The sequence below is a fragment of the Globicephala melas genome, chromosome 17 (genome assembly GCF_963455315.2).
Source record: "Globicephala melas chromosome 17, mGloMel1.2, whole genome shotgun sequence".
In the NCBI taxonomy this organism is placed as follows: domain Eukaryota; kingdom Metazoa; phylum Chordata; class Mammalia; order Artiodactyla; family Delphinidae; genus Globicephala; species Globicephala melas.
The window spans coordinates 58,809,368-58,881,456 of NC_083330.1; the positions used below are offsets into that span (position 1 = coordinate 58,809,368).

A 72,089-nucleotide genomic window follows, 5' to 3' on the forward strand; every position below is an offset into this window, starting at 1 on the left:
AAACAGACATCGGAATAAGACTAATGATGACATTTACATAAATAGGCCATCAATATTAAAATAACACACGATGGATGGAATCTTTAAATGTAAATTAATTAGAAACCTGAACTAATTTCATTACTAGTCATTAATACCTGGGGAATATGAGCATACTTCTTGAAATATTGAAATCAAAGTTTCTGGTATCTTTTGTGTGTAAAGTAATATGAAAGTTTCATAACATAAAGCAGTATTTGGTTTTTAAAATTATAACTTTTTTAAAGAAATCTTATATTTCACTTTGTCATTTTTAAGATGTTTTGAGCTTTGATTTACCACTTGTTTTATGTAGTCACTTCAAGGCTTTTTAGTACATCTATATAGATATGCAATATCGTCACTTCCTAATTTAGAACATAACATGTCATTCTTAATATACCTCACATACAAGATAGTTGCTTTCTTTGATTTCTCAATTCACTTTGAGATATGGTGGCACAGAAAGGACACAAAGACATTGGGAACTACTGATGAAGAAAATGAGCAAAGACTCTGCACTGGGTATTACTGGCCAGTAAAAATGTATATTGACTTGCTGTGGGGAAACCTCCCTTCCGTTCACAGTTGAGAAGCAAGTGCTTGGTTACTTGCAACTTGATAGGCTCTTGGTTGGCAATGTCCAAAGCAGAGGCAAAGCTCCGGTGGGGAATGGATGGGCAAAAAGATCCACTAATCCCCGTGAGCAAATTCGCCAAAAATGATGCCTTTTCAGGCCTTAAGACTCAAGGAGAACACTGTCAAAAGGTAGAAACTGTTTTAAGTGCTCATTCCCCCGAGAGTAAAATCTGGTTTAAGGGGATGCAGTCTTTTACTGCAGGGAGAGGAGAGTGAGGTTTGTGTCAAGCCTTTGTGATAAGAACACTGTATAAGTCAGAAGAGGCTAGGTTATGCTGCAAAAACAAACAAGCCACAGATCCTAGATGCTCACAGTAGCAAAAATTTGTTTCTCTTTGTTTTACAAGTCCAGTGCAGGTCAGTAGGGAGGCTCTGCTGATTTGCTGTCATTTAGGTGCTCAGGATGAGGCAGACTCAACTTCTACGCAGATTTCTGTGGTTGTCAAAATCACAGGGCAAAATCAGTACTGGGGGATCTCACACTGACATTTCAATAGCTCAAACAGAAAGTAATTCATGTAACTTCCACTCTCAGCCCATTGGGCTGAATTAGCATCCAGTCTCAAGAGAGCAGAGAAGTCCTCCCCTGTGTCCAGAAAGAGAGAATAAAAATCAGGGAATGGCAGTAAAGACTGCCACATATAGAGCACTATTTAATGAAATGGGGAGGGGGGAGTTGTGATACTAAAATTCTAGCATCAGAATTATATTCAGTGAGAAAACTCTTCTCATTTGGGAAAATATCTTGATAGGCATCTCAGTGTGAGGGTTGAGAGCTGACTAATCAGGCAACAGAAGATTATCCCTGAATTACTCTGAGTGTGATAAATTTAAGAATTTGCTGTGATGCCAAGGGGAAGAAGAGAAAAGAGAAGAAAAAGAATAAAGAGATAGATGTCAGCAAGATGCAGAGATTGAGACAAGATGAGTAAAAGATCATGGAAAACCTTAAGTCCTTTAGTAAGATAACTGATGTATCTTTTCAGAACGATGATGACTACAGGTCCAGTTTAGATTTTTTACATGGCTGCAATTTAACTTCCTTCTTCATTTTAGCCTGCAATCTTCGATAAGTCTGCTACATTCATCAATGCACTGTGTGCATAGATTTCTTCTGTGAAAAAATGAAGGAAAGTTTCTTTTCTGGTTTAATACATGGCTACGTAGAAACAGAAGCTGAAGGTAGACACCCGCCTGCTCCTTATGCCCAAGAAAGTTGCCAAAATACAGGGGAGACTTTGGATGCCCACAGGCCATGGAATTGGGGTTAAAGCCAAATCTTTCAAGGAGCCAGGAGATCCCAAATTGGTTAGATCAGTATATACCCAGGATTTTGTCAGGATAAGAAATGTAGGCGTTTAAGAAAGTTCTTTGTTGCACTTATTGAGATTCTTGAACCTAGTCCCCAAATTTGGGTATGTAACTTTGTCTTATGGGTTTTGGTTCTTTCCTTTAAATTTTTCCATTCTCCTATACTTTCATTATTCCTTCTCTACTTCACATGAAGAGACACCAGCCCACATCTGCATGACTCTAATGGAGGAATCAGGAGTTTATGACACCAATACTCATTTCTACTTCTGGAGTCTTAGATAACATGTATATTTTAGGAATTTCTTTTCAGCTCAAAAACAAATTCCCCAAATGCTGGTATAATTGGAGATGCACATGGAAAACTGTTGCCATCAATGGGGTGACATTATGGAGAGCACTGACTTCTATCACAGTGGTTCTTGAGGCTTGGGAAGCCAATGTGGCTAGGATGCTGGGAAGTGCAAAGCTTCCTGCTCCAGATTTTGCCAGGTGGTTGTGCCCTCTTTTAATTTCAACTGCAATTATAAGGATGATAAAATGGAAAAACAAATATTTGTGCAATGAATGGGAAAAGCCAATTAGTTTTGCACCAATGAGAAATAACGCAGAACTCCTCGTGTCTTATGATAAAATTGGCTCTTTCCACAGACGTTTTTAAAATGCATATGTACTGTCCAAATGTACTTAGAAATTTAAATAGCACTGGGATAAAATATATTCTGCACGTTTTATTAAAAGAAATCAGCAATAAAGTTTCTGAATTTTAAGAAGAAAAATAATTATATATATATTTTTTTATTTTATTTTTTTATGTTGTTTGATTTTTTGTTGTTGTTGTTCTTTTTTTTTTTTTACATCTTTATTGGGGTAAAATTGCTTTACAATGGTGTGTTAGTTTCTGCTTTATAACAAAGTGAATCAGTTATACATATACATATGTTCCCATATGTCTTCCCTCTTGCATCTCCCTCCCTCCCACCCTCCCTATCCCACCCCTCCAGGCGGTCACAAAGCACCGAGCTGATCTCCCTGTGCTATGCGGCTGCTTCCCACTAGCTATCTAGCTTACGTTTGGTGGTGTACATATGTCCATGCCTCTCTCTCGCTTTGTCACAGTTTACCCTTCCCCCTCCCCATATCCTCAAGTCCATTCTCTAGTAGGTCTGTGTCTTTATTCCTGTCTTACCCCTAGGTTCTTCATGACATTTTTTTTTAATAACAGGATCTAGGTGTATAATAATTTAGTAAATGTCAGAGTTGTGTTCTTTTGCTTCCATAATATGTTCCTGCATGATCTTCTCTTCCCTCTTGCTGTCTCCACCCGCATCCAAAGGAAGCATCGATATATCTAAGACTTAACCAGGCAGCAGTGCCATTTCAAGCTTAAGACCCCTGCCAGCTCCAATTTTTTTCTTTAAGGTAGAGAAGTCCAGTCTATCATAGCTTTTTCTCCGACTTAGTCGAAACTTGACAACTAGATCAGAAAGTACTTTGTGATTTTTTTTCATATTTGATAAGACAAAAATTTCCTACGTGACTACAGGCTGGTTTTATATATGAAGTATTAATATGGATATCCTTTATTTACTAAGCAGTTACTATTAGCTTTATACGTGAAATTCATTTTATATAAGTTATTGCATTTAATCTTTATAACAGTTCTGTGAGAAAAATCTAATTATCCCCGTTTTACAGATAACAAAACAGGTTCAGAAATGTTATGATAACCCAGCTACTAAGGAGAGAGATACACAAGTCTACATGAGTGCAAGAGGTTTACTCTGAATCACTAGTAAGTACATTACTCTGAATGTAATTCTTACTAGTATCTTCTATCCACCCATCCATCCAGTCATCCATTCAATCATTCCTTCATTTATTAATTTCTAAAAATTGTATTATTCACCCATGATATACCAGATACTGTGTACCAAGAACTGGGGATACAACAGTGTGAAACAGCAAAGCCCCTTCCCCCAAGAGCTTACATTCTTACAGGAATAGATGAGGCCAGAAACAAAAAACAAAGAAGGTAACACAGATAGTGGCGAGGGCTCTGAAGGGAATGAAGAGTGCACTGTGGAGGAGAGAAACTGGATATGACTGAGACCCCACGGCTTTTCACAAAAAGATCTGAGAAGGACTCTCTGAGGAGGGGATATCTGAGCTGAGACCCTCAAGATGAGAAGGTGGCATCCACATTCACGGCCAGAAGGAGGAGTGTCCCAAGAAGAGGATGCAGTATCAGGGAGGTGTCTAAGAGGGCCAATTCCAGGTAATGGAAGCTTCCCTTTTAAGTGCCTATTTAAAACCCAGGTAAGTAGCTCGGTGGAAATGACCCACAATCAATACCACACCATGCTGCTTTCTAGAAGAGAGGTCACTGGACTAGTTCTTTGGTTTCTGTTGATTACATTAAGGCCAGTATTACATCTTCAGGTGTTCATTTTAGATAACTCTCAAGTCTATCTATTGCATGTACCACATTTATTTTTGAAACTTAGGAGAAAGGAGTCTCAGGTGGAAGTTCTTGGGGAAAATGATGGGCAAGTCACACTTCTAATTAGTCTTTTCACATTACTTAATGTCTTAGTTAAATTACTTTTTTTTTGGTATCCTTCCCATTTCTTCTCATCTACTGAATAATAATTTGCTGAGTGTTTGTAAACACTATGCTGAAGAGTAATAACTGAAGTTCTCCATAAAAGAGATGTGCAATGTAGAGTGACAAGGATAATTTGGCCCTTAGGGTGTTGAAAGAGATACTGTATCTTGTGCGCTGCCATTACTTCCTCAATAAGACTAAGCCAGACGTGATTCACCTTCTTGTGACATTTCCCTGAAAGACAGGAAAATATCTGGACTCATATGACAAAGTAAACATTTCATTTTAAGTTGTCTAACTCTTCAGAACAATGTTATAAGCGTCAGTGTCTGTTTTCAGGCTCTAGAGAGTGAGACTTTCTTTTAAAGCCGTGAGCAACTGTAAGATAACGCATGATGTGTGATACTGTTTTTGATTGACAGAGCCAGGTCGGATAATCCAAGGGGCTAAGATAGGAGCTCTAATTTTTAATGTTGGCATGGAAAGTGACTGGGGCTGGTGATATTCATTTTAATATTCACTCTGTTCAGGTTTTGTGAACAAATGCTATATATATTCTTCAAGTATAAATATGTTGGCAGTCCTGGGACATGTTTGCTGGTTTGTGATGACCTGTAGTATGTCACCCAGTACTGTACCGAAGGGATTGCTTTGCAAAGGCAGTTCTACCCTCGATTATACATTCACAGAGAGCAGTAATTTTTCTGTATAATTCACTAGAGCTTAGGATAAGCTTGGAGCTTAGCTATTAGCATCAGGAATTTCATCAAGGCTTGGGAGGAAAGGGAGGATGAGATGGATGCCAAATGTTGGGTTGAACAAAAAGCTGAGGTATCTCCGAGGGCTTCTTGCTTTCTTCTTCAACTTTCCTCCCAACGAAAAGCAACTGCTGGGAATTTTAGCCTGTTCAATTTGCTGTTAAACAAGACGTGAGATGGGACCTGGACCTGGACTTGCCGACTTGTGGAGGTCGTGGGACAGGAGCCACAACCATCAAATCATCTTGGTCCAGTAGGTGGAGGACAGACCTGGGAGCCTCCCAGCAAGAGCAGAAGGAAGGAAAAGAGCTTTATTTTGATGCTACCTTAGGATTCACCAGACAGCAACCTCATAAAAATCGGGCAAATTTGGTGGATAAAGGCGTGTGTGAAAGAGTTTTTAGGTCAGTGAAACTACTGTGTATGTTACTATAAGAGTGGACACACGTCATTATACATCTGTCCAACAAGAAAGATACAACGCCAAGAGCGAGCCCTAATGGAAACTACGGACTTTGGGTGTACTCCAGATGTATCACTCTGGTGGGGATGTTGATAATGGGGGAGGCTACAGGTATGTGGGAGCAGGGGGTATATGGGAAATCTGTACCTTCCACTCAATTTCTCTGTGAACCTAAAACTGTTATAGAAAAGAAAGTCTATTAATAATTAAGAAATGACATGTAAATAATTAACTGTTGACAGGCTTATAAGTCATTCCTAAACTACACATTAAGTTGGACTGTAAAAAAAAGTTCGTGTATGTCTGCCCATAAATGCACAAAGAATTCCATGAAGATATTCAGGATACTCTTAAAAATGGTTTATTTCCTGTATCTTACCCTAGGATCTTAGGTAGGAGGACTTACCGTCCATGTCTACCTTCTTAAATTTTAAAGATATTTTGCTGTGGATATATGTTACTTTTTAAATTAAAAATAGGCTAAAATTTTTATGTAGGTGGTATTTACCTTAAGGTATGTTTCTTTGTTTTTTTTACGTAAATGACTTCTCAATATTTAATGTGCGTATTTAACAATATTAAATACTTCGGAAGTGCTTTTTTATACCTGAAAGAGGAAGGGGATTATTTTTACTCAGAAGAGTCTTCTGAAGTAGCTCAGTACTGTCATTCAACATTTGCTGGTTAGGAAATTGGGGCAGAAAGAAGCAAACGGATTCAATGACACACTGAACATTTGTAAAAAGGACAGAATTAGGACTCGCAGCAGCCGAATCACAAACTGGGCGCATTCAGCACGACAGCGTGGTCAGTGTAGCAGCAGCATCGGTTAAAAACGGGCGGCTGGGCTGGATGCAGGTGTCAGATAAGCTAGCCCTGAGGGGCAATATCCTCAGACAAGGGTCCAACACAGGGAAGTATGCCCTGCTGGCTAAGCCATTAGGCAGAAATTAAATAATTGCATCTTCCTAGCAAAGAGTTTGAATTAGTAGCAAATGACCATGTGGATTAGAGTGGGATGCCTGAGGCCTGTAATCTGGCCAGCCAATAGTGGAAAGGGTGTATTTGAGCAGACAAGGAATCCAGTGTGTTCAAATATTAGGTCTGAGCAGTCTACCTCAATTTAGTTGGGGGCCTGGTCTTTATTAAAAAGGAGAGATGACTATGTATTATAAAGCAGATTAAAAAGAACTATTCCTGATATATTTTGGAGAGTAACCCCTTATTGGATATATCATTTGCAAATATCTTCTTCCATGTGGTAGGTTGTCTTTTTGTTTTGTTGATGGTTCCCTAGGCTGTGCAGAAGTTTTTTAGTTTGATAGAGTCCCATGTGTTTATTTTTGCTTTTGTTTCCCTTGCCTGAGGAGACATAGGTAGAAAGATATTGCTAAGACATGTCAAAGAGCATACTGCCGGTACTTTCTTCTAGGAGTTTTATGGTTTCAGGTCTTACGGTAGCATTGTTTACAACAGCTAGGATATGGAAACAACCTAAGTGCTCATCAGTGGGTGAATGGATAAAAAAGATGTGGTACATGTACACAATGGAATACTAAGCCATAAAAAGATGAAATCTTGCCATCTGTGACAACATGGACGGAAATAAGGGAAATAAGTCAGACGGAGAAAGAAAAATATTATATGATTTCACTTTATATGGCATATAAAAAACAAGCAAACAAACAAACAAATCAACAAACCAAACAAAACATGTAAATACAGAGAACAGAGTATTGATTACCAGAAGGAAAAGGGGGCAAAGGGAGGATGGAAGGGATAAACGGGAATCAACTATATGGTGCTGAATGGAAACTAAATTTTTGGTGGTAAGCATGCTATAGGGTATACAGAAATAAAAATATAATATTGTACACATAAAACTATATAATGTTTAAACCAATGTTACGTCAATGAAAAATAAATTTAAAAAAGAACTATTCCCCATCTGCTGACAGCAACATCCATAATAACAATGATTCTAAGAAGTGATGGAGAATTAGTACTCATTGGGACATGACATTAATCATAGAATGGATTTCTCCTTCTGTTTCCTTTAATTGAAAATGGCCAAGGGGCATCTGAGTTTACCATTTACCGGCTTTCTTGGAAACTAACTTGTGACTAGGAAATGCAGGTTATGACAAATCCCATTCTAACGAACTTGTATCAAAAACTGTTCATACTGTTTTGTCATGTTGATTTTTGTTGCATAAATAATATTTAAAATATAGGAGAACATTGATTGCCAGTGTCTGTGTCTTGGGTATCATTTTTGTAGCAGTTTAATTTGAATGTTTATAATGTTTAAAATGAAATGCTTGGGCTTCCCTGGTGGCGCAGTGGTTGGGAGTCCGCCTGCCGATGCAGGGGACACGGGTTCGTGCCCCGGTCCGGGAGGATCCCACATGCCGCGGAGCGGCTGGAGCCGTGAGCCATGGCCGCTGAGCCTGCGCGTCCGGAGCCTGTGCTCCGCCATGGGAGAGGCCACAACAGTGAGAGGCCCGCATACCGCAAAAAAAAAAAAAAAAAAAAAAATGAAATGCTTATTCAGTGAATGATGAAGTATCACAATTCTGGTGAAGACTCAGAAAAATCTTAGTTTCAGATTCTGAAGGGTAAAGGGGAATATTAGGCACATAAAAAATCTGTTGCCAAATAGAATATTTTCAGTGATGTGTTATGTGTTAGCTTGTTATAATTAAATATTTTTCTTCTCTTTCAGAGTTAGCTGAGAAATTCCCATCTTTTTCTCACTGACCAATATCTGGGTGACTGAGAGTCTTGGGGTGCAAAAGGTAATATGATGCCTCACTTGTCTTACTGGATGCAAATTCAAAGAACTCATCCCCTGGCAGTGGTGGTGAAATTTGCTACAGTTGGTTGGATTAGCAGCATTTAAAAATGTGGACTCACTGGATGCAAATTCACTGATACCAAAAGAAGAGATGAGTTAGCTGTGATGTCTTGTGGTTGTGCTTCCAAGCAGAAAACCCTGCTGCTGTCCTCTGATGCACTTTGGGTTTGACATAAAAAGTGATGGCTCAGCCTTTCAGAGGAAGAGCTTCAAGGCAGCTTTTGTCTTATCTCCTGGACTGTCTCCTGAGAGGCAGGCTTGTCAGCTTCGAGTCAAATAAATCCAGGCTTTGAGATTCGGAGGAGAAGATGAGCTATGCCTTTGCTCTCTTGGCAGTCATCTGGGGACTTGCTGTGAAAATCCTTTGCCTAAGGTGAATTACCAGCCCCTCAAGACGTTCACTAAAGGAAAGTAAACTGTACTCATGAAAATTAAACGGTGGCATTCCGGATAATGACAAGAGGGTGCTCGCTCTCTCTCTCTTTTAAATTCAGGAATTCAGTGCTTTGGTTTTCAGTGATGCTCTGTGCATTTGTAGATCAAGGAGCTGGGATATTAGGAAGAGTGTTTTTTGTCTGCCTTTCTTATTCCAATGCCTTAAAATCACGGCTTAGGTCCTTGGAACCTTTTCTTGTTTGCCAATGTAAATAAAATAAAGAAGAGAGACACCTACTGTGGTGAGAATATGAAGTCAGCAGAAAACTGCTGTGGAGTTTGCAAGACACAGTCAACTGTATCTAGCTCAGAAGGTGCATTTAAGGATTAATTAGTTTAAGTTGCAGAATATTTCGAAAAGGAAGTATGAGGCATGGAGACTAATCAATAAAATATACACTTCGTAAACATTTTAACCACCTAGCCCCAATATCTCTCCCCACCAAAACACTGTTAGTTTATTTTTATATTATTTATTTGCATCTATCAACCTTAATAAAATATTTCTTTTATTGTTTTAGTATCGATATTTTATCAAGTCTTTCTTTTCTCAACAAATACAAGCTGTATTTGCACTGGAACATTTCTATAGATCGATCTCTTTAAAAATAAAAATCCCCGCCCCCCGCCAAAAAAAAAGAGTTAGTGCCAATTTATCAAGAAGAAAATAAAACTCAGATGGCTTCAGTCCATTTTCAAGTAAAGTATGAAATATCAGGAGATGGTTTGTGTTTTATACATGTTCACTTGAGATTAAAATGAAATTTTCATAATGTTCTTTAAAATACAATCCAATTAAACTTCCACTGTCTTTGTTTACAAGTTCCTAGATGGAACTTTTGAAAAGCTCATACTGTAGTAATAACCATAAAGCCACCTGCTAAGAAAATGTTACCCAACTTAGAAATAATGTCTTTATAGTCTGTGTGGGAATACATAAGTCCAGAATCTTTAGTAGGTGATTATACTGACTGAGTCTGCATTTTCTCTCCTGTTGTGTCCTCTTTATTGAGGACACATTCTGAATGGCACTCTGCTACCAAGTGGGGAGCATAAGACAGGCACAAATCTATTATTTGAGAAAGTTGAACCCTGAGAATTTGAGGCAGCTACTCAAAGTCATACAGTTGATGGCGGGTTCAAGTTCCCAGGTCTTGTTTTCAGAAACCTCTACTTCCATTCCTTGAGTAATTCTTAGCCTCTACTAAGGCTGGGGTCAATTTCTCAGGGACAGCCAAGGTATTATACTTAGACATGGCCCAGTACATAGCAACTCACATCTAGATGAAATTGGTTGCATGGCAGATACTACGCTGAGAACTTTTATACACAATATCTCTTCTACTCTTCACAAAAGTCTGTAAGATGGATTCTATTAATGTCCCCATCTTACAGATGAGAAATTGAAAACAGAGGTCAGGCAACTTTTTCAAGGTCACATATGTAGAAAATGGCCAAACCAGAAACTGAAGCTAAGTCTGTCGGTACATTTGAAAGTCCATACATTAAACCACTCCACTCCACGGCCTCTACACATAAACAAGAAAGATACAAACAGATGAAAATCCACATTCATTATTTAAAACAAGCACATTTTCAAATGTCTTTTTAAGGAATAGTCATATGCAAACAATGACAAGATGAAGTATTCCTGAAATACGGGTTTAAATTTTGGGAATGCAAACAGTGAGAACTCCGTACTTTAGTGTGGAGGGATGATTACAATGGTTCTGCATAAATACACACATCCTTTCCGCAAGTGAAATAGCAAACTATGTGTAAGACGTGTGTAAATTATTTTTGCATACGTATTAGCTACCACTTGTAAAATCCTATAAAGAAATTGTTGTCGACAATAGACAGCACTGGGGAGCAGAATGAGATCTCTGGTTGTATCAGTTACGTTCTCGTGGCTGACAGAATATTTATCCCCAGAGTTAACTGTTATAAATTGTATGTTGCCCCTTCAGTTGCTACAAGCTTGTGATGGAGACTGGGCAGAGAGGACAACCTGTAATTCAGGATGGTTTGGAAGCTGGTTGCCTAGGAAACTGGGATGAGCAGCAAATGCCTCGCCAAACTGACTTGTCAACAAGATAGGGGATTTTCTTTTGTGATCTGCATTGCTTTCTGAATACATATTTTGTGACTCATGTGGAGTCTGATTTGGGCCATTAGCCCTTGGTGGGCTGTGTATGCCAAAGTGGGCCAAAGGTTAGTCAGGGAGGATGGGAAATTTTTCATAAACATTGTGCTGACAAAATACTGGGGGGAAAGGGCATGATGGTGCAGTGAAAAAGGGGTTTATAAGATAAGCTAATCAACAGATGAATATTTTACATAACATAACAGGCTTACAATTCTTATCATAACTTTACATCTAAATTTGTAGTAGCAAAACTTACTTTTCTTTAACATAAAAGTTTTATTTGTTGTAAGCTACTGTTCCCTGCTCTTATACCAGAAGCTTTGATTTATAGTAAAGTAGTTACCTCCAAGGGTAGCACCTGGAAATTCACAAAGCTTTGAGGAAAATAGTACCTAATTTCCCTATAGTTTTTTTTTTTTTTTTTTTGCGGTACGCGGGCCTGTCACTGCTGTGGCCTCTCCCGTTGCGGAGCACAGGCTCCGGACGTGCAGGCTCAGCGGCCATGGCTCACGGGCCCAGCCACTCCGCAGCATGTGAGATCCTCCCGGACCGGGGCACGAACCCTTATCCCCTGCATCGGCAGGCGGACTCTCAACCGCTGCGCCACCAGGGAAGCCCTCCCTATAGTTTTAAAGCATGAACACTTAATTTTTTATTTTTAAATGTATCACACATGTACACATATACATTTTATAAGTATGTATACATGTGTGCATATATATTTAAGTAGAATCATATGAAATTGCTGATTTTAGACTATACTGGGTCTACAAAAATGGCAATTACATATATATATATACTTCAACTTATAAACAGGAGAGATCATAGAATACATTTTTTTTCTTGGCCTTTTTTGCTTGGGTTCCCATTTCCTCTTTTCCCCTCTCCACCTTACCCTGTCTATATCAGCCCTACCCTGCCCTTCTCATATATCCTCACTCTATCCTCGCCTCACAAACAATTCACATTAACAAACTACCAATAATATATATCTTCATAGTCATAGAATCATAAACATATGTGCAGCTATATATGGGCTAGCGACCAAACTTGTGGTGTGGAACCTCAAACTTCCAGATTGCTTTTCCCCTGTTGAAATCTATAGCCAAATATTCTCTTTCCTGCATTTAAATAATACTTATCTCCTCTGCTTCGCACTAATCTTTAATGGATTTCAGCCTGGTTTTACGTAGTTTCTTCACTTTTTGACACTCATTCACTCGAATTCTTTTTCTCTTACTATGTGCTAGAAACTACTCACAATTGATTCAAGCTGTAAAGTGCGGCAACACGTCACACGATAGATTAATAATTCTTTTCTGGTTTCTTACTTTTGCCTCCACAGAATAGCCTATTATTTTGCAAAGTTAAGAGTAAGAATGTAAGAGAAGGAAATACTTTACTAGACCCAGAATTTCTCCTGCAAAGAAAAATGGCCTCTCAGAGCCATTTCTACAGTTTCCATCTGTCAGAGCAAAGTTAATGACCAGGTAGGCAATGGGGCCATATGAAAAGACCTTAGAATTTATGTTCCAGAGGAGAGTGTTTGAAATCTTAAAATCGACAAGAGGTACAGCTTCACGACGGATGTGATAGAAGACCTGGCGTTCTCACGCTCGGCCAAAGGTGACTTCTCCCCTCACTGCCTACAGCCATTGCCATTGAATCCCACTTTCCTTCCAGGAGACAATATTTATTCTCCTAGGTCATTGTGGGCGATCTCTGCTCAGCTGTATGGGCAGATTCCTGAGAGGCTGAGCCACTGGACTACTCAGGACTACACCGCTCTGAGCGCTCTCCCCAGGGAGTTAGTGTCAACAGATGAAGAAGGAAACGAGGACTTAGAGGTGGAGGGTCTACGCCTCTTCTCCTCTCTGCACTCGCCTGCCCCTGCCTGCATCTCTATAGGTCTTGGATGCTCTTTGGCCCACATGTAAATGCCTGCCGTGTGACGAGGCTGTTGTCCTTGGGCTACAGTCCTTTCTCTTATTTGGAAAGGAAAGTTCTTTGTAATGAAATAAAATTCATAGGAGTTTGGGGGTTGAAGGTCTCTTGGGGTCAACTCAGAAGAGCCCATTTCTAAGAGTTGTGATGGGTTTGCCTGGCAGGGGTTCCTTGGGCTGGTCTTTTATCCTCAGCAGAGGGTACCCTGGCCAGGGAGAACACAGCTCATTCTGGTTCTTTTGTGCTTGAGGGCTGTTATTTATTTAGAAGCTGACACTGCCCTTCTCCTGTCTGTCAAAAGGGTTTCCAAGCTGCTGCACCAGGAACTGTTTCAGATTAGAGACTTCAGTGACTAATGATCTATGTCCTCTTCAGTAGTGAGATCCCCAAACGGTCCTAGGAGAAGAGAAGTAAATCTTGACAGCTGCTTAGAGGGCATTTTATTTTTATTATTATTATTATTTTTTTGCGGTACGCGGGCCTCTCACTGCTGTGGCCTCTCCCGTTGCGGAGCACAGGCTCTGGACGCGCAGGCTCAGCGGCCATGGCTCACGGGCCCAGCCGCTCCGCAGCATGTGGGATCTTCCCGGACCGGGGCACGAACCCGTGTGCCCTGCATCGGTAGGCGGACTCTCAACCACTGTGCCACCAGGGAAGCCCTAGAGGGCATTTTAGAACTAAATCCTAGGAGAAATGCTTTTAGGTTCAGAGACAGACCTTCCCACTCACCGCCAAGAAAAAAAAAAAAAAGAAAGTTGAAGAGGAGGGAAAAGATATTAGTGTACAGAAAGGCAGCTGTTTGAGCTCACCCAGGTGTGCTCTGAAGACCAAACCCTTACAGCAGCAATTAGCGGGTAACCCTTGATCTCCTCTACCTCCTAGACAGCACAGTGGAATCAGATGGCGTGGGAAGTGAGCGGGCGTACACACACACGTCATGTGATCCTACCTGCAGGAAGGTGGTTTCTGTGGGTGAGAGAATGAAGCCAGGTAACATTCCAAACAGACTGTAGTTTTAGCAGATCTATCAAGAACACTGACACGGGAGGCTTGTTATTGTAATCCCAGAAGCCTTTTCATTTTTTCTTTGCAAAGTGTGTGAATAGTCGTAATGTTGTTTTGCTTCTAAAACTGGACAGTGAGTTGAAGAGCAGCAGCCGTCGCCACAATAACAGCACCACCACCACCACCACCACCACCAAAATCTTTTATCCTGGCCACCATGGAGTTTCTTGAAAGAACTTATCTTGTGAATGACAAAGCCACCAAGATGTACGCCTTCACGCTAGACAGGTAACAGACATCAGATACTGCTTCACAATTCGCTGTGTCTTGCGTATTCACTAAGTCCCTAGATCCTACTGCTTCAGAATTGGAAAGTTTTGCTGTTGCAACTTGGGGGCGTTTTGTAAAATTTTATAAACTTGTTGGCCAAGTTATATAATCTTATCCTGAAAAAGGCAATACTCTGCGTAGTTGATTTGCTTCCTTAAATATCCTGAGTGTACGAAGGACATATTTTATTGGTATATTTTTCATCTGTAGATTTTCTTCTAAAGAACAGACATACACAATCTGATGTGTTTCCCTTTCTTTTCCTCAATTCTTCACACTTTTAAGATAGTAAATTTTATTAAATTATATTTAGAAAGAATTAAGGCTTTTCAACTATGTGGCAAATTGTGGTCACACTGATCTTAAGTTAATTGCTATTTTCTTAATTATATAATATCATTATCACATATACACACCTATAATAAATATAGCTGAGCTTAATGTTCTACATAGCTCTAGTTCTTTTTACTATCTCCCACAGTTCCATGTGCAATATATTCATTCATTTCCCCCTTATTTAACAATAATTGATTGAACACGTGTATATATACCGGAGACTAAAATATTCCTAGACCTGTATCTCTGTCCTCTTGAAAGCCTGAGTCTAATGTGGAATGCATATAAGAAACAGGCAATTACAAAATAGCATGTGTGTTATTCTGGGGGTATACAGTAAGAATACCTCAAGGGAACCTAGGTCTTTGCTGGAATTTGGGAGTCAGAGAAAGCTTTTCAGAAGTGATAGGCTGAGAACTGAAAAAATAAGAAGGAGTTAGAGTAGGGTTAGGGAAACCCTACATAGGAAGTAGGGTTAGGAAAGTTTTCCTGACTGAGATAATTTCCTGGTAAAGACAGAGACAAATAAGCATGAGACTTTGGTGCATTTGGGGAATTCAATCCAAGTGGGGAGCAAAGAGAAACACACTCAGAATACATAGATAAATGAATGAGAATCTGAAATAAATTCATGTTAGAAGCAGAATTTAAGAGAATACTTCTTACCCATTAATAATATGTGTAATGTTTTTGTGTGTTTCATGAAAACAAATTAATATTCCAAAGAGTAGCGGCATTGCGTTTGATAGCATCGAATGTTTAAGCAACTGCAAAGGGACTTTTTCTCAGGATATTTATAACTTTGCTTAAAAATATATATATGGCAAAGAGTCTAGCACATCTATTATCTCACACTGTAAGAATTATTTTTCTAAGAAAATAATATTAGATGTGATTTATTGAGATCATAAACGACAAAGCCTCACATTAGGTCAGGCAGAAATTTTGAACAACAAATTGTTAACACTGTGGACACTATTAATACAGCATCTCTACATTATTAAAATAGCAGTATTTCCCTTCTCATGAAACTAGACCATTAGCACTCTGTTATGCAAATAAAGCCAACTGTTGATGGTTACAGGGTCTCATTCGCCTCATGAATTGGTATGGTTTTCAGGATACAGTGATGATAAAAACTGTCAAACTAATTTTTATTTTTTTCCAAATAAAAACAATTGAACCTAGATGAGATGATTTATCCTGATCCCTCATTTCACCAGTTAGGAAAGTGGATTCCAGAGAGAATAAATGCCATTTTAAAGGCTGGGTGTCTAATTACGGCAGAGTTGGGATGTGGACCATGCCTCCTGTTTGTGAATTTCGTTCCCCTCCTCGTCTCCTGCACACACACTTTCACCATGTGGCCTCCTGGGTCCTTAATCTCTTTCCTCCTGAGCTCATATGAACCTTGATCCCCTCACTAATTCACATTTCCTCACCTCTCCCAATCTCCTTTCTCATGTATTTTGTTCTATCTCTATTTCAGAGGTAACTTTGTCCCCTGAAGGTCCTTCTCTTTTCTCCTTCCTTCTCTTTTTTTCTACTTATCATCAGCTTTCTATTTAAGTTGTTATCATCTGTTGAGAAACTTATCTAGAAGGAATCTGTATTCTCTAATTACACAACAAAAGTGCTTCAGTTATCTATTGTTGTGCAAGAAACTACCCCCAAAACGTAGTGGCTTAAACAACATTTTATTTATCACAGTTCTCGCTCCATGTGGAGTTATCGAGGTTTGCTTGTGAGGCTGCATTCTGCTGGTGTCTGGGATGTGCTGGAAGGTCAAGGATGGCTTCACTTACTTGTCTGGGGTCTTTGTGTTGGCTTTGACTGGTCTTCGTTCTGCTTCCCATGGCTTCTCTCTCTGTGTGGTGTCTCATTTTATCAGATTAGCTTGGACCTTTTTATATGGCAGTTCAGGGGAGAAACAGAGCAGCAGTGGAATCTGACAGGTGTCAGACAGCTTAAGACCAGAACTGGCACAGCACCATTTTTACCACATTTGATGGGTTAAAGCAAGTCCCAAGTCTGAGATTCAAGGGGTGGCACAGTGGATTCCATCTCTTGCTGGCATGTGCATATAAGATGACAGGAATTGCTGGACATAATTTTAGAGACATTCTACCACAGGAAGTAGTAATATTAGGCCCTGTAGGTACTATTGTATAACCTCTCCCCTACCAATCCCTCCAATTCCCTTTCCAGTGATGTGATTCCCTATGCTTGGGCTCATGGTAGCAAAGAGATAGTTGTATAAAGTTGACCTACATACTCAATATGGTTTTCTTGGTACTGGAAACGAGCTTTTCTTTTTCCCAAGTTGTATATGAAAGAAGTGCAGGGAATGTGAGGGCAGGTCCAGATGGTAGGGACAAAGTACTGGAATCGTTTCAATGTGAAGCCTTGAGTGAGTGAGTGTGTGTGTGTGTGTGTGTGTGTGTGTGTGTGTGTGTGTGTGTGTGTGTGTGTTTGGGATGGCAGGACTTCTGGAATGGTGGTGTAAGTAGCTCAATGGACCTCCTTCCCCAGTGAAACATTTTTACCATTTTACTGGTAAAAATAATACTAAAAAAACTCCAACAGTTTAGTCTCTGGAAATTGTCTTAAGGGCATACAGCAAACTGAGATTTATTCAAGAAAATCTACTAAATCTCACTGAAAAGCAAGAGTCTGTGGCATTTGAGCCATGATCTGCCCCACTACCCTCTTTCCCCTCCAAGCTTGTTGTGATGGAAGTTCTACTCTGGTTGGATGTGGCCAAAAGACAGGGATCTCTCTCCTCCCAGCTTCCAACTGGGGCTACAGTTCACCCCTAGAGCAAAGGGCTGCTGGACTCTCTAATTGCCCCAGCTCCATATTATAGAACCTGTATTCAATGCAGACATGGCCAAGAGGACTGGGGGCCCCTTCCTTCACCCAATCCCTACTCATAGTCCAGGAGCCACAAGCCCCTGAACACCCCTGCCCTGGCTCACACATAGGGTGAGGTTCTTCACCACCCACTTATGGAGCAGAGGTGGCACTCCAGGATAAGTGGGTCACTGTTCCTTCTCTCAGTTTTGGGGGCAGTGATGCAGAGGTTCTGCCCATGGGAGAATCAGGCTATAAGAACAGAGAGCTATGCATCTTTCCCTTAGAGGACTGATGATACATCAGCTGAAAGTTTATCTGGAACAGAATATGGGATATTTCAAGCATAAGGGCACTGTCAAAAACAATGAGGATTTTGCTGTTGAGCAATCAAGAGCAGGCTGGTGGCTTCATCAGAGCAACAAGCTAAATGGTAGACCAGTTAGAAGTTTAACAGAAACAGCTAGGGAGAGACAGGTAGAAAGAGCCCTCCTGGAGTTGGCACAAGCCACAAAGATTAGCCTCAAATACTGTCCCTGTAAGGAGGCTCTTATGGACTGAATGTTCTTGTCATTCCACAATTCATATACTAAAACCCTAGCTCCCCTGTGACTGTATTGGAAACAGGACCTTTAAGATGATTAAGGTTAAATGAGGTCATTAGGGTGAAGTCCTGAGAGATAGAACTGATATCTTTATAAAAGAGGAAGAGATACCAGAGATCTCTCTCTTTCTACCATGTGAGAACATAACAAGAAGACAGCCATCTACAAGCCAGGGCCACCAAAACCAGAAACCAAATTTTCCAGCACCTTAATAATGGATTTCTAGCCTCTAGAACTATGAAAAAATAAATTTCTGTTGTTTAAGCTACCCAGTCTGCAGTATTTTACTATAGAAGCTAGAGTAGACTAATACATGGCCCAACTTTCATTGGATAATGTTGTAATTTATGCCTCAGGATACTGTTGAAAACATTAGAGCAATCAGCAAGTGATTAAGGAGGACAAGAGCTGAGTGTGATACCAACAAAGGCAGAGAAGCCAGAAGCTTAACAGTGATGCATGGAAAAAGACAGTCAAAGAAAACATGATTAAAATGATCACCATCCCTGGGAAAGCGGGTAGGGAGAGGGAAGGATGACTGTGCGCATGTCCAAGGCTGCACTCTCTGAGGACTGGCAATAGAGGCTACACAGCAGGGAAGGTCAAAGAAAATACTCCACTGAACTAGACAAGCCAATTCACTAAACAAAAAAAAAAGCAAACAAGTAAGCAGCCACAATAACAAGCCCGCTGGGGATCAGTATTCAGAATTGCTACAATATCTCACCTAAAACATCCAGTTTCCAGAAAAATATGACAACCTATGCAAAGGAACAGGAAAGAATAACCTATAAACAGTAAAAAGAGCAGGTAATAGAAACTGCCTTGGAAAGGGCCCCCATGTTGAACTTAGCATTCAAAGATTTAAAGCAGCTCTTATAAATATGTTCAAAGAATTCAAGAAAATCATGTTTAAAGAATTAAAGAAAGGCATGATGACAATGTCTCATCACATAGAGAATATCAGTAATAACAGATAGAAATAATAAAAAAGAACCAAATTCTGAAGTTGAAAAGTACAATAAATGGAACAAAGGGACTCGGCAGTAGATATGAGCTGGCAGAAGAAAGAAGCAGTGACTGTGAAGACAGGTCAATAGTTATGCAACACAAAGTACAGAGAGAAAAAAGAATGAATAAAAATTAATAGAGCCTCAGAGAAATGTGGTACATAGTTAAATATCCTACCATATACATAATGGGAATACCAGAAAGAGAGGAGGCAGAAAAGGAGCAGAAAAACATTCAAAGGAACAAATTTCAAAATTTGGTGAAAACATTAATTTATACATCCATGAGAGTCAACAAACTCTCAGAAGAATCAAGGCAAACAGATCTATACTCTGACACACACATCATAGTTAAAATATTGAAAGCAAAACACACAGAAAAATCTTGAAAGCAGTAAGAGGAAAAAAGACTCATCGTGAGCAAGAGTTTCTCAGTAAGATTAACAGCTGATTTCTATCAGAAACAAAGGAGGCTGGAAGGCAGTGGGACGGCATATTTAAAGTACTGAAAGAAAAAACAAACCCTGCCAATCAATCAACTTTTATCCAACAGAACTATCTTTGTAAAATGAAGGTGAAATAAAGACATTCCCAAATGAATAAAAATTGAGAGAACTTTTTGCTAGCAGATTCATTTTACAAGTAATAGTAAAGGAAATTCTTCAGGCTTAAAACAAATGACACCAGCCATTAACTAGAGTCAACACACAAAAAATCAAACAGCATCAGTAAAGGTAATTATGTAGATAATTATACAAGACAGAATATTTACTCTCCTTTTTTCTCTTAATTGATTTAAAGATAAATCACGTAAAATAAAATGCTTGTAATCTTTGATGAAATGGAAAACTTCATAGAAAGATATCAGCTACCAAACTCGAGAGGAAATAGAAATCTGAGTAGACCAATAACAAGTAAAGAGACTGTATTAGCTTCACACAAAGAAAGCCCAAATGTCTCACTGATGACTTCTACCAAAGATGTAAAATAGAATTAATATCAATTCTTCCAAAAAATAAAAGAGTGGACATTTTCCAACTTATTCTATGAGTTCAATATGCCAGATAGAAAAACAATAGAAATGAAAACATACTTCCACAAAACCCTGTACACAAATTTGCAAAGTAGCATTATTCCTAATAGCTGAAAAAATGTAAACAACCTAACTGTCCCTCAGATGTGTATCCATACAACTTAGTACCATCTGGAAATAAAAAGCAATAAAGTGCTGACGTACTGATATTTGCTATAACATGGATGAACCTTGAAAACACTATACTAAGTGAAAGAAGCCGGTCACAAAACCTACATAATGTACGATTCCATTTATAGAAAATGTCCAGAAGAGGCAAATTTATAAAGACAGAAATAAGGTTAGTGATTTCCTGAGGCAGGATTGTGTGTAAGGAGACTGGGGATTTACTGGGTATGGAATTTCTTTTCGGGGTGATGAAAATGTTCTAAATTAGATTGTGGTGATGGTTGTATGACTTTGTATATATGCTAAAACCCATTAATTGTATACATTAAATGCGTTTGTGGCATATGAATTATATTATAATAAAGCTGTTTAAAAAAGGGGTGGAACACTGGATAGCTGGTCTGGGACAAGAAATTACACCTGTTAGGTGAACATTTCTACTCCCCACTCCCTCATAACATTTAATCAAATAAACGGTCTCCATATTTTGCTCACTATACTCTAGCCTTCCAAGCAACACCCAAAATGATCATTTTAGAAATGTGAACCACATAATGTTACCTCCCTAGTCAAAACCTTCCGACTTCCTCCTTTTATATTTTGAAGAAAATGAAACCCTTTACAATGGCCCACGGAGTTCTGCATGATCTGACTTCTGCCTACTTCTCTGACTTGATTCAATTTTACTCTCTCTTGATGCTACAGCGGCCACTATGCAGTTTCCTTTCTGTTCAAGACAAGCTTCTGAACAAGACAAGTTCTTTCTTGCCTTTCGGCTTTTGCACCAGCAATGCCCTCTGCTTGTGATGTTCCTCCTTCCTGTAGGTCTGCTCCGGGTTATCTTTTAAGTTCCTGCTCAGATATCATCTACAGAGGTGCCTTCCCCTACCACTCTATTTCAGGTAGCCTCACCTTTCCTTTCCCAGTCACCGCCCATGATACTACACAGCCTCTGTCACTATCAGCTGGTTTGCTGTGTTCCCCTCTGCTAGGATACAAGCTTCTTAGGTCAAGAACTTTGCTGGTCTCAGAGGCATGGTATCATTAGCGCCTCTGATGGTGCAGGCATGCAACACGTTTGTTGAACGAATGAATACATGAAGTGTTGGAAATGCATGACGGGACCTTAGATTTTATCTCCTCTCCCAACAGGAGGAGTGATTTAAGGCTCTTGGGAAAGGTAATGTGAAAGTACAAAAACAAAGTGATTTTATATAGTCAACATGTGAAGTAAGAGTGTGAAAAATATTATCAGCTCCACTTAAGAGATATAGAACCAAAGGGGTTTGACTTCTACCAACAGACAAAAATAAGATACAAAATTAAAAACAAAAATGCTTCTCCAAGATCACAAAATAAAGCTCCATTTTCTAATTCTTATTTTAAGAGATGAACTCTAAGTTCTAGGCTATTGACATCAACTTTTGTAATATTTCCCTATTTTTCTTCTCTGTTTCTCCCCGTTTTTTCTTTTTGATGCTACAGTAAGTTTCTTTGCTCCAGCCTATTGTTCCTACTCTTCAAAGCGTCAGCCATATTTGAATGTGTGGTGACCTCTGGTGATTTATTCTTTGAAAGTAAATTCATATTTCATATTTTGATGCATTCTAGCATTTGCTTTTTAGAACCTTCGTTTTAAAATTCTTCTTAGAATTTGCATCACTTTTCAGATCAAGAGGCTGTACTGCATCTAGAGACACTTAGACCACTTTGCTCTTATGAGATGATGAGGAATACATTTTAACTTCAGTTTTTTAACTTCTTTTGGAATCACAGACCCTTTGGGGAGCCCAGCGAAGATGGTGGACTCCCATCTCACCTCATAAAACACATACATACACACACGTGAACACACTGTATCCAATTTCAGTCCTGTTTCGGATTTCTGGCTTAGTGCTTCAAGGAACAATCTCAGCTCAAAACGTATCCAACTTGGTTAATCTTAGGTCTAGGACAAGGTAGCAGCATTTAAAAGTAAAAATTGGCCAGGTTTCTTGCACTTTTCCTCTTGTGGCATTGCTCACAGGCCGTTCCCCTGGTGGAATTACTGCCTTGGTCTGCCTTCTAAACTGTTCCAGGATAAGTTCTCTCTCAGTCACTCACCACCTGGTTTTCTCTGCCCACAAGATTCACGAAAAATAGAAAATAAAGTAAAGCTTCATATGGCCAGAGTGGTCATATGAACAATGCCAGAATATTTGGTGACCCTGTCCTGCTCATACTGCCTTCTCAGCACAAGGAAAAAGGAAACCTCCACCATGTTTTCTTATTAGTTCTCTGGCTCCTCTGCGTCGATGACCATTGGTGACTAACACTACTACCTTATACGGTTGTTTATTATCAGGGTATGTATCACATTACAAAGGTGAAAATTTATAGGTATGAGTACTCTATGTGCCTCTTGCCAAATAGTTCTTATTCCAATATGAAGATTACTTAGAATTGCTCAAAATCCTGACTGCTATTAACATCATCGGCAAAAACATTCTGAAGCCAATTTGGCAAATATACATCAAAATCCTTAAAAATGCAGATACTCTTTTAAAAAAAATAAATTTATTTATTTATTTTTGGCTGAGTTGGGTCTTCATTGCTTGCACGTGGCCTTTCTCTAGTCATGGCGAGCAGGGACTACTCTTTGTTGCTGTGCGCGGGCTTCTCACTGCAGTGGCTTCTCTTGTTGCGGAGCACAGGCTCTAGGTGCTTGGGCTTCAGTAGTTGCGGCACGCGGGCTCAGCAGTTGTGGCTCACGGGCTCCAGAGCGTAGGCTCAGTAGTTGTGGCACACGGGCTTAGTTGCTCCGCGCCATGTGGGATCTTCCCGGACCAGGGCTTGAGCCCATGTCCCCTGCATTGGCAGGCGGATTCTTAACCACTGTGCCACCAGGGAAGCCCAAAATGTAGATACTCTTTAGCCAAGTAATTCCCCTTTCAGGATTGCATTTTAAGGAGATAATAATATACTTAGCAAAGGATAACTATAAGGATATGAATCACAGTGGTGCCAAATAATTGGAAAAGAGTCAATTGTCCAATAATAGAAAATAGTTACTTATGTTGTGACATATCTATACTAAATATAATGCTCTCTGTATGTTAAACTAATGATATAGAATATTTAATAAGTTGAGAAAATGTTAACAATATATACAGCTAAAAATTAGGTTCCAAAGTTGTATCTTTGGTGGAATCCTATTGTGACACTGTCATTTCATCCACAACCTATTCCAGCCCATCCCCACTGAGTTGCAGTCATGTGATTTGGGTAGCAGTTACCGCACTCTCAGCTCCAGGAGTCAGCGTTGTTGCGTTTAGCCAATCTTCTGGCTGTAACAAGGTCTAAGCCAATTAGCACATCCATAGTCCTCCGGCTACAGAGGCTGGCCAAATCAGCATGCAACTCAGGACTCCTGTTTTGCAGTTGGGAGAATGAACACTCTTTCTTGCTGTATAAGAAAGAACAAGTACACAGTCCTGATTATCTTGGGCAACTATTCCACTACATGAGGAAAACCAGCCTGAGGTTGAAGAGTAGTTGAGAACTGCAGAGTAATGGATCTGGAGCTTTGATAAATCAGGCTGAAGCCTAATACTTCTAGATGTTTTCAGGTGCAGAACCAATAATTCCCATTTGTTAATTTACCTAGCATGAGCTTTGTTTTCTGTACTTGCTGTCAAAAACATCCGAATTAATATGGACTCTAAGTAAAAACAGTATTTATTACAAAGCTAAACAAAAAACTATCAATAATAGTTGTCTCTTGGTGGTAATTTATTACTGATTTTTTCCCCTCTGCTTTGTGCCTTTCTGTAATTCCAGGTTTTCTATAATGAATATGTATGTTATTTTATTCAGGAAACCCCCCAAATATAAGGATAATTAGAACTGTAATACTAATCATCACTTAAGCCAAAACCATCAGATCTTTTTGTGGATGGTGATAAGACAAAGTAACTCTTCAATGGAGGAAAATAATTTATTTCCATTTTTATACCTTTCAGAGTCATGAATGTAAAGTTCTTACTCCTAAGAATCTTATTAATGTCTTCTAATAAGTTTATTTAAAAATACAAATCTAATTAGTTCAAGATCATGGCATCAGTAAAAATTGGTTTTAGGTGTACCGATGCTCAGGTAGAGAGGCAGTGTGGGCATAGTGGAAAAAACACTAGGCTTGGAGTCCCAGCTCTCCCATTTCCTGGCTGTTTGACCTCAGGCAATTACTTAACCTCTCTGAATCTTAATTACTTCAGGTAAGAAACTGTGGGTTGGACTAAATGTTATCTACAATCTTTGCATTTGTGAAATTCTATATTTCTACAAATGGCTCTATATTTCTATAAATGCTTTATATTTGAATAGAACTGATAGGCACTGCCTGCTTTGGGCAGGCAGTTAAACCTACCTATAAGTAGGTTTAACTCTCATTACAACTTTGATAGATTGGTAGAGATTTCTGCAAAGCTGTGTTAAGAAGGTTTCTGAGGGTTCATATGGAATCAGCAGGAAAAAGAGCTATGATCTATTAACAATGTTGCTGTGCAGAAGAAAGGGAGAGTGTTGCCATGCAATAGTGAGTGTCTGAATCACCAGGCTGGCTCATAGGCACATTACTCGTTAATAGTAATAACCTCATTACTGCCCCTTTTAAAATTTATAGCAGTGCCCAAAATGTTTTCAAAGTGAAGTGACTGTGAAGGAAAGGCACCAAAATGTATCTGCTTCCTTTCTCCTTTTCCTTTACTTTCTTTTAATCACTGGTAGTATAGACTGAATAAGAGCTTGCCTAAATAAAAGCAAAACTCTTTGTAGTTGAGAATTCAGAAGGAAAGTTCTCGCTTGGTTCCTTACATTTGATATTTCTTGTAGAAGGAGCCATGAATTATAAGTTCCTAGCTAGTCAGCAAATGTCCTCATAGCAGTTCTGATAATGGGTTGGGCTGTCAGTGAGAGGTTTATTTGCAACCATGTTCACTTCTTGCTTCTGTCAAACTCATCCTCAGCATGGAACTCCAGCAGAAACCCTTGAATAAAGATCAACATCCTGGAGAGAAGCCAGAGGAGCCAGAGTCAGGAGCCATGTATCACTGCCACAGCAACTCCAAGGCCACAGAGAACAGGGCAAAGGAGCAAGTCTATGCCAAGTGGAAACTCTGTGCTGCTTCAGGAACATGCTTAGTTTTCATGATTGCAGAGGTCATCGGTGAGTATTTCTCAAGACTTCTCTGATTAAACAAGCAAACAAAACCCTGCATCATTACAGAAGAGTTGCCTACGTTCTTTTAAAAAAAGACTGAATATTTTATGTAAATATAAAGTAACAATATGCTCATTTGAGCTAAGTTGGAAAGCAGAAGGAAACAAAATAAAATTAATCACAATCCTACTTTTGACTGATAATCTTCAATAACATTATGGAGTATTTTTCTACGGTATATTTTCTATTCATAGCTCACAATTTTTTTTAACATAACTGAGAGCACACAATGCTTTTGGCCATGCCATCAAATACTCTTTCAAAAACATTTCTATGCCTGAACAATATTCTATAATATGCTCTACTGTGATTTACATAACCATCTCTCTATTGTTAGAAACTTAGGGAGTTTTTTCCTGCTTATGGACAATGCTGCAATGAAAAATCTGGAATAAAACTCTGCTTGCTTTTCTGGATAATTCCTTCAAAGAGATTCCTAAAAGTGGAAATAACTAGTTGAAGGACATGAATATTTTTATTACTTCTTTATGCACATGCCAAACTGCTATCCAGAAAGCTTGAAACAATTCCTATGTCTGCCAGCTCTACGTGAGAATGATTCTCTCTCCAAATCTTTCCCAGAACTTATTTTAATCTTTCAAAAATCTTTGCTAATGTATAGATGAACATGCATTATTTTAATATGCATTCCTTTGTTACTATTAATATTATTTGCATGTTTATTAACGATCTGTATTTCCTTTTGTTAATGCATTTCCTATTTGCCTCTTAATATCTGTGGCTCACTTGTTTTTTCAGATAATTTGTAATCCTTTATATTGATCTCTGGGAGCTCTTTTTTTTTTTCTTTTTTTTTTTTGCGGTATGTGGGCCTCTCACTGTTGTGGCCTCTCCCGTTGCGGAGCACAGGCTCCGGACGCGCAGGCTCAGCGGCCATGGCTCACGGGCCCGGCCGCTCCGCGGCATGTGGGATCTTCCCGGACTGGGGCACGAACCCGTGTCCCCTGCATCGGCGGGCGGACTCTCAACCACTGCGCCACCAGGGAAGCCCGGGGCATTCTTTTTTATTATTTAAAGTCACGAGACTATGGACAATTTTCAATTGCTCACGTAAGAGATCAACAAAACGGAAAATCTACAAAACATAATCCATTTGAAACATGATTTGAAAAGCTGATGTTCTGGACATTCATAGCCTTCCAAATAAAGTACTGGCACAACCCCATGCAAACACAGCTCAGCAGGATGTATAAACTGGCTTGTTTTCTGCACAACTGTTTTCTCTTGCTTTTCCCGGAAATCATGTGGATGCCGAGAATAGATGCATATTCTCCCCAGCTGATATCTAATTAATATTCTGAAATGAGATGGCCTCCCATCCACAAAACTCAGTTTTCTCCTTGTACCTTTCCGTACGCCCTGTCAATTTGTTTCTAAAATTCGTAGAGGGGACGTGGGAAGCTATGCACTTGGAGTGAGCAAATCAATCTCCTCCTTTCCTTCTCATTCCTAATAATTAGTCTATGAGTTCAAATCTGGCTTTAGGGTCAGAAGAAAGTGATGTTGTCAGTGAAGGAATTAAGTGGATACTGACAGAAAATCACTTGGAATTGGAGCTGTATTGATGTTGAGCTAATTTTCCTAAAACATTGCCCTCATCATGTTAATTCTGTTTTCAAAATTCTTCAGTGGCTCACCTTTGCCATCTCAGTCCTTCACAACCTTTTCCCCACCACGTCAAGCATAGGAAATTTTACTGAGTACAGAGGCAAACTGACAAGTATTCTTGTAGCAGAAAGAGGCTGGCTCAGGGGCCCTCTCTGTGGTAAACCCTACTCAGCTGCACCAAGTGAAGAGAGATCAATATATTGGAAAACTCTGGCATCCTGCACAAAATGAAGAATTCTTACTTTGGCTTTCAAGTTATTCCACCATTTGCCTGCCAAACCGACTATCAATCTTTTTCTTTTACTACTTCCCTATATGACTCTTCTTCTGTTTCAGCTATTTATTCATTCTATGCAAAATAATCATTGCACCTTGACGTCTCTGTAACTTTTGCTTACGCCTTTTGATTTACATGGAAAACTCTCTCATTCTCCATAGTCATCAAAACCCTAACCATCATTCAAGACCCCAACCCACAACTCACCTCCTTCCTAAAACCATTTTTGACCATGTCAGAGAAAGCAGGTAGTATTCTCAGATGACTTTGGGGAATTTGGGAGGTCCTCCTGCAGGATGTGGGATCTGAGCAAAGCCTCGAAGGATGAGTAGGGATGAAGAGGTGACTAAGAGGGAGATGAGAAGGGCCTTTCAGGTGGAGGGGCGTGAATGCAGTCCAGGAGTTAGTACATATCGGCCTTACCCGGAGAGATTTTGAGTTCTTAGGTCAGCAGTAGGACAAGAAATCTGTATTCTTAGAAGGAAAAGCCTAAATACAGATCTGAACATGTCACAACCTTGCCTCAAAAATCACAGAAAGATCCCTTTGTCCCACAGGATAACATTCAAATCCTTTAGCATTACGTGTGACACCGTACACAAGGGTCCCCAAGCCACCTTTCCAGTCTCATTTCCCGTTATTTCTCCAACGCACCACACCTCCTACTTTTCCACAAAGGTGCCCCGTTCTTTTACTTCTCTCTGTTTTTTGTTCTTGCTCTTATCTCTTTCTGAGAAACTTTTCCTTTCTAGCTAATTCTTACCCCCTCCCTCCTGTGGAAAGTTCTTCAGGGCTCCCAGTGAGAGTGGCTTTCTGATCCCCTAGCCCATGATGCCTGTTTTCTATACAGTGAGTGTTAGACAAGGGGATCACTGAAGAGAGGAACTGTGCTTCGTTTAACTTTGTTTATTTTTCTATACCCTATCCCTGGGATGTGCACAGTAAGGTCTCAATACATCCTGGCTGGATGATTGAATCAACTGTCGATAATACCCCATGCTTTCAGAAGCAAATGCACATTCAGTCACAGACTGCCTCGTACGAACAGTTTACTCCATAGGAGTCAGCACGATTCCCCACAGTTTTTTGGATGTTCTTATAAGCAGCTTGGAGGGTTGCAGAATGCTTCTCAGTTCCCGGGTCTCCACATAACCACGCTGCTTCCAAAGCAAGCCCTTTTTCTTTCCCAGTTCCCTCCTGACTCAGCTGAGCCTGTTGAAGATCCCCTGTAAGACTTCATTCCCTTGACTTAAGCTACAATCTTAGCCCAGCATACCAGCATTCATCACCACCATTCATTGCTAAGATTGCGGCAAGCTGCTTATCTGCGTGCAGTCACTCCCTGGGCAAGAAATAATGCATTATTCACACCGCTTTATTATCAGGCCCAAGTTTGGCGACAGAGCAACACGAGAGGATAATTGGAAGGACAGCTGATTTGTTAGCAAAATGTTGCTTTTTGGTTAATGAATCATTCTGACTTTTGCCCTGACAGCTCAGTAACAAGCCTGAGGACTCCTTTGCTTCAGACCATTAAACTTTCACAAACCAGATATTAACTATAGCCAGAGCCGGCGATCTCTGGGGCTTATTGCAATTATGAACCTTACATGCAATTTTTTTAAATCATTAGTTGAGACAAGGTGAGTCTGATGATGGAGGGGCTGATGACTGACAGTCTCTGTCACTTTGTTTGCACACAAGGCAATAAACAGCTTCTGGGAGGACTCATCAGCCAGCGGAAGCTCTTTGCTGGGAAGATGTAGTAACAACAATAAAGGTTATTGCACTCAAACAACAGCCCTGTTCGAGAAGGAAAAGATAAGGTGGTCCTTTTGACTTCTATTTTAGAGGCTGGAGGTCTTTTCACAAAGGAGAACTAGACAGAAATACAGGGAACACACCAAATGGAGAGAAAAACAAGGCAGGTGTCCCATGGCTTGGGTTCTCTTCCTGTGCTGTATCGGACTGTTGGTGCATTCAAGATGATCATACTAAGTGAAGTAAGTCAGACAGAGAAAGACAAATATATGATATCGCTTATATGCGGAATCTAAAAAAATGATACAAATGAACTTATTTACTCAACAGAAACAGACTCACAGACATAGAAAATAAATTTATGGTTACCAAAGGGAAACGGGGTGGGAGAAATTAGGAGTATGGGGTTAACATATACACACTACTATATATAACATATACACACTACTATATATAAAACAGATAATTAACCAGGGCCTACTGTATAACACAGGGAATGCTACTCAGTATTCTGCAATAACCTATATGGAACAAGAATCTGAAAAAGAATAGATAGATGTATATGTACAATTAAATCACTTAGCTATACACCTGAAGCTAATGCAACATTGTAAATCAACTCTACTCCAATATAATATAGAGATTTTTAAAAAAGAATCTCATTGGAAGGTACCTGCCCTTTCTTCTTACTCCTCCCCACTATTCAGAACAGCAATCTCAAAACCAGGTGGATAACATAAATTAGCGGAGCAGAAGGAAGTGGTAAAGACTGTGGTAAAATTACAAGTCAAATAACAGCACATCAGGGGGCCAGATTGTGTCATTTGGTTTACAGACCAAAGTCCAGGTCCTCAGTCTGGAGACCCTTTCAATCTGGCCTGCACCTCTCCTGCCCTCCTCTTTTTATATTTCTTTTGAATCCTCATGCCCCAGTCTAACTGGGATGTTCTTCAAATGTTCCCCACATTTTATCCCAGGAATGGCCTCTCTTGTGCAATTCACTTCTACATGTTCAAATCCTACCCACTCTCTGGATCTTGGTTTCTTTACTTGTCAAACTGGGGAAAAGAGGTGGATTAAATCAAAGTTAAGACCCCTTCTCGTCTTCAGTTCTGGGAGTCTGTGGCATTTTCACCAACTACGGTTAGTATGTACATGATCTAGTTGCACTCTGGGGCCCTAACCCCATATCCTATTCTGCATCCCCCAGGTGGACACATTGCTGGGAGTCTTGCTGTCATCACAGACGCTGCCCATCTCTTAACTGACCTGACCAGTTTCCTGCTCAGTCTCTTCTCCTTGGGGTTGTCATCGAAACCCCCCTCCAAGCGGCTAACATTTGGATGGCACCGAGCAGGTACAGTTCATCAATTGAGCACTGACACAGAGTAATGCTGCAGAGTCAAACCGAGGATAAAAACGGAAGGGACAGTGCAAAGCCTTGTTTGAAAATCCCTTAGAGGCACATCTCTGGTTCACAGAGTGAAACAGATGTGTACGTGGTAACGTGTGTTCTCAATGCTAATTCCGCTAACAGCCAGATTAACGGCGCTACCTCTACTCCAATGGGACAACAGGAACACATACATCACTTTAGCAACCACCCCAGTCCAAGAATCTCAGTGTGCGGTAACAGCCATGATACTATTCATTAAATGACTCGGCATCTGGGAGAGAGGGTGGAGTGAAGCGTCTACCATTTTGCAAAGTAAAGCAAAGAGAGCCCAAGAGAGTTAGAGAGATTGAAGAACTTCTTATAGGGGGGTTGGGGATAGAATATGGACGTTCCTGCTCACACAGCATTTAGCCATTCAGTGAACGGCTCAGCTGGATATCTTGTTCAATCAGCCATCAACAACAAGAAAAGGAGAAGGAGGAGGAAGAAGAGGAAATGAAAGTTTGTTTTTCCTCTTTCTTAGATCTGGTTCTTTGACGAGTGATAGCTTGCTCTTGTCTAGGAATGGGCCCAGGTACGATGAGGGTTTACTACCTGGGAAGCTCTTACTTTGGCTCATTTTTACAATCCACCCGGCTCTCCAACACACACTGTCACTCCACTGCTCCTCCTCTGTATTATTCCTTATATCAGCTGGAGGAGCTACTGGCTGAATGTACAAATCATGTGTACAAGGAGTTACAATTCCATATTTTCACACCAGTTGAGAAAATCCGTGTGGAGGAGATCTGAGGGCAGAGCTGTGGGCAACATGCTAACACGGCCAGCCTTCACCGAAAGGGGCCAATAGACAGAGACCACAGCTTGTAGGCTGACAATTGTGGATTGCGGTTTTTCAAGTTTAGAATGATAGGAAGTTCTAATTTCATGTCAAACAACTTATCAACATAGGTGTTTTGGATTGCCTTTCCCTTAACACTGAGGGGGGGGAGGGGGAGGGAGGGGGGGAGGGAGGGAGGGAGGGAGGGGTGAGGCAATAAACATCAAAAAAAAGACTTGGTGGCAATGTGATTTCAGATGCTTTTCAGTCCCTGAATAGGGCTACGCTTGGAAAACATGTACCTGTGGCTGAGCACCCATCATTTATCTGCATAAATTTTTACATGTAGTTTACCCTTTATGATACCATTGGTCAAAGCTGCTTTGTAAACACAGGGAAGACTCAGAGTTTAGATTGCTGCTTGAACTTTCTCATCCTGGTGATGGAAGTCCGTGAGCACTGACACTGTAGAAGACCAGGGCTGTTCAATAGGGCTTTCTGCTTCAAGGGAAATATTGTATAATAGATAATACAATGTGGTCACGGAGCACTTTAGATGTGGCTAGTTCTACTGAAGAACTGGATTTTTAATTTTACCTATTTTAAATTTAAATAGCCACATGTGATTGATGGCTACCATATCAGGCAGCACCTCCATAGACATACAGGTGAAAATCAACTAGCGCAAATCAACTAGCACGTTTGTTTACATCAAGCATGTAACTTCATGGATAACTTTGTTGAGGAAGAAGCTAAGTACAAAATGTGAGTTTATGTAAAGATAATGGTAATACACGCAACCCAATGTTCACAGCAACATTATTTACAATTTCCAAGATATGGAAGAAACCTAACTTCCCACCAACAGCTGAGGGGATAAAGATGTAGTATATATATATACACATATATACATACGTATACACACACGTACAATGGAATCCTACGCAGCCATAACAAGAATGAAATTTTGCCATTTGCAACAACACGGATGGACTTGGAGGGCATTATGCTAAGTGAAATAAGTCAGACAGAGAAAGACAAATACTCTGTGATATCACTTATATGTGGAATCTAAAAATTACAACAAACTAGTAAATATAACAAAACAGAAGCAGACTCACAGATGTAGAGAACAAACTAGTGGTTACCAGTGGGGAGAGGGAAGTGGGGAGGGGCATGATAGGGGTAGGGGATTAAGAGCTACAGGCTATTATATATAAAATACATAAGCTACAAGGATATATTGTACAACACGGGGAATCTAGCCAATATTTTATAATAACTATAAATGGAATATAACCTTTAAAAAGTTTGAATCACTCTCTCATACACCTGAAATTTACATAACATTGTACATCAACCACACCTCAATAGAAAAAAAAATAGAGTGTTAAGTGGCCAATGAGACGGGGTCATGTGAATATGGTTACAATCATGAAAGTGTAAGTAAATGACTGAAGTCTGGGAAATAATGTTACATTGCTGCTTTAAAAGGGGGAAGGTCGGAATTATGAAATGTGCCCAACCACTGACTCACAGAATATTTCTAGAGCCTTGTAGGCTTTTAGAAGCTATATACAAGGTTGAGTGAAAGATCAAGGTGAGGTGTAAGGAACTTCTAAGTGAGCAAACATACTTCACTTAGAGGGAAGCCTGAACACTATCTTATCTTTAAATGTTCATGTAAATGTCTCCATTCTGACACTTCTTTTCCTTACTCTTGCTTGTAAAATGCAGTTAGAGTGTTGATATACCTTGGAGTTTGCCTCTGTGTTTATAATATGTTGGGTTGGCATATGAAGCTCATTTTCATTAAGTCTCTGAAGGATTCCCTTTTTACTATTTTACAGTGCTGGCAAGTTGTAAGTGTTTTATGGCAAAATTAAGAGTTTCTAAACACGTTTTACTCTGTGTCCCATTATTTCATCTCCTAATAAGTTTCAATCATTTTAGCACCTGTTTAAATTAAAATCCCTCAGGAAAACAGCAAGGGTAGGCAGCCATTAATATGCTTTAAAAATTTGCTGAAAATTACTTAGTAATATGGAGCATAATGAACTCAGACACTGGTGTTTTATGAATACAACATTAAAGTGTCTCATCTTAGTGCTAAAATCCATCCACACTTTTGCTTTGCGAATCACCGAGTGAGCTAGTGTGAAGCCTCTCTTTTTTGAGGGGGGAACGGAGCATTAATATCTTATGACTCTTGGGGAGGTTAAGGTGATTCACAAATTCTTTGTGTATGTGTGTCTGTGTGCATTTTGAATCCCTAGAGATCCTCGGTGCCCTGCTGTCCATCCTATGTGTCTGGGTGGTGACTGGTGTGTTGGTGTACCTAGCGTGTGAACGCCTGCTGTACTCCAATTACCAGATCCAGGCGACCGTGATGATCATTGCTTCGAGCTGTGCGGTGGCAGCGAACATTATGTAAGTCACCCCACACACTGCCCGTGAAGCTTGTCTGGACATAGATTTGTGGGTTTGTTGTTGTTGCTATTGTTTGTTTTTAATTCCTCCACTTGTGAGGACGGTAGAGACCTGACAGAGTGTTCAAATGGCTCTAAGACTGAAAATAGGGCTGGTTGTGCCAGTTTAAGTTATAGTGTGTTTTAACATTGGCTTCTAATAGCTACCATTTTGAATGCTTGCTATGTGTCAGAGAATGCGCTGAGATCTTTTGATCTATTTACATTATCAAGCTCAATGTTCACAACACTCATACCATACAGATTACGAGATTGAAGCTCAGTGAGGTTAAATAAACTGCCAATGAGGTAGTGCAGAGCGGATTTGAAAACAGACCCACCAAACCCAGAATTGAGCTTCTAGCCACTCTGCTCTCTCACACAAATTGATGGTTCCATGTGGGATGTGACTCACTCCTATTCTTTTTGTTACATGAACACATTATGAGTTCCCAGAGACATGGGTTGGAAGAGATCATAAATTTTATTTACTTCAGCCCCCTTTCTACTTTTGAATTCTCTTTTGCAATATCCCCATAAAGTGGTCATTAGTTTCATATATTTTAACAGAATAATAGGGAATTTATTTCTCTCAAAAGCAGTCTCTCTTATCTTTGCCTTATTATGATTGCATGAAAACTCTTCAGCTGTGCTAGCTAAACTCTCTCTTTAGTTTCCATCTCTTGGTCCATTCTCTCATCCAGGCAGTCTTAAATCATTCTTAGAGGAAATGTGATCATGCCCCGCTGGACATGTGATTATTGCCATACTGGTCTGGTCTTCCCAAATGAACTATCTGATTGCTCATGACAATGTGGAGCTGAAGCCAGGGCTTTGATCCTTTTTGATTGATTTGATCTTTCCTATTTGATAGTCTGATTTTGGGCAACGTTACTTTAAACTCTGTCTATCTATCCATCCATCCATCCATCCATCTACCTACCTACCTATCATCTGTGGTAGTCACAATAATGGCCCCTCAAAGATGTCCACATTCTAATCCTTGAAACCTCTGAATATGTCAACTTACATGGTAAGAGGAACTTTGCAAATGTGGTTAAGGATGGATCTTGAGAAGGGGAGACTATCCTGAATTATCCAGATAGGCCCAATGTAACCACAAAAGTCCTTATAAGAGGGAAGTATGAGGTCAGAGGGGAGAGAAGATGCTGCATTGCCGGCTTTGAAGATGTAAGTGACCTCTAGAAGCTGGAAAAGGTAAGAAAATGAATTCTCCCCTAGAGTCTCCAGAAGGAATGCAGTCCTGCACACTCATTTTAGACTTCTGACTTCCAGAACTGTAAGACAATAAATTATGTTGTTCTAAGCCACAAAGGCTTTGTCATAATTTGTTACAGCAGCAATAGAAAACCATCCATGTATCACCTGTCTATCTTGCAATGTAACATGATACATTCAATGAGGTAGGTTCAGGAATGGAAGAAGACAGTGACGAAGAATGGCATTTTAAACAGCGTTGTTTTGTTTTTGTTTTCTGAGAGTGGGCACAAAGGAATCCCTGGAATTAGAGGGTAGTCTGAGCGCGTGTACTTTGAATAAGTTCCTCCAGGCACTTTCATGTCCTTAGCTTGTACCTGCCTCAGGTCCTCATCCCTTAGTTTGGGACCCATTGCTCAAAATCTCTAAGCTAAACAATTAGAAGAGTGGTATCTGATCTGCTGTCCCTGACTAGATCACTATTTCTACCCAGTTAACTTGAAAATATGTTTCATATTGGCCCTGGGAGAAAAAGTATGGGAACATCAATGCAAATCTATCACTACAAGGAGACAAATAAGCCAGACCACATGTCCTGCCGACTGGGAGTCAATACCATCATCTTTGCATAAGAAGAACTATATGTCCCCAGGGCAGCAGGAACAATAAAAATGTTAATAATTTCCCGAGTCATACGTCACATAGGTTGTGTGTATGCTGCATAAAGATGAAGAATGCACCCAGTTAACTACCACATAAATCTGGCACCTTGAAGATCGAGTGTGACTTTCTAAATAGATACCATCCAAATTTTCTTTTTACTACAACTGCTTTTGAACTTCGACCCTAATACTGCATGTGCTTTTCATGCTTACAAAGACCAGGGAATTGAAAAGCATTGACTTCCCTGGATACTGAGTGACTCAAATGTTTACTCCCAGTTCTGCTAGATGCTGTATTGTCTGACCGCAGAGATATCAGAACCATAATTTGGGAATAAATCTATTGCTTGGGAGCCCAAAATCAAGGTAGAAAGTTCTAACAGACGTTGCTAAGGGATTCTCGGATGAAGATTACGGACAGCGCCTTAAGGCTAAGTTTTTCTCTGCCTGCAACGTTTCCTAGCCTATTTAGCTAGCCTATTTAACTCTAGTATAACCTTTCAAATCCAACTCAATTGCCTTGTCTGTCTAACTAAATCAGAGTCCCCTGTTGTACCATCTGTAGCACCAGTTCTTAATAGACTTAGTATAATTAGAATTTTCCATTTATGTGTGTCTTTCTAAAATCTCTGCCATCTCCATCATACTTAAAGCTACAACGGGGGAGGGCCTACGTCTATTTTCACCTTTATGCCCCAAGCATTTAATAGCGCCTGGCATATAAGAATCCCTAAGTAAGTTTTCTTTTTAAATACAAAATGAGTAAAAGAATGGATAACAATGTGATGAGCATACACGGCAGACCTAGAAAGAAAGTCTATTAACTGCTTTCTAGGTCTGCCATGTATGCTAGGCATGTTAGGCATGTTAGGTTGTCTGAAGAACTTTAAATGGTAACTCCTAATTGAGGGTGAATTTCTGCCCAAACACTGACAATCTAAAAACTGTAAATTATGTAATGTTCACATCTTGGTGGATAGCAGTCTCTCCGCTTTGTGATGATGGCCTGAGATTTAACAGACACCTACCTGCAAATAGACTGGGATACATGGTACTGAAAAATTATTTTTTTAAACCTTTGCTCCAAAATGTACAGAAAGTGTTTCTACGCAAAACATAAGAGGTATTACTCCTGGACTTCCCTGGTGGCGCAGTGGTTAAGAATCCGCCTGCCAATGCAGGGGACACGGGTTCGAGCCCTGGTCCAGGAAGATCCCACATGCCGTGGAGCAACTAAGCCTGCGTGCCACAACTACGGAGCCTGCGCTCTAGAGCCCATGAGACACAACTACTGAGCCTGCGTGCTGCAACTACTGAAGCCCGTGTGCCTAGAGCCTGTGCTCTGCAAAAAGAGAAGCCACCACAACAAGGAGGCTGCGCACCACAATGAAGAAAGCCCGTGCACAGCAACGAAGACCCAACACAGCCAAAAATAAATAAATATATTAAAAAAAAAAAAAGAGAGAGATTACTCCTAAAGTTGTGGATAAACAGAATCAGGTACATAATTTATAGGGCCCACTATTAGTCTCTTTGACTTGGATTGGAGGTGTTAAATTATGCAATATGTTATATATACATATAACATTTATATACATTATAATACATTAATATATTTCAGTCTCTTGATAAATAGCTACATATACATAAGCACAGTACTCTCATCATTGGCCATTAGGGAATTATTCAAATTTCCAATGCTCATGGAAATGAACAAAATTAAGTAAAATAAAAGATTAAAAAATCCAACTTTGAAGACATTCACTCCTTATTTTGTTTTATTGTTTTCTGCTGCTTTTTTGCATTTGAAACCAGCACACTAATTAAGCTCCCACCAAAGCTCAGCTTTAAGCCTAGCTCAGTGTCTGACACTCAGTAGATCCTCAATAAATACTTCCCCTCCTCATTGTCAAATACTTGGCATTTACCTAAGAGGTGATGGTTTCCAGTTTTAAAATGAAACAGAGTAGCATTAATTAGATGGAAAAGAAAACTGAGGTGAACCTTCATTGTCTATCCTTGTGTGAACTTCTTTAAATTCCATGATACCCTTGTGTTCAAAATTAGTTCAAAATAGTCCACTATAAAGCATTAATGTTTCAACTCTTTGCCATTTTGGGTAATACATGCTGTCGTCAACTCCCCATTGTGCTGCACAGATTTTTAAGGGTTAGTCTCGTGGGCCAAGGACATTGCTTTTTCTTCCAGACTAAGTGTGATTTTGCACCAGAGACACCCTGGCCACAATCACAAAGAAGTGCAAGCTAATGCCAGTGTCAGAGCTGCTTTTGTACATGCCCTTGGAGATCTATTTCAGAGCATCAGTGTGTTAACCAGTGCACTTATTATCTACTTTAAGGTGAGTATGTTTGAGTTTACTCACTGTCTTAGTGATTTTATGGATTAGGTGGTACAGAAGCTGACCCTCCATTATTAACTTAAATGAGGGTGGACAGCCGGTTTGCCTACGCAAACTACTTTACAAGGTTTAAACAAAGGAACTTTCAAAGCTTGAAACCCTAGACTTTCCAAATTCCTAAGAGCTATGTCTTTAACTGTAGGGCTGCCTGTCTTTCAAGAAAGTAGTTCCTTCTGTTCTGCGGTTAAGATGGATTGCAATGGAACCATGAGTAACTTAGGGTTCTCGGGTTGTAATCAACAGAAAAGATCTGTAGCTCACTTAAGCAAAAAGTAGACTCATTGGCTGAAATTTATTGGCTGTACTCCTCTACAGAAATCAAGGTAGAATAAAGAGCAACTTTTGGTATCTAGATTTCAGAAACTATCCAACTTCTGTCCTAGACACCATGATGAAATGAATGTGACTCAACTAATTTTTTTCCTGTTCTTGTCGCTCTGCTGAAGATTCATACTTCTGGGAAATGGAGCCCAACTGACATAGGTTGGGTCTTGTATCTGCTGTTTGGCTGGGGAGGGTAGAGCACCTGACTGACTCTCCCACCATGGGAGACAGGTAACTTATTTCCAGAGAGTCAGGGTGTCAATTGAAACTTGGAATAGATCCTGAGTGGGCCTCTGACCCCAAACAAATATTCACTACAAATCTCTATTTGGTAATACCAAGAACCAACAGAGTTGGGTAAGCGCGGAGGTAGGGGGGTAATGGAGGAGAGGAGTGTATAGCTCTGTCTGTTCACATCACGACTGCCCAGTTAGCAAGGACTCTATTATTTTTAGTGGAAAATGAAAACATGTAAATAAAAATTACAAAGACATGTCTGAATCCAATTGGGCAAATCCTCACTAAAAGCTTTAAGTTTAAGACCAAATCGTTCAAAATTGTAGGGTGAGTGAAGTTTGAGAGTACTCTTACCAAGGTTATTCTTGCCGGGTTTCTTAGAAGTAATGAGGCACAAATTTTTCTGTGGCACAGAACTTCATCAAGGACAGAATAGCAGGTGTTTTACCCTGAGGCCAAGGGCTCCAGCGGTGAGAGAGCACGAGAATGAGGCCTCAGTACATATTCTTTGGACTGTATCAAAGATGCCTGCCTTGAGTACGCGTCATATCTAAGAGGGAAAGAAGTAAACTGACCCACTCTGCCAAGACCAAGCTCTGGCTATACCTTGGTTACATGCAACCTCTGAACAAATGATATCCTTTCTTTTCATCATAATTAAGGATGAAAAGTCATTGAATGTTGTACAAACGTGTGCATATTTTCATCACATTCTCTGTACTTCCATTAATTTGAGAGAAGTTCAATCAGGCCTTTTGAGAGCGCACTCAAGGATATCTCTCTTTTTACTTCTTAAATTGTGGGGAGAGCATGTCCTATGGTCTCCCTTTCTTGAGTCACTGAGAGTTGAAAGCTTAGAAGAAGGACTGAGTCTTCAGGAAGTCTTGCCTCTGAGTTGGAGTTCAGTGTCAGGAGGGTGAACGGGTGACAGGGAGGGAAGGAAGCGTGAGGGTTTACTTATTTTATCCATCAGACTTTCCGCATGGGAGGCCTGCATTCAATTAACTGAAATCCCCATATTTTCTAGCCAGACTATAAAATGGCTGGCCCGATCCGCACATTTGTCTTTTCCATCCTGGCTCTGGCCAGCACCATCACTAGCTTAAAGGACTTCTCCATCTTACTCATGGAAGGTAGGAATGATTTTCTTATTATTCCCAGCATTTGTGTTTTCTCTTCCTTATAATCACAAAAGGGAATGGCCTCAAGGCATGCTCACTGTGAGTTTGCATTATAGGGAAAGTGTAAACTTACAAGAAATTTTTGTGAAAAAAAATATGATTTTTATTCAAATGGGAATACATAAATAAAAAGGATTGGCTTCTGTTTTCTTCAGCAACTGTTAAATGATATGGCATAGTATAAAAACAATACGTACAAACACCAGAATGAGTGATTCAGTGAGGGAGATACAGCAAAAATATAAATTTATCCCTAACTATGTGGCAAATACCTAAGAAATATTGAATAAATCTATCCCTCAGGCAGCATTATAGCTACTATGAAGGACTTGCCTAAAATGCTCATTAGACTAGGCCAGCAGTTCTCAGACAGTGGCATCAGAACCACTTGGAGGGTCTGATAAAACACAGACTGCTGGGCCCATCCAACAGTTCCTGAGACAGTAGGCCTGGGCGAGGCCTGAGAATCTGAATTTTAACAAGACATTGCCGCTGCTGGGCAGAGGCCCGTACTTTGAGAACCACTGGACTAGTCTCTTCATACCCCTGAAAGGGTTCTTCCAGGAGGACACTGGGAGTGGCGCTTAGAAAATTCAATCACAACCAGAGATTTGCATCTTATCAAACATTCAGATGATCAAAGATAGCCATACGTCAGCTGAGCTTCTCTTTCCTGTCCAGCACATTTTGACCGAAGGTAGACACAGTCTCAGAGTACAGCTGCCTTCACGACAGCTCACCCTTCCCTAGCTTAGCATTCACTGCCCAGTACACGTTTAAAGGTTTTGTTCTCAGAGGGCATGATAATCGTTGGTAGGTGATAATGTCGATTGACCACAGTGAAATAGAAAACGGAGTCAAACATCACTGAGTAACAAGTGAATGTCCTCGCTCAGAAGGGGACAATATTTGGTTTGTCAAGTCACAGATGCATCCATTTCCTTTTCTGAGGGCCAAGCACTGAGCTGCAGCTGTTACTGCTGTTACAGAACTTACTGACTTGAAGGTGGAGAAAAGACAGATGTGTGTACAATGTGAGATGACTACATTCCACTTTATCTCTCAGTACAGACGTTCTCTCATGATTATCTTTTTTTTATTTAAGCAAAAATGTAACTAATCATTGAAACTGGCAGGTAACTCCTATCTGGAAGATGCTTAATTTTTAAATTAGGTTTTCAAATTAGGTTAGCATAAAATAATACTTGTACTTGGTAAAATTTTTAAAAAAAAGATGGAAAGGTATAAAATGATAAGAAGAAGTCTCTCCATTTTTCTACCTTTGAATTCTCAGTCCCATTATTCAGGAGTGACACCTACTAATAAGTTGACATATATCTTTCCAAAAATATCTATGCATTTACACATATATGTACATGCAATATACATATATACATGTGTGTATATGTGTGTGTGTATATATATAGTGCATGTGTCTTTTTTACAGAAACTAGGATTACATACATATTTTGTTCTGCACCTTACTTTTTTCAACTGGAGATCTTTCCATATTAGTACATACATAGATACACCTCATTCTTTTTCATGGATACAAAGTATTCTATTCTACTGTAAGCACGCATCGCAATACCTGCTTATTGACAGACATTACAAATAATGCTGCAATTATATTTTTAGCAATTGTATATCTAATTATTCCTAGATAATAATATTCCTAGATAATAATCTAATAATTCCTAGAAGTGTATTGCTGTTTCAGAAGTTATGTGCATTTTCAAATTTGATAGATATTGCCCTTTCTACCAAAGATACCATATCAATTTCTTTCTTACCAACAGCATATGAGAGTGTTCATTTCCTCACATCGTCACCATCACTGGGTATTGTCAAACTGTTGATTCTCTTCTAATCTGATAGGTGAATATTATCTTATTGATTCCATACACAAGTCTTTAATTATGAAGAATACTGAGTGATTTTTCATTTACTTATTATGAGTGATTTTTCATATACTTATTAGCCTGGGTAATTATTTTTTTGAAAACGAATCTGGGTATTTTCCTGGATACGTTAATATTTTTGCAGGCTCTCCCCCAGAAAGAAAAAGCTTTCTAAGATGTGATGAAACATTGAGGCCAATGGGAACATATCCTTTTGCTTGTCAATATTATTTCATAGAGAAAAATAAGTAACAGTGGACTTGCATTCTCCATAAAAGTCAAGTGATAAAGGAGGCAAGAGAAAAAGAGGTAGTGGGATCATGACTTCATCTCAAGGGTCCTAGATGAATGACAGCAGGTCTTCAAAGGGTCAGATGAAACTCTCCAGAGATGACACGTTGGGCATAATAGTCAACTTTGGGTTACGGTACATGGAGTCTAGCATTTGCATGACACTCCACACCCAGAGCACGTACCTTAGAATCTGACATGCCACTTACCTATGTGGCCTTAGCAATTCTTCTTAACCTCTCTGACTCCCACTTTCTTCTCCAGTCAAACAGGAGTTGTAACACTCATTAACTAGCTCTTAAAGTTCTTATGACTATTAAATAAAATAATCACTATAAATAAAGTGCTCAATACAAACCTTGACATGCAGCTTCTCAATAAAGGTGTTATTATTATGATGATGTAACATTTTCACCCATGACTCCATGCACATTCTATGGCTAATCTGAGACAAGAACTTCTTTGTTTCTAGTACCCTGAGCTTTGTGCACCTCACAGAGTAAAAAACCATGTTGACAAGTTCCATGAAATATGAAGTGGGACTAAACTAAACTCAAACTGTAGTGAATTTTAAGTTAGCCTCAAGGAGGAAATCCCCATAAGCAAGGTTCTTAAATCCTGAAAAAGGAGAGTTAAGGATTCCCTATTCCTTTTAAGTAAGTGGTTCTCTACTAGCTGCTCATTACAGTCATCTGGGAAGCTTTTAAAAAATACTTATACCCAGGCCCTAGACCCAGAGATTTTGATTTAATAGGGGCTGGCCTTGATGCTTTTCAACATGCAGCCAAGCTTGAGAACCACTGCAAGGTAGAGCTGCCCAGTAGCTGGTAAATATTAGTGTAATGGTCCTCTACCTTGACTCAGTTAGAATCAGCAAATGAGCTAAGCAAATACGGATGCTGGGTCTTATCCCCAGAGAATCTGACTTAATTGGTCTTGGGTGTAACCCAACAAATCATTTTAGAAATTTCTAAATTTCCTGCTCATCTTAGAAATCATCAGGATTTCTAAAATCCCCGGTGACACTAATGTGCATCGAAGGTCAAGAACCACTATAAAAGCATATAGATTTCAGGGCCTCATCCGTAGAGATTTTCTTCAGGAGCATTTTAATGGCGCCAAGGCATGTTTATTTTTAACAAACACACCAGGTGTCTGTGATGTATGTATACAATTGAAGTGGAAGCTAAAAAGCGTTTATCCTTAGAACTCTCTTCTACAGCATCCTCTCTGGATCAACTTTAGTTGACAAGGATTTACCCATTGCATCAAATGGCTTTACCACGTCTGTACTAGTTGAGTTGATTTTTTTTTTAATTCTTATATCAAACCGATGTCTTCTATGATTTTAACCAACCATTGACTCAGGCCCTTACACTCTCATATCCTGTCATCTCCTATGTGACAATCCTTGCAGTGTTTGAAAACAGTGATCCTACTTCCCTTAGCCTTCTCATCTCGAGGCTAGAGACACCCCAGTTCCTTCAGCCCCAAAGAATAGCCGATTGGCTGCCAGACTTCCCACCTTCCGGTGTGTCCCACACTGTTCCTTTAGAAACAAGGATGAAAGTCAAACTACTACATTCTGTGGGCCTAGTATTAAACCCTAAGATACCTAAAATAATAGAAATTCTACAGACTGAATAATGAGATGATATTACAACATTAGGATCCCCTATTAACACCGTTCACTAAGTGACCTGTTGGATAACTAACACTTGTATAGCAGTAGAGTTTACAAAAGACAGATATTTTCTGAGATATTTTCAGAGTCCCCAAAGGACTCTGTTAACTACATATTGTTCTTATCATCCTTATTTTACTACAAATGTTCTAAGGCTTAGACAAGTTCCAAGAGTTGGGTAGGTTCACAATAGCTGTAGTCAGAATGCCAACCCACGATAATCTGATACCAAATCCCACGTGACTTCCTTTTGCTTTCCAGATAATTTCAAAGATAACTGGGTAAACCATACACTCTGAAAATGAAGGGTGATGACTGTTGTTGATGATTGCCTAGTAAAATCTGCAAATATTCTTTGTGAACCTGTGATTGACGGTAAAACCTCTGCAACAGTCAGGTGAATCTGCTTTGTAAATATTTGAAATAAGAAACCATAAATGGAGAGGGCAAGTTAATAATTTACTAAGGGCTTTCTGTCCTCGATCGGCCATTGCACTGAGCTGTATTTAGTGAGATAACAACAGCCTCCCACTCTGTCCTCTTGGCAGGTGTGCCAAAGAACCTGAGTTACCATGGTGTGAAGGAGCTCATTTTAGCGGTGGATGGGGTGGTGTCTGTGCACAGCTTGCACGTCTGGTCGCTAACAATGAACCAAGTGATTCTCTCAGCTCACGTTACTGCAGGTCAGTGAGTTTTGTAAACACCCTGGACGAAATTCAGTCCTTGTCCTGTAAAGTCCGTAGTTTCCCTCCTTTTGGTAGAGGAGCCCTTGGTGTCTGTTGCCCCTGCCAACACAACTGTAAAGTGTTTTGTGTGACCAAGGGCCTTTGAAAATCGTCCCCCTTGCCAGTGTCGTCGTGGCAACAGTGATACTTATGACAACCCTGGAGGCCGACTGCAGAGGGTTACAGAGTAGAACAAAAGGCTAAAAGGCCACCCAAACTTCAAGGCCTTAAACTCTGTTTGACCTGATGTCCTATCGGTTAAATAAGAGCAAGAATTTAAGAAGAAATCTTCATTGAGTATCTTTGGTGTGTAAGATGCTTTGCCTATCACCAAAGAGAGAAAGATGGTCCCATCCTTAAGGTTCTAAAAAGTTAAAAGATATTCTAGTCAGAATTAATGGTGGTTCCTTTACTGAATGGTTAGAAATTCTGTCACCACGTGAGATAACTCTTAGGATTTGGGGTTTATCCCCAAAACTACTTTTTCAAGTAGAAGGTGATTTTGTTCGTGATACATCCTAGGGCTGAGAAAATGGGCACTGCCTCAGGAGACAGCTCAGGCTAAGGATGACATATTAGGCTGCTAAGAAATAACTCATGAAGTTACTTAGAGGCAGAGAACAGAGGAGTCATCTGAGGACTGTGCTTTCTCAGACATCCTCAGCTTTGCTGAGAAGCGTGGATCGGGCTGCAGGGAATTTACAGCCTCGACTACACCAATATTTCACTGCAAATGGAAGAATCTAGGAAACAATCAGGTTACTGCGGAGGGAACTTTACAGCCTCCTGATACCTTTGGGGACAAGAGAAAAGATGGCAGTGAGGTCTGCTGCTATACATGCTTCCTGGCTCTTGTCACTATCCTTGATATAAATACTGATTAGCTGTAAGGGTGGCAACCCAGAGAACCCAGGGAACTGGTGAGCAGGGCTGTATAAGAAATAATAGCTTTGACTTGGCTTTTTCAGGGCTTATCTCCACTTTCATAGTCAGCTCCTAGGAGCGCCAGACTCCAGAGAGGCTGTGGGCGAGAAGAGTTCCCAGAGTGACGGGGTGCTTTGCAGCACTAGGATGTCCTGTCTTGACTGTGTGAATGTAGCTGATTGTCAGAGCCATCGTGGCTCCTTCTGAGCGCGCTGCCTGTGCCCCACCCCACCAGGTCAAAGACAAAAGCTGGAGATGAGACGTTGCCCCTGTGTGTACCAATCAGTGCCAATCTCACTGTGCTTCTTTGTCAACAGCAGCCGGCCGGGACAGCCAGGTGGTTCGGAGAGAAATTGCGAAAGCCCTCAGCAATAGCTTTCCTGTGCACTCACTCACCATTCAGATGGAACCTCTAGCCGACCAAGACCCCGACTGCCGTTTCTGTGAAGATCCCCTGGACTAGCTCAGTCGCACTGCCAGCTCCCCGAGCTCGACGGGCCACTACGTGCTGCTCCGCAGTTCCTAACAAACCAAAGGAAGAAGTCTGAGAAATTCATGATACAGTTCAATGCACGTTTTATCCTTCTTCATTTAGCTCCATCCTCCATGACTGAAAATGCGTTTAGATTCATCAGTCCATTGGATTATCAACCCATCTGTAGCTGTGTTCAATTCCAGGAATGTGTGTAGAGATTATTCCTGACTGGGGTGGGGGGGTGGGCTGAAATAACAGCTGTTTGTAACCACAGGTGATAAAAAGTTCACCTCCTTTCAATAACGCATCCCGAGGCTGAGTGGGTAAAGCTGAACTCACGAAAGTCCTATCAAGAATCAGCGTCAAGGAAGGAGTCACAGATTTTTTCCGAAACACGAAAAGCAAAACGGACAGGAGCCAAGTCAGGGGTAAAAGAGAATGTGGAGGTCTAGTCCTCCCTTAGAGCTTGACTTGCCCCCTAAGCTGTAATATAACTGGGGGCATTACCTTTCTACTCCTTATCAATGTCACTATTCACGACATGGGACAGAATTCCGTCTCTTTATCTTGCTTTCACACTATGTTGTGATATGTCTGAAACTGCTGAATTCTATTTTACTTCCCTGTATAAAAGGCACCTGTACAAATGAAAAATGAGGAAACTGCTGCTTTTTGAGTGTTTTCATGTGGTGTGGCCTAATAATAAAAGAAAACGAGGAGGCACAGAGAGGCAGAGTATTTACCCCAAGTCACATGGAAGAGCTCCCAGGTCTTGAATAATATCTATGGAGCACCAATCATTGTCCTAGTTGGCTCTTATCTTATACTGGGCTGTTTAGATATGTCCTCTTATTTCATTCTAATGATACCTTTAAAAAGTTCAAATTAATACCATCGTTGTATAGATATGGGTGTAAACGTTAGGTAAAGTAACCAATGTCATTTATTCATTCCTTTAAAAATACTTTTCGATGCAGGCTATGGGCTGAGCATTGGTTAAACCAAGCTGACATGGCCTTTGCCCTCATAGAACTGTTTCCCCTATGTGGGGAGCCGGGCATTATACTAATAAACACCACCAAGAATGTACTACAAATGGCAGCAAGTGATATGAAAGAAGAGGCTGATTGAGATTGCGGGAGGTCAATGGAGGGCCTCTCTGAAGAAATGGCATCCAAGCTGAGACTTGAACGAAAAGACAGGTGATAGCCAAATGCATTGTAGAGGGAAGCACATTCTAGAAGAAGCCAGAGAATGAGTGGACACCCTGAAGAAAGAACTGGGTGCATTTGAGGAATTGAGGAAGGTCCCTGTGGCTGGAGGGTACTAAGTGAAGGATGAGTTAAAGCATATGAAGGACCAGAGCTGGAGGAATAAGCAAGTCCAAGTTAGAAAGTAGCTGAAACCAGATCTAACTTGGCCAAAATCCCATCTACACTTTCTCTTTGAACACTTTTTTTTTTTTTTTGGCTGTTTCTTTTTGACCAAGTAATCTGCATTGACAATCAACCATTGTTTCAGAAGTGCCTGCTAAAGACGAGCCTACATTCCTCCAAGAATGGGATGACTAAATTGCTGAGTTTAAAAGTAAAGGCATGACAGTGCTTCTGTAATGTATCCTGTCTTAGGTAGCACTAAATTTGTATCTTGTCTACACAAAAGTCTGGCTAAAGAAAGAGGAAACCTAAACTAATGGAAGTGGTTGTAGGCTGACCTACCAAAAGACCTTGCCCCCAGAGACCCTGAATTATACCAGTGACAATGGGGACATGAAAGGGAGAGAGGAGTGACATGGTGGAAACAGGGGACTCTGTGGTGGAGGAATGAATGTGAGAGGGAATTAGAAACCCTGGTGTGAGTCCCTTTCTGCTGCCTTCCAGATCCGTGACCTTCAGGGGCTACTCCCTTTCTCTGAGCTTTAGATTCTTCATCTGAAAATGGGGATTATATTTTCATCAATGGGTTTCTGTTAGAATTACATGGGATAATTTCTGTTAGAATTACATGGGATAATGTAAAAAACAAGGTTCCTGGGACTTCCCTGGTGGTCCAGTGGTTAAGACTCCGAGCTCCCAATGCAGGGGGCCTGGGTTCAATCCCTGGTCAGGGAACTAGATCCCGCGTGCCACAACTAAGAAGCCTGCATGCCGCGACTGAAAGATCCCACATGTGCCAACGAAGATCCCATGTGCTACAACTAAGACCCGGCGCAGCCAAATAAATAAATAAATATTAAAAACAAGAACACGGTTCTTTGTGTGGTAAAAAGTGAGTGCCCCATAGATATTCTTTCCAATCCAGGGTTTCTCAACCTTGGCGTTATTGATATTTGGGGCTGGATCAACTCTTTGTTGTGGACGAACTGTTCCAACAACAACAGCAAAAAGTTGTTTCTGTGCATCACAGGATGTTTAGCAGCATCCCTGGGCTCTACCCACTAGCTACTGCTAGCACTCTCCAACACACACACCACACACACACACACACACACACACACACACACACTTATAGACTAAAAGGGAAAATACAGCAGTTGAGTGGGGCATGGAGGTCTTGGCCCTCAGGATGGCTGCCTTTTGACAAGAAGCCAATGGGACAAGAGGAAGTAATTTGAGGCTGCTCTTTACATTCCAGGTCCCCTTCTGCTCACTTTCCAGATCCTCCAACAAGGGGACAGGAGTATTGAACATGATTTGTCTGAGACTAGGACGTTCTTTGGACTGTGGTTTTCTCCTAGACAGGGTTACTGTGTCTTAGAGCCAGGGACCCATGATCTCATTTTTCCTCTCCTTGCCTCATGGTAAATAAACCCAGGCACAGTACGTCTCCTTGGTCCAGGCCAGGCATGCTTCTCTTCTTTTCTCTTCCAACTCCCCTGAGCAGAGAGCTGAGTGGGTAAGTTAGGCCAAGGCCCTTTGTGCAGATCTGGCCATCCATCTTTCCTTCCCACCCCATCTTTGCACGGGGGAAATTGAATGTGCTGGTCTCAAGATTTAGATGTAAGAAGTAGGAAGGAAATGGAAGGCTCACTTCAGCCTCCAGCTGGAGCACTGTGTTCTGAATGTGGAAACATTTCACTGGGTTGTTGGATCTTGCCTCAGATATCAAGGACGCACTATTTTGATTGTATTCTTCTATTATTCCTTGTGTGGCTCTCACCTGTGGAGAGTAAAATAAAGATGTGCAGGCCTCAGTGGGTCTGGTTTGGAACCGGAACTTCTGTAGTTTTTAACATACCCGGAGATGATTCTAAAGAACAGCTGGAGTCTAGAAGAACCTCAGCCAAAGGAGGTCACTAAGTGGGGGATCCAGACACATACCCAGATACCTACAATAATTTCTCAAGTTACAGCCATGTGGATGGGGTACGAAGGGAGCACAGAGTGGTGGGGACTGCAGTGTGGACATGGCCATTGAGACTTCATGCCACTGAGCTGACAGGCATGTTGACTTTGAATTATATATGGAGGTCCTCCAGGCAGATGAATAAAAGGGCATTTGAGACCAAGGGAGGATTATGTGTAAGTCATGCTTGTGTTTCTCTGCTGGTTTTTAATTTGAAAAGCAGAATATAGGTGGCAAAGAAAACGATCAACTCTGTGATTTTAAAACGATGTAATTTTTGCTACTTTGTCATTATTAATATTGAGGAGAACAGGAGTTCTGCCTTTGATGATTTTTATGTCATTGTCAGCGTCTAGCAGGGTGCTGGAAACCCAGCAGGCGTTAATAATTGCTGAGGCAATGACTCTGGGGCTATATGTGGGCCTTGTCATTATTTTTCATTTACATTTGTATTTTTCTGAAACTTTGAGGGCCAAGAAAACATTGACTTTGACTGAGGAGGTCACATCTGTGCCATCTCTGCAAATCAATCAGCACCGCTGAAAGAGCTACTTAGCATTCTGCTGACGGCTCGCCCTCCTCAGTGGAGACAAAGAGACATGTCCCACACCTCAGGAAGCACCTTAGGCAACCAGAATGAGGGGCACTCAGGTTCCTAGTGGCTCCTGCCTCAGCTGGTTCTCGGAACAGGAGGGGTGGTTCATGCCAACTCACGTCTCCTGTGTGAAGGGCTGCTGAATGGTTTCGCTTTTCTATATTTTGTACAGGACAGAGTTCTAAAGGACAGATGACCTGGCAAACACACAAGTTCTAGTGGCATTGTCTGCTCTGCTTTTTTCTGAAATTGTGTTAATCTTCGATTTTATGTCAGAAACACACTGAATGCCAGGTAACCATAAGGGAGATGGACTTGTACGTCAACCAAAGGAATGGCCCGTGGCTCCAAGCCATTTCTACTGTTCCCCTGAAATTCTACGTCTTTAGTTGACTAGATTGAAAACTGTGGATGGTAGATGTTTTTGTGTTAAAGTCAAGACAATCTGCAACGGGGATTTTAAGGATTTGAGATGAAAGAGCAGCTACCACCAAAGGACTTCGTGTGCCAGACATCACTGCTGAAGGTCTGTTGCTCCCTTTTCCCCCTCCTTGGCATGGTCAGAACTCCAGGCCATTGAAGTTACTGGAATAGTGAATTCTTTACTTCGTGGCATTGTACTCTCTCTGGCTATTGAAACATTAATGATCTTTCATGACTTTCAAAGCAACATGCTTTATTCAGCAGAATACTAAAATCAGGCCAATGGTACTGCCGCCCCCCTCCATCCTTAATATGCTTCACTGTCATCCAGTACCCGGTCAAGATTTATCTAGGACTCTATGGTGATGTTAGGGCCCATAAAAGAAATTTATGGGTTCCATATGTTTGGTTAGAGATGGAAAATGGGAATGTTGAAGGACATGAAGTAAAGAATGCTTATCCTTTGAACAGCAGTTCTGTCAACTGCCTGAGTTTGAATCTTAGTTCTTCCCTTTTTAGCTCTGTGACCTCAAGCTAGTTACTTAAATACTCTGTCCCTGTTTCTGATCAGCAAAACTTCCCTATTCAGAGGCATGAGAATTTAATAAATGAGGACACTTAGGAAGTTGCATTTGTGCATAGCAGGTAGTTAGCACTCAGTAAATCTTAACTGTTATTTATTGTTATGTACAAACTGAGTATGCATGCATGTGTGCACAGTTTTTTTTAACATCTTTATTGGAGTATAATTGCTTTACAGTGGTGTGTTAGTTTCTGTTTCATAACGAAGTGAATCAGCTATGCATATATCCCCGTATCTCCTATATCATGCCAACTTTTAAAAGGTTTCGAGTCATCAACACACTCCCACAAGAGAATGGGCAAATTACTGGTGAGAATTAAACAGGGCTTTCTCTCACAGGGAGCGACTGAGGCTTGCTGAGATGAAGCCTTGTCTGAGAGAGTGTTACCTGGTAAGGGAGTCCTGGATTCATTAAAATAGTTAAGCCCCTTTCTGACATGCTTTGAAAACTTCTACTTTTATCTTTGAAGCAAAAGCTGAATGAGTCACTCAAAGTGCGTTTGTTAGCAAAGTCTAAATGTCCAGTTCAATGAAGGCAGAGTCACAGACCCCCTAGACCTTGTGCCCTGTTCCTATGAAACATCACTTCCTTGGTTTCTTGGTGTCTCTTTCTCTCATGGAGTTGAGACTTGCTCTAACCAGGAGCATCTCCTTCTGCTGGCCTCTAAATTGTCATTGCCATATTCAGATCATTTACTTACCTGTTAAATTTTGCAAGCCATCAAAGGCCTTGAGCACTCTGGTGTCAAAAAAAAGTGCTCGGGCTTCCCTGGTGGCGCAGTGGTTGAGAGTCTGCCTGCCGATGCAGGGGACACAGGTTCGTGCCCCGGTCCGGGAAGATCCCACATGCCGCGGAGCGGCTGGGCCCGTGAGCCATGGCGGCTGAGCCTGCGCGTCCAGAGGCTGTGCTCCGCAACGGGAGAGGCCACAACAGTGAGAGGCCTGCGTACCGCAAAAAAAATAAAAGTAAAGTAAAAAAAAAAAAAGTGCTCCTGGGCATAGACTTTTTATAGATTCCTGGAGAATGCTGCTCTCCTGCGCCATCCCCACCCAATGAAACGGAAGCCAGAGAAGCCAGCAAAGAGACAGACCTCATCTTCTGCAATTAGCTTTCAAGTACCTTAAGGAAATGAGTTTCTCAGCTCATCTCCCTGTACTCCCTGTTTGGGATCACAGGGCAAACTGCTTAAATGACTAATTACAGAAATCATGAAAGGCACCAAGCAAATGTTGTCTTTGAAAACCCACCTCCCCAGTTTTACAAGTCCTGCTTGGCCTGAAAGTGATGAAACCACTTAATAGTCCAGCGCAGGCGGATGTTAAGAAAAAAACGGTGACCATATGTGGTTCAGTTTCCTAACTCAGATTTCACACTTCATGTTTGTCATTCTGTTACTGGGCATCTGTTTAGATTCTATTTTAAAGTGTTAATATATGTTTAAAACAAAATGAGAAAAAGAGAATTTGGGTTAAGTCATCATCTTTTGATCACTAAAATCATGACAGAAAATGTTTCTCATGACACCAATCAGGACTGTATTGAGAATACACACATCCACTCTCAGTCTTTTATTGGAGGGAAGAACCCATTTGAGGAGCAGATTAGTCTAAGAGAGATCAAAGGTGACCTAAGAATCAGAGGCACTTCTGAAATTGTCCTGGTCATTGCTATGAAGCCCCAGTGGGGGAAGAGGATGGTGGTCAGAGGCTATGGTAGCCCTTGACAGTTGTAAAAAAATCAAACACACTTGTGCTTCTTCAACCATAAAGGCCAGGAAGTGATGAGAGATGTCAAACTGAATTGCACCCTTTTCAGGTATGTCAAGCAAGACCCAGGAGATAAGGTATCAATATAATTGCCCTATATTTCCTTTCTTCAAAGGGGTACCCATTTGCTGAAAACATAATTGTCCCATTTGCAGCCATTAAAACCACATGGTTGATGTACACAGTCCAATGGCACCGTCACATGCTATTTCCCTAGACCTGTCGAGGCTAGGAGTGTTTTGGGGTACTACAGAAGAAGAAAGGGCGCCAGCTGCACTGAAGATATTGTAAACCATGGTGAGTTAACCTGTACAATGGAATCAGCTTCAGATGTGACCTTGGGGTCTGCTTTGAAGTTGAACCGAATTCTTCAAATGGGATTCAGCAGGAACTTCATAGACCAATACCCTGTTTCTTTTCCATCCCCTCCCCTATTTTTTTTTTTTTACAGAGATGAATAGGGGATTTTCTTTGGCCTCTACATGGGATGTATCAACAAGAATTTCTTTTACTGTCCCGTTCTCCACTCCAAATGTGTCTCTGACATGGCAGAAGCCACAACCAGAAACATATGAGTGCTCTGTGTTGACGTTTCATTAGAGCAATACCTTCTATGAGTAATTAATAGCCCAGAAAGGTGAGGCCTCCTTTTCTGGTTTCCACTTTCCCACAGAGTTCAGCACCTTGTATGAATCTGGATGAGGAAAGGACAGCTCAGATTTCCCTGGCTCAGTAGGCCCTAAATTCATAAATAAGAAGCAGGTTCTTCTTCCATTCGATCTCTAATCCTTTATAAACAGAAAACCACGGAGAAGGTTTTTCAGGATCTTAGATGAGATCATCTACCCAAAGTTATCTACAGATTCAATGTAACTAATATCAAAATTCCATCGCAATTTATCACAGAAATAGAAAAAGCAATCTTAAAATTCATATGGAAGCACAAAAGAGCCTAAAGAGCCGAACTAATCTCGAGCAAAACAGAGCTGTAGGCATTACACTTCCTGATTTCAAAATATATCGCAAAGCAACAGGAATCAACAGTATGGTACTGGCATAAAAACAGACACTTGACCAGTGCAACAGAATAGAGACCCCCGAAATAAATCCATGCATTTATGGTCAACTGATCTTCGGTAAGGTACCAAGAACACACAATTTGGAAAGGATAGTCTGTTTAATGATATTGGGGAAACTGCAGATTCACATGCAGCAAAATAAAACTGTACCTTTATCTCACAATGTGTACAAAAATCAACTCAAAATGGATTACAGACTTAGAGGTAAGACCGGAAATTGTAAAACTACTTGAAGAAAACATAGGGAAAAGGTTTGACATTGGTTTGGGCAATAACTTTTTTGGATATAACCTCAAAAGGAGTTATAATGCAAATCTGTAGGACCTGACAATATTTGGAAGGTATTTAAAGCAAATTGCATTGGGATAATGCATCTAAAATGCTTAGCACGGTGCCTGTTTTGCTAGGGCGCTAGCCCAGATAATAAGATAAGTGTAAATTACTTTCCTATTGTGCACAGAAATAGAATAAACTGGGAAAGTGGAGATACGCGGTGGAGAATGGGATATGGTAGAGAGAAGGGTAAGAGGTTGAGGATAATAGAGTAAAACTGATTCATAAGTTACACATATCCTGGATGGAGGACATGAAAATAATGTGACACAAGTGTAATAAAAGACGGCTGTTTCCCTCCATTCTTAGCAAAGCCAAATAGAAATTGGGGTATTTTAAATACTAATGCCAATGTAGGGCAGAATTTAAGTCACCTAAAGCTGCCTTTGCTTTTTCATCCATTTGTTTATTTAATGAGATTTTAAGGGTTAATACGTGCCAGGCTCTGTGATAGACATGGGGATCCAGGAGTGATGATGATACTCACATTCTAGTAGGGGATATGGACAATAAAGAAATAAACAAAGACCTAAATAAGACATTTTCCAGATAGGGGTAAGCAGTAAGAAGAAGATGAAAGCAGATGATATGGTAATGACTGGTGTGGGCTAGAGGGGGGCAGTTATCTATACAGGGCGATCATGTAGGTCCTTTATGAGTAGATGGCATCTGGGCTGAGCCCAGATGTTAGGAAGGAGCCAGCCATGCAAAGTGGTGGACGAAAGGGGAGGGCAGCATGTGCAAAGGCCCGAGGCAGGAAGGACTTGGCATGTTTGAAGAAAAGAAGTCAGTGCGCCTGAGCATATGAGCAAGGCCAGGGAAAGAGGCACATGCTGGGCTGGGCTGTCAAGGAACAAAGTTGGAATTTTAGTAAATGCAAAGATCTCCACTGGATGGAAGGGGGAACTGCACCAGAAACTTGGTCTGCTACGGCTCTGTAGCTGCGCTTTGTGTTTTTGCAAAATACATTTTCAGACAAATTCATCAAAGCTTTACCAAGTATCAAAAAATCCTTTGTAAAGAAATGCTTCATTTTTAAACACACACACACACACACACACACACACACACACACGGAGAAAGTGAAACACTACACTCAGGGAAACACCCCCCATGATCAGTGCAAGGAGAATCATCAGGTGGAAGGGGGAGACAGGATGACTAGATGACTAGTAAAACTCCATGCTCCTGGGATGCATCTCTCCTTTGGAGCTTTTCTCCTATCTGCCTTCACCAACATTTAAACAAGATTATGATAAAATAAACCCAAAGTTGGTTTTCTTTTTCTCTTTGTTTTGTTTTGTTTTGGCTTTTAAGGCATGAATTCCTCCTCTGGGTCTGTAGGAGCTGTCCCTTTCCTTCATGCAGCCACCAAGGAAAAGGCATGGTACCCAGACAATCCCCACCATTGACTCTAAGGCCCATATCTTATCCATACCTGATCTGGGACAATCTTGGCCTTTCTCCAGAGAAGGTATTTTAAAGTTTATTATTTACAAACCTTGTTGCCTTTTAAACAATTACATTCTGAACATATACATCATACACAGGGTTAAATGCTAGACTGTTCAGTTGAGGTCATCTGGCCTGATTTCACCTTCCAGTTTCATCTACGATCACTGTTCACAAGTATCCTATACTGAGAGTCTCCCCTGTTCACAAGCAGCTTTCACAGTTCACGGCTCTATGCTTTGGCTCATTTCCCTTCCTGAGCTGCCCTCTCTTCCTTCTTCCCCCTCCCCAAAACTCTCATCGTCTACAGATTTCCAGTTATAAGACAAATAAGTTCTGGGGATGTAATGTACAGTAGGGTGACTATAGTTAACAATACTGTATTGTATATTTGAAATCTGCTAAAAGAGTAGATCTTAAAAGTTCTCATTACAAGAAAATGTGGCTATGTTGACGTTAACTAAACTCCTGGTGGTGATCATTTTGCGACATATACATATATCAAATCATTATGTTATACACCTTAAACTTATAAACTATGGTATGTCAATTACACCTCAATAAAACTGGAAGAAAACCACCACAACAAAAACTCTCCTATTCAGCCTCCAAAGTCTTGCCAAAGATTGACTCTGAAGTTTCTCTGTCTTCCTCCTTCAGAAGTTAGTTCCTCCATCTTCTTTGTTTATTCAACACTTTGTAGGAATCTATCACATTCCACAAAAAATATTTATTTACATAAATATTTAAATTTTGACTTTCCCAGTTAGATTTTGAGCCCCTCAAAAGCAGTGATCTTTATCTTATTTGGCTTTTTATCCTCCCTTAGAAACTGTCACTGTGCTTAGCATCTAAGTAATCGTGGGATAGCTTGTCAAACGAATAATAATGGAATATATCAACTTCTGAAACATAGGAGCAGCTCATGATCTCTGATCAAGCCCTTAAGGAAGTGCAGTGCAGGGAGATGAGAATAGGTGATAGGAAGTGTAACAGGACAGGTGTCAACACAGCCAGTTCTGTCCTTGTAAATTAATCACAGCTAACTCTGGAGTTCTGTCTCCCCACAAGTAAAATGGGAATAAGAATCTCCCTTCCGTTGTTACAGAGACCAAATGGGACAGCAGAGGTAAAAGCACTTTATGAACTGTAAACCATCATATAATCAGCAGATATTATTATTATTATTATTACTAACTGCAGTGGTTACTGCATGGCACTCTATTGTAGAAATTATACAATAGATTTACCTGTGTCCACAAGAATATAGCTGCCTCCCCTCCCCAACCTTCAACTACCGAACACATACACACTCACATACACACTTTTTGCTTGTCTGAGTTGTGGAGAATCGCTTATTGAGATCTTCCTGTAAGACTACCTGACTGAAGGGCTGCAAATACAAATCCACGGAGGCTGAGAAATAATTCTTCTGGCAGTAACTGTTGTTCTCATTTCAGCAAACATTGACCGAGCAGCTTTATACGCCTGGCACCGTATCTGGGGAACTAAAGGTAATTCAATGGAAAATAAGGCAGAGTCATCTCAAGTCCCCCGGCCCCTGCCCCAGCACTGTAGGCCAACTTCATAATACAGGGTTTTAATATGAAGGTCCTGCTTAACTTTTTGTGAGCCTTTTGGCACAATTAGACTTCTCTGAATGCCATTTACCTGGCTGAAGCAGGTAATGAAGTAAAGAGAGCAATTACAGGATGCATTTTGTGACTTAGAATAGAATCTTATCACTAATAAACATGATAGAGGAGACAGCTTCTGTACTACTGTTATGTTGGAATTCAGGACACCCCTGGCCTTCAGACAATTTTTAGAAGTGTTGGAAGTCGAGGGCTGGGTGGTTCTAGAAGGTACAATTGGTTCAAAAAAGCTTGACCACTTTCCTAACAAGAAAAGGAATCTGGTATCTGTTCCAGGAGAAGTATTATTGGAGTGACAAAGCCATAAGCCGCCAAACGCGTCTCTTTAAAGTGAGTTTGGCAGTGGTGTTTATTCAAATTAGGGGTTTGCTTTATTATAAAGGAAAAGTCTCTGTTCTCCAGTGGATCAATCCAGCTGACAGGAGTGAGATGAGGCAGAAGAAAAATCAGCCTCCTGATTGATTTGCGCATCTATATATCACATACCTCTTTAGGAGGAATTAGCACCTTAGACGGGAGGGCTGGGGGAATGTTAATGTTAAGTTGATTAGAAGCCAAATAACTTGGCTTAGTCAGAGCCCCTACAGGTTTCCTGAGAGCCCTGACTGCACTGGTCCAGATGGTCTTTTTTGGCTGTGCTACCATCAACCACACATCCAGCCAGCTTCATGCTCCCAGCTCAACTCAGAGCAGGAAAGGCTGCCCCTACCTCCTCCTGTGCCCCACAAATGCTGCACCATCTCAGTGCTCAGTCAATATTAAATAATCAAAATAGCAATAACAGCTCAAACTTGGCATATCCCTTCAAAAGTCTTGGACAGGGGACAGGAGATACTGAATTGACGGCTGGAAGGAGAGAATAGGGTCCAACCTTTTCCTCATTATAAAGGATAATCATAATAGTGATATATTGTTGATATAATATCGATAATGACATTAATAGGGCCTGGCAAGGTGTCAGGTACTGGGCTAAGAAATTAAATACATTTTCTTATTTGACCCTCAACCAAACTTCATGATGTATGTATGATAACCTCCACGTTACAGATGGGAAACAGCCCAAACTGTATGAGTGACCTTCCCAAACCTAACATGTAATAGAACTAAGATGCAAACCCAGGTTTGTGACGTTCCAAAACACATGCTCTAAAACTTTACGTTATAACCCTCCCCCCGCCCCAGCTCATAATGGCTACATGAATAACATGAAAAATGACTTGAGGGTCAAGAGGGGGCCTTCAATTCCCTCATTTGTCACCAAAGGAGCAAAATTTCTCGGTGAGGTAACGAGATGGGGGCTGAAGTGAGCAGACTAGAAGCGAAGAAAGTCAAGTGATGCTTTTTTTTTTTTTTTTTGCATTCTGTCTCTTGGACCCACTACCCTGAGGAGTAGTGAATTTTGCCTCATTTGAGAATGGCAATTATACTAATCATAATGGCGATGATGATGACCACATAGCTTCAGAGAAAATTTTCTCAGCTGTCGAATAATACTAAAAAGATTATCAAGGTTCATTAGCTCTAGAATTATAAATGCAACTCACACATGCAATGTCCTGAGAACACTGAATGTCCTAAGAAACCAGCTGATCTTGAATATGCTTCAATTTTTCTACTTAAAGAATGAGGAACTAGAATTTTGTTTATGTACATATGTATGTACATATATGTATTTGGATATAAATATATACGTATAATGTTTCAGTGAGATGGGTGGGAAATTGTGTTTGTGTGAATATATTATTTAAAAATAAACTTTGAAAACCAGTCACTCTCAATAGTTTGAAGTGCTAAATTAAAATACACTTACATCTGTAGAGTTCTACATCTATAGTCTGTTGACTATCCGTATACAAAAATACACAAAACAAAATTAAATGATTAGCTTTTTCTACTATTATATTCCCCTTGTTTCTCATACTCAAGGACTGGGTGGGAGAGAGTTTTACCTAGAATTTCAGAAAAGGCACATTTGCCTGTGAGAGTGATTATCACTGCTCTATTGCACAGTTCATTTTGGAGAAAAGAAAAACTCAAAACTTTCAATATTTTCTAGCCTTCATTAAAGATTGGGTACAGTTGCTAAATGATTCACCATCACCCAAGGGCCCAAGATCTGGGTTTGACCTTGAGCATCTCACATTAAAATTATTGGACTGTGATAGGAGTAGAATGCAGGATGGTTGCGCAGCTGAGAGGGGAAAACTCTTACTGAGTGAAAAAGATCTTATTAATCCAAGGTCTGCGATAAGGCGGGGAATGCAGGGAAGGTATATGGCAGTTTAATGGAAGTTGCTGAAATATGGACTCTACCTCCCATTTTTGCAGAGCCTCTTAAGTGCAAAATGTCTAAGAGGCACAGAAAGTACTTGTGCTAGTGATGGCTGCATTTGTCAAAAGGCCTCCTGCAGCTGTATGTACCCAAGGCCAACAGATGACCAGTGATGTCTTGAAATCTTAGTCTACTCTTGTTCACTCATGTATCCCACTGGTATGATGATGAATGGAACACGCTTACCAATGACTCCCCTCTGAAACACAAAGCTAATCATTAGAGGCCGTGTCAGGTAACAATTCAGCTGGGCTCTAGAGTTAGACTGCCTTGGTGTGAATCCAAGTTCTCTCTGAAATTTTCTAAGGCTGAGCTTCCCCAGGTATAAAAGAGGGAAGATCAGATTTCCACCTGTAGAGTTAACGTATATAAAGTGTCCTTAGAATGAAGTCCTATGTCAATCACAGAATAAACTATGGCTGCCAATGTCTTCCATGACCCATATCTTCGGCCTCACCTGGCACCCCTTTTCTTTCCCCCTCTCCAGCCATACTTCTACTCATCCCAGCTTTCTCCTTCAGGGACTTTGCATATTCTATTCCTTTGCCTGGAAGATTCCTACCTTCTTTCTTACAAAAAAGGGCTAAATTCTCATCCAAGTCTTGATTTAAATGACACACCATTAGGCCTGGTATAGATCCCCCGCACTACATTACCATAGCATCCTGAACCTCTCCTTTGCAGCACTAATCACATCCATAATTAAACACAGACTTTTAAAATGTCTGTTTCCTGCCACCCTATGTTGACTGTAAGTAGACACCAGTGACGAACATAGTATCTGACATTTCATAGAGGCTTGAGAAACATGTATTGGCTGAATAAATGCTATTTGGCTACGGCTGGTGATGCAATAATAAATATGGTTCCCAGTTTATCAATATGGGCCTGTTGTACAAGTCTCTGGAGAAAGTTTTTGAGATTATAGATAGCTTTACTACATAAATTGTGGTGGTAGTTTCATCGGTGTACACTTATCTCCCAACTCACCAGGTCGTATCCATTAAATACGTAAAGCTATTCGTTATGTCAACCATAACTCAAGAACGTGGTTCTTAAAAATTCAACTACAATACTTCTAACATGCTTTATAGATCCCAGTAGTTGTTTATGTGTCTAACTCCCCAGTAGATTCTACAGTCTTCAAAGACAGAAGCCAGTGGTGGAAACATATTGAGTCTAACATAAAGTATGCAAAAGGTATTTAATGAAAAATAATAAAAGGGTTGGTTATGCTTTGTTCTCCACAGCCACCTGGCCTAGTGAACAACAATCACAGCTATGAATGCATGTCTAAGAGGCATGATCTCAATTAGAAGTTGACACTTTGGGGGTGTTGTGACTTACAATTGTCTGCGTGCTGATAGCGTCCAAGGCGAACAGGGTGGCACCTGACCTACCTACGCCACATTCCCGTGGCTGCTGTGGTATGTCACCTGTCACTGTGCTCTGCTCCTTTGCCCTAGTAGCTGTGAAAATGCTTTCCACTCAGAGTCAGCCTGGCTCAAGTTTCCACACACTCCAATGTGTCCTTCTGCCCAGGCGTGATCTATGCTCCGTTATGGGGCTTCCTGCCAGGTGTGTGGCTCTCCTCTATCCGTGTTCGGCCTGCCCTTGTGTCCTTTCTGTTCCCTATGAGCCACAGCTTGAGCATCTTTAGGTAAAGCCGCCAATAATCTTGGTCCAGTATGTCAGCCTAGCACTTGTGCAAATGAAAATTAGCATGATTTTTGTCTCTCTAGGAGCAACACAGAGAAGGAGTTAAGAGCGTGAGATGAACCTGGGTTCGATCCTGCCTCTGCCATGTGTTAGCTCTTTGATTTTGAAAAATCAGAGCCAGTTTCTTTGGCTTTTAAAAGAGCTATCTTACGGCTTGTCAAAAGCATTTAGTGAGACAATGTGTATAAAGGGATCAAGATGGTGGTGAATGTTATTACTACTATTACTATTATTATTACCCTTACTACTATTATTACTGCTACTACTACCACCACCACTACTACTATTACTATGTACTATGATTATTATTACTTCAGGTTAATCCTGAGCTGATTGGATTTCACCGATTGATACGACATATGGCAGGTGTCCAGAGACCACTGTCCTACAGTTAAAAGTACCCTAAAATATCTGAATAGAGGGTTCTGTACTCCTTAGGGAAGCCTTCAGGCAATTCCTCAGAATCTTCATGCTGATGGAAATGCCGGGGTTCAAATAACGTTGAAAGGAAGAAGGGCAGATAAAAAGTGACAAAAGATGAAAGACTTGTAAATTGAAAGTTATACTAGAGAATAACACGGAAGCCCTTGCTATCTATTTTGCAAATTACTTTGCTTTTTAAATTTCCAAAAAGCTTAGCTCCACCAACTAGCAAGTCAGCAGGAAGCAAGATTTTGGTGAATTTCTTATGGATACTGCAATTTCAAAAGTATATAAACACACATATGATATATCCTTCTGAACAAGTATCAATATATAGGCTCCTATATGGGGGTTGATTTTTAAAATTATCATTTGTTAGCACTAGACAACTTTGCCCCAAGGCTATTGGGGCCAGCGGAGAACAGAGACAGAGGCATGGTGGCCTTCTTTACATGTGATTGTTACCCTCCCCTCCTGTCAACTCTCGACTTGTAGCTTTCAAACGGAGGACTTTCCTCTTGGTGACAGGGTAGGTCCGAGCAGCACTTCAAGCTCCTAGGCAAAGGAGCCACTAGTAAGGGTGTTTCTTGTGGAATTTCAAGATAGAGAGGCACATAGAGAATTTTCCATCTTGGATGGCTTGTTTGAAGTTTTAATCTGCTCAGTTGGGCATGAGTGTGATGGTAAAGTGACTGGCTCAAGTGCCGAATACCTATTCTAGATGTGAGACTCAGGTTAGGGTCAGCTTTACCTTATCAACCTGTGGGGCTTCCCTGCTAACCTTCCCACCATCATGCTGATTTGTACTGAAGCTTAAAGATAACTTTTAAGTCAGGTTGTACTGTTATAAGCACTCTTGTTCAAGCACAGTAGTACTTGGAGGCTAGAAGCTGTTGGTTTGGTTGAGAAGTTCTCTCTCTTAAGGGCCCTGGCAGTCTGATCTACTGTGCTTCATCTGAATCTTGCTTAGCACAATCAGGATGCCCCACTCTGCCATCTAATAAAGTGTGAGCCTCAGGGATTTGTTAAGTCCCATTCTGAAAAGTCACTCTGAAAGTCAAAATAAGCTAAAATGTTTCAATCTCTAAATAAAAGATGGTTGTAAAGATTTCCAGTATACAAAAGGATAACATTACCAACTGTAGCACCTATAAGATGGTTTATGATAACCATGCCCTTTGCAATGAATCTGTTCCAACTCATCTGTGAAGAGGTGGAGTCTCTTCCCCCAGTCCTTGAAACTGGATTGACCCTATGACTTGATTTAGTCAATAGAATGTCCTGGAAATGTAGAAATGCTAGTTCCAAGTTTAGGCCTTAAAAGGTCTTGTGGATTTCTGCTCTCTTTCTTCTTCCTTTCCCCAGGCTAGTCTTTTAGAGGATGAGACACACGGAGCACAACAGCCAACCTGGTTATCTCAGTGAAGCACTGATCCCGTTAGAGCGGGCATTCTAGATCAGAGGTCACCAGACAACCTACCAGGTAACTGCAGACTCAGGGTGAGGTCAGCCACCATCAGCCAAGCCCAGAAAGAAATTCCCAGATGATCCATAAGCTTGTGAGAAATAGTAATGCTTCTTTCGAGCTACTAAGTCTTCTATATAGCATTATTGTGGCAATATTAATATATACAAGTGTATAGAAATTTGGAGAAGGAGCTATGAACAAGATAGAAAATATAATTGTCAGTGGGGTAGCTGATCATCAAAACCCTGTAATTTTCTACTATGCTGAATGTAAAATGAGAGAGGAATGTGGGTACCAATAACTAAAATTACTTTTAAGTCCTACCACTTTCAAAAATGGGCTACTTGGAATATGATCCAACAATTCCGTTCCTGGGTGTAAACCCAAAGAAAATGAAAACACTAACTCCAAAAGATACATGTACCCCAAAGTTCATATTGACATTATTTACAACAGCCAAGATATGGAAGCAACCTAATTGTCCATCAACAGATAAATGGATAAAGAAGATGTGGTACATATATACAATGGAATATTACTCAGTAATAAAAAAGAATGAAATTTTGCCATTTGCAGCAACACGGATGGACCTGGAGGGTATTATGCTTAGTGAAATAAGTCAGACAGAGAAAGACAAATACTTTTGTTATCATTTATATGTGGAAACTAAAAAAATGAAACAAATGACTATAACAAAACAGAAAGAGACTCACAGATACAGAGAACAAACTAGTGGTTACCAGTGGGGAGAAAGAAGGGGGAGGGGCAATATAGGAGTAGGGGTTGAAGAGGTACAAACTATCATGTACTGTATAAAATAAGCTACAGCGACTTCCCTGGTGATGCAGTGGTTAAGAATCCACCTGCCAATGCAAGGGACACGGGTTCAATCCCTGGTCCGCAGAACAACCAAGGAAGATCCCACATGCCGCAGAACAACCAAGCCTGTGTGCCACAACTACTGAGCCTGTGTGTCGCAACTACTGAAGCCCATGCGTCTAGAGCCCGTGCTCCACAAAAGAGAAGCCACTGCAATGAGAAGTCCGCGCATCACAACGAAGAGTAGCCCCCCACTCGCCGCAGCTAGAGAAAGCCCGCATGCAGCAACGAAGACCCAACATAGCCAAAAATAAATAAATAAATAAAATAAAGTAAGCTGCAAGAATATATTATACAGCATAGGAAACAGAGCCAACATTTTATAATAACTATAAATGGAGTATAACCTTTAAAAAATGTGAATCACTGTATTGTACACCTCTAACGTATAACACTGTATATCAATTATATTTCAATAAAATAAATGAATAAGTAAATAAGCTATAAGAATAGATTGTACAACATAGGGAACATAGTCAATATTTTATAATAACTTTGAATGAAGTATAATCTATAAAAATATTGAATTACTATGTTGTACTCCTGAAACTAACAATATTGTAAATTAACTATACTTCAATTTTAAAAATTACACAGGAAAATATACGTTATAATACTAAGGAAAGTGAAAATATGACATGAAATTGCACATACAGTGTGCTCCTAATGGTGTAAAAATATGTAATATAATTAGTAAATTTTTACTGATTGCTAAAAAAATAATAATAAAATTAAGATGGGCTACTTGGAGAAGCAATGTCTAATGCGTGCTCCATTCTGTGATTCTCAGAATTGCCTACGATTTGGTGTATGTACCTGCCCACTGTACAAAACTCAGACACTCTCAAAAATGTTCATGCTAGAGCACAGGCCATGAGAGTCTCATGGGGAAGTTAATGCGTGTTTGACCAATTGCTCAGAGGAATACATGATTCTGATGACTGAGAAGTTACTTTCTTGGAAGTCAGAGATTTCTGATACAGTGGAACACTCTTCACATATAAAATAAACACCAAAGAGGTTATTTATTTATTACAAATTCAATAAAACATGGTTAAAGCCATTTCAAACCAAGATGGGGAAACAGAAGCTGCTACACACTGGATTAAGCCCACTGGGGCCTGCAGTCATTGCAGCTTGGCAGTAATCCCAAAGCAGGCTCTAGACTCCCCACCTCACTATCGTAACTAGGGAGATTCAGGCCTCCACTTTGCCCTTGTCTCACAAATCCCACCTGGAGGCTTTCTGTGCCAGGGGTTGAGGACACATGCATCTTTTCTACTTCTTGCCTATAGGGTAGGAAAGTGATGTCTCCTAAGACTGCAAGCTGTGTTCTCTGTCCATTTCTTCCATCAAGCTTCCTGGCCTATTCCAGGACTCTCAGCTATTTGTGACTGTTAGGATTCTGCTTCTGCAACCTCAGAAGCCTTCTGTGGATTGATACGTAGAAGTTTCCGGCTCACTAAATATGACTTCTGCTGTCTTTGCTCTTTTGACAGCAAGCAAAGACAACGTGTTTCGGTCCAGATGGTGTCAGTTTACTCATTGGCACCTAATGTAGCATGATACACTAGTGTTGACCCAATGTACATGACAGGTAATTTTCTCAGATTTTGCTTTGGAAAGGAGAATACAGAACAGTTTGGAAGAAAAAAACACTTGTAGAAGTGTGAAAATCTGATCTAAGATTTTTATTTTATTTTTTTCTAAACTGGAATTAAATATACATATACATATATATATGTGTGTGTGTATATATATATATATATATCTTTTTTTTTTTTTTTTTTTTTGCAGTACACGGGCCTCTCACTGTTGTGTCCTCTCCTGTTGCGGAGCACAGGCACTGGACGCACAGGCTCAACGGCCATGGCTCACGGGCCTAGCCGCTCCGCGGCACGTGGGATCTTCCCGGACCGGGGCATGAACCCGTGTCCCCTGCATCGGCAAGCGGACTCTCAACCACTGCGCCACCAAGGAAGCCCTAAATATACATATACTATTAATGTAATCGTAGTATTAATCTTTTGTTAAAAACCTGAAATGTGCTATTAAATGTAATTGTTTATTTTATTTAATTTTAAAAATTTTATTTTCTTTTTTTTACAGCTTTATTGGCATAAACTTAAATATACAAAAAATTGCATATATTTAATATATACATATTGCTGAGTTCAGACATAACCATACACCAATGATAACATTACCAAAATCAAGCTAATAAACGTATCTATCACCTCCAAAAGACTTCTTGTTACCTCTTGCTTTTCTGGGTGTGTGTGTGTGTGTGTGTGTGTGTGTGTGTGTGTGTGTGTGTGTGTGTGTGTGTGTGAGAGAGAGAGAGAGAATAGCACTTAACATAAGATTTACCTTCAACAAGTTTTTAAGTGCACAACACTGTATTGTTAACTATGGGCACCATGTTATAGGACAGCAGATTTCTTGAATTTTCCACCTTGTATAACTGTAAACAACTCCCCATTTCCAAACGCCTCCTGCCCCCATTCTATTCTTTGCTTCTATGAGTTTCTATTTTAGATACAAATGGGATCATGTAGTAGGCATTTTTCTGTGTTGGCTTGTTTCACTTAACATAATGTCTTCCAGTTCATCCGTGTTGTCACAAATGATAGGATTTCCTTCTTTTTTAAGGCTAAAAAATATTCCCACTACGTATACACCACACTTTCTTTATCCATTCATCTGTTGATAGACACTTAGGTTGTTTCCATGTCTTGGCTATTGTGAATAATGCTGCAGTGAACATGAGAGTACAGGTAACTCTTCAAGATCCTGATTTCAGTTTTTTTGGATATATATCCAGGAGTGGCATTGCTGGATCAACTGGTAGTTCTATTTTTAATTTTTTGAGGACCGCTATACTTGTTTCAAAAGTGGCTGTACCAACTCACATTCCTTCTAACAGTGTATAAGGGTTTCCTGTTTTCCACACCCTCGCCAACACTGATCTTTTGTTATTTTGATAATTGCCATCCTAACAGTGAGAGGTGATATCTCTTGTGTTTCTGATTTGCACTTCTCTGATGATTAATGATGTTGAACACTTTTTCGTAGACTTCACTCTATATGTCTAGGCCATTTGTATGTCTTCTTTTGAAAAATGTCTATTCAAGTCTTTTGCCCATTTTTTTCCAGTTGATCACTATTTTTTGAGTTGTATTTTTTTATATATTTTGGAAATTAACTCCTTATGAGATATATGGTTTGCAAATATTTTCTCACATTCCGTCAGGTGCCTTTTCACTTTACTGATTGTTGCCTTTGCTGTGCAGAAGCTTTCCAGCTTGATGTAGTCCCAGTTGACCATATTTACTTTTGTTATCTGTGTTTTTGATGTCATACCCATAAAATCATTGCCAAGACCAATGTCATGAAGCTTTTTCTCTGTTTTCTTGTAGTAGTTTCACATTTTCATGTCTTATGTTTAAGTCTTTAATCCATTTTGAGTTGATTTTTGTGTATGGTGAAAGATAGGGGTCCTATTTTCCTAACACCATTTGTTGAAGAAACTGTCCTTTCTCCATCGTGTGTTCTTGGAACCTGTATTAAAGATCAGTTGCCCATGTATGTGTGGGTCTATGGGCTCTCTATTCTGTTCCATTGGTCTATATGGCTGTTTTTATACCAATACCATACTGTTTTGAATACTGTAGCTTTATAATATAGCTTGAAATCAGGAAGTGTAATGCCTCCAGCTTTAGGAGACAATTAGTATCTGCTGCAATAATCTCATCTTACACCACTCTCTGCCATGCTCCCCATGTTCTAGGCACACTGGTTTCCTTTGAGTTCCTTCAGTGTAGACAGCCCTTTTCTCCTCAGGGCATCTTTGGAATTACTGCTTTTGTTTTTTGCTTAGAATATTCTTCCCCTCACTCTTTTCCATGATTTTCTTCTTCACAGCTAAGCTCACACTAGGTAAAGTGGTGCCCCTCCTCCCACCCCTAAGTAGTTACTGTTGAGCACATCTTCTTGCTCATGGCTCTAGGCACCATCATAATTATTTACTTTCTTGCATGATATCTGATTGAAATTGAAATAAAAGCTCCATAAGGGTGTTTTAAAGCCTTTCTGTTGTTCATCACTATGTCCCCAGCACCAACTATATCAGGTGCATAACAGGCACTAAATAAACAGAAGTTGACTAAATGAGCATCTTACTTTGTTTAATATTCCCAGCAGCCCTAGAGGAGAGCCAGTCATTTTCTGTGGTTACAGAACTATTGAATGTGTCAGAGTCAGAATTCAAACCCATGTCTGCCTGGCTATCACACCCCTTCTCTTTCCAGGAACACTGCTTCTCACAGAAGGAAGGCTCAATTGGCTGTTCTCAGAAGTTCTCTCTATTTCAGGGCACGGAGGTCACGATGTGCATCAGGCTTAATGATCTGTTTGTCACTTCCACAGCAGCCAAGGATGACTGACATTAACACTCCCCCGCAAAAGCCAGCTTTTCCATTTGATTCTCTCAAGAAAGCCAGAAACCAGGATGTTTGTCATTACCCTTGAGTGAATTCATCTTCAGTGATGAGAAATTAACTTCATTCTGCTGACCAGTAAATGGGAAACTCCAGCCCTTAAAATACTTACTAACAAGGCGTTTTCACCCCCAGAGATAAGGGAGTTATTTTCCTCAGAGTGAGGACTCCCTGTAGACTCAAGTTAGTTGTTTCTAAGCATGATGTCTAAATTACAGTCAAAACCTGATTTGTATATAAATCTTGTTTATGAGACCCTCTCCTGATACAACTTGTATCAAAGAAACTCTTCACCTGGGTCTCTAGTCCTTAAAAGTGACTCAGACATCAGAAATGAAGTAGCTGCCTATCTCACCCGCTCAGCACTTCAAAACTTAGGCCTCCTGCACACTAGAATATTCTCATCTGAGCGCTCTGGATGTGTTCCTTTTCCTACTCAGGACATTTCACTCTACATCTGGAAGGTTTTGTTGTTGCTGTTTGTTAATACGTTTGTCTGTTTTTCTGTCAGCCATGCTTCTCTCTTTGCTTCTGCATGAATTACCACTGGAAGCTTCTTCCTTTTGCCCTTTTTCTGTGTTAAGTTAATAGGGATTGTGGGTGGTTTGTCTCCATGACACACGCTGTTGGTTTTCTTCCTCAGTTGTTAATCATGGCTACTCAGAGAGAGCTATCCTCCACAAGAAGCGTTAATTTTTTGGCCTTAATTGTCATGCCCTTCTAGTTTGGGTCAGGTGCCCCTCTTACGTGAGGTCACTGCACTCTTTCTTTACCTCTGGTCTTCATCAGGTGAAATAAAATCCATATCACACTTGATCCTCACTAGACAGTACTCTATCTCCTGCTCTCTATCTTGATCATATAAATAAATACTAGTGAAAATAAAAAATAGATGAATGGATTGCCAATATACTTGTCTTACCCCATAGAAAACTGGAAAAAGCGTACTTGACACAAAAATAGTATTCAATAAAATAGATAGCTTGCTTTGCATCATCTCTGGTGAATGAATCCTCATTTTTGCTACTTAATCCCCAGTTATTTTGTCTGTGGCCTTTACCTTTTCATCAGTCTTGACATAACACTCAATGAGATCATTTAAAGACCAGTGGGTAAATCAAATTTTTTTCTCCAATTCAACTCACTGAGCACTTCTTTTGTTAGACACTTAAGGGAATACATGGATGAGAAAGACACAGTCCCTATCATTTAAAATCCAAAAGATTAGAACTAGACAGTCATATAGCAATGCAGGGGGAGATATAGTCAGTGCTATAAATCAAACAAAAACTACGTAATAGGGGAGGAGATAACTTCTTTTTCCTAGGTGTGGATTAGGAGAAATTTCTTTGGCTTTGAAGGTAAATAAAATATGATTTCCCTTTTCAGAAAAGTTAAGATGAAAAAGGGTGGAATACGGTGGGCTAGTTTATCAGGTTTCCATGTGTTGACTGGACCTTTCTACTACACCCGAGCTCCAGTTAGGGGAGTCTCTATTCTACTCAGCACTGGTAACCACCACTCACCTGCTGGAGGCTGGGACTGGTAATGGCTCCCCCCACTTGCTAGTCCTGGGATTCTATACTCTCCCTTCCTAACTCCCTACTTTACCCTCACCTTTGCTATGTGTCCGATGATGAGACATTCCCCAGTGACTCAGTTTGATGTGCTACCTGTTTACTAACAGGGTAAAGCTGAAATAGTACTTTCAAAATGCCGGGCACTGCACATTTTCTGATTTCATCTTCAAAACAAAACTGTGGGTGGGAATTACAATCACTGCTTTAAACATGAAAAATATTCATTTCTGAAATGTTAATTCGCTTAGAAAGTAGCAGGGGGCCCAGGTAGCCTGACACCCCGTTTTGAATCCTTTATCTAACCTTTCTTTGCTTCTAACTATAAAAAGGTGACTGCAGCATATTTTGCTTCTTTCCTTTTATTTCAGTGCTCAAGGTTTATTCATCATTTTTCCTTCCAGGCTTTCCCACCCCTCAGTTATATACACTACATATGTGCATTTGAGGGACTTCCCTGGCAACATTTTTATGAATAGTCTGTGAAAATGAAAGCACAGAGAAGGTCATTTCTCATCCACCCCTCAAGGAATGTAAGAGCAAAAGAAAATAAAATTCAATCCTTACAAGTGACAACCACAGATAATAGATACTATCAAACCAGGAATTTGAGAGCGGGTTGTAAATCAAAACAATACAATATGCAATCAAACAGATAAGGAATAGAAGGGATGAGGCTCTTTTCATCTATATATTTGTCCACTCTCAGTAAAAGGCTCTGGCTCTGGAGAATCTGAGCTCCTAGAAATGTCAGTTCTCATTGCCAAGCAAGGTGGGACACTGACACATTACTTACTGCACACATCAGGTTTCAAGCTGCCAGTGTGGTCTCCATGGCAGAATCTACCAAACACCAGAGAAGGGTGTGATGGAGGGGTGCACATTTTCAATAATGGCAAGAAAAATAATAAGGCCCCCAAACAGAAGCATTCACCAGAGTACACGCGGACAGATGCCTTTGACAAGAAAGGCTTGAAGCTGCTTTACTGTAATATCATGAGAAGCTGGCTAGCACTTTTACACCATGATAGTGTTTAAAATTTACAAAGCCCTTTTCATTCTGAAGGAAACAGAGAGTGTGGAAAACCACAGAAAACACTGAGTTTTGCTCATTTGGTGCTAGTTGCCCTGGCTACAAGACAGTACATGGTCTGAAGAATATAACAGGATTGTGTGGGGTACGTTTCCTCCTTTTGGATTAGTCCTTTTCTGGTTCAGGAAAGATGGTAACAATCAATGGTATGGAGCAGACATTTGTTTTACAATATTCAGGCACTTGAAACATTTCATTGCTTTGTTTTCCAAAATCAAATTAAATGTGGTTCTGAGCACCCACAGAGCCACGAAGGGATAGCCAATGTCTGTCATTATCGAGGAGCTTTTCTTTCTTATCTTGGCTGTTCTGGGTCTCAAATGGCTTATGCAATTCAATGAATCTGAGCAAAGGTGCACACCATATAACTACTACCATACTCAAGACAAAGAATACTGACTCACTCCCCAAAGTTCCCTGGTACAGAGCTGCAGGGAATATGCGCTCTAGACTTCTTGCCCTAGGCAACCACTGATCTACTTTCTACTGCTATACATTAGTTTTCCTGTTCTAGAATTTCACACAAATGGAAAGAATATAGTATGCATTCGTTTTTATTTTCTAACATCTTTATTGGAGGATAATTGCTTTACAATGGTGTGTTAGCTTCTGCTTTATAACAAAGTGAATCAGCTATTCATATACATATACATATATCCCCATATCTCCTCCCTCTTGCATCTCCCTCCCACCCTC

The 72,089-nt window shown here is 40.3% G+C and overlaps 1 protein-coding gene across 1 annotated transcript; it reads left to right on the forward strand.

The window, feature by feature from the left end:
- Positions 1–14,404: 14,404 nt before the first annotated feature.
- SLC30A8 (solute carrier family 30 member 8) lies at positions 14,405–46,159 on the forward strand. The gene is made up of 8 exons (XM_060287456.1): positions 14,405–14,475; positions 25,526–25,725; positions 30,657–30,803; positions 33,939–34,092; positions 38,219–38,369; positions 40,018–40,123; positions 44,596–44,730; positions 46,014–46,159. Exons 1-8 carry the CDS (start codon positions 14,405–14,407, stop codon positions 46,157–46,159), a joined length of 1,110 nt encoding a protein of 369 aa, XP_060143439.1.
- Positions 46,160–72,089: the final 25,930 nt, after the last annotated feature.

Coding starts and splice junctions, on each gene's coding strand:
- SLC30A8 (XM_060287456.1), top strand. CDS start 14,405: ATGGAGTTTCTTGAAAGAACTTATCTTGTGAATGACAAAGCCACCAAG. Junction 38,370..40,017: donor CACTTATTATCTACTTTAAG/GTGAGTATGTTT, acceptor CATATTTTCTAG/CCAGACTATAAAATGGCTGG. Junction 44,731..46,013: donor CTCAGCTCACGTTACTGCAG/GTCAGTGAGTTT, acceptor CTTTGTCAACAG/CAGCCGGCCGGGACAGCCAG.